This window comes from Setaria italica, chromosome IX, assembly GCF_000263155.2.
Source record: "Setaria italica strain Yugu1 chromosome IX, Setaria_italica_v2.0, whole genome shotgun sequence".
NCBI classification, from domain to species: domain Eukaryota; kingdom Viridiplantae; phylum Streptophyta; class Magnoliopsida; order Poales; family Poaceae; genus Setaria; species Setaria italica.
In genome coordinates this window covers 52,223,608-52,291,789 of record NC_028458.1, presented here as the reverse complement: position 1 = coordinate 52,291,789, position 68,182 = coordinate 52,223,608, and the positions used below count along the sequence as shown (strand labels likewise).

Below are 68,182 nucleotides of genomic sequence, written 5' to 3'. Positions count from 1 at the left end.
CGCTACTCGATCGCGTTGTACACATGTGCGCACAACCCCGGTGATCGTTATCGAGCCGCGGCATGCACTCCGTCGTCGTTTCTTGGTCTTGACCAATCTGCGGCGTGCGTGCGTGCATGCAATTGCACACGGTGAGTGATCACGAGGTGGTGTTCCTGAACGAGCGCATAGCAAGGAAGCGCTCGGTGAGCAAGGAGAACCCCTGCCGCCGCCGGTTCTTGGCTATCGGCTTGTTGCTTACGGACCTTGCGGTTGGTGCCAATTCACTTCTGTGATCAGGTGATTCGATTGCCAATTCCCTAATTCTCCATACCATTAATTATTAATTCACTATCACAAGTTATTTAATCTCAATTGATTTATAACTCATATGCTCATTATTCTAGAAAATTAAGCAATGAAAAGGTACATGGTAAAAAATAGTTAGTTTATTCGAAGCATGTTGATAAAGTTTTTTGTTTTTGATGTAATATCTTCAAGTCTAGCACTAGCAAGAGTCCTAGTTCCTTAGCAGGTGATGGGTTTAGAAATTGGAGGCATATCAGTAAGAAGCTTAGAGAACATGAAAAATATAGTGTTGAGAGTATTAGTAACATGAACAGTTGGAATGAATTGAGATCTAGACTGCGGAAAAAAGAAACAATTAACAAAGAATTGCAGCAGCAAATCACAGAGGAGAAAAAATGGTTGAGGCAAGTTTTGTTAAGAATAATAGTCATTGTGAAATTTCTTGGTAGGCGCAATTTGGCTTTTAGAGGAAGCAGTGAGCAGCTTTATAATGATAATAATGGAAATTTCTTAGCTTGTGCTGAGATGATTGCAGAATTTGACTTGGTAATGCAAAACCACCTTAGACGTATTCAGAACAAAAAAATTCATTATCCTTATTTCAGTCATAAAATTCAGAATGAGTTAATATCTCTTTTGGCTTCTAATATCACAAGTTCTATCATAAAGGTTGTTAAAGAGGCCAAGTATTTCTCCATTATCCTAAATTGTACCCCTGATGTCACTCATCAAGAACAAATAACTTTATTAGTTCGATGTGTTAATTTGTCTGATGGCAAGATAAAAATTGAGTACTTTTTGGGGTTCTAGAAGGTGGATGACACATCTGGTTTGGAACTTTTTAATGTATTGCTTGAATCTATGGAGTTCTTTGGCCTAAATATTAGTGACATAAGGGTCAAGGCTATGATAATAGTTCTAATATGAAAATAAAACACAAGGGGTAAAAAACGGTTAATTGATATCAATCCAAGAGCATTGTATATGCCATATGCGTGCCATAGTCTAAATCTTACTCTTTATGATATGGCAAAATCTAGTGGGAAAATTGTTTATTTTTTGGAATTGTTCAGCGCATATATGTATTATTTGCTGGTTCCACGAAAAGGTGGAATGTTTTGCTTAAACATGTTGCTAGTTTAACTGTGAAATCATTGTCCAATACTCGTTGGGAGAGTCGGATCAAAAGTGTTACAGCAATAAGATATTGTTTGAGTTACATCATGCTTCTAACATTGAACCTAAGGATAAAAGTGATGCAAAAAATTTATTTGATACACTTGGCAGTTTTGAGTTTCTACTTGGTACGGTTATCTGGTAATATATTTTATTTGCTATAAATAAAGTGAGCAAGAAGTTGCAATCGTCAACCATGTACATTGACTCTACTTTGTAGCAAATATAAGGTATAACGCAATACTTTGAGAATTACAGAAATGAGGGGTTTTCTTCTAATCTGATCATCGCTAAAGGTATTGCAACAGAAATGGGTGTAAAGGTATTATTTCTAGAAAAATGTCATGCTACGAGGAAGAAACAGTTTGATGAAAGTAATTGCCAAGAAGAAATTCTTGAAGCTGAGAAGACTTCTGAAGTGAAATTTTTGTTTTGGTTGATATGGCGATCACTTCTTTGAAGATTAGATTTGAAGAACTCATGGTGTTTAAAGATATATTCGGATTTTTACTGAGCTCAATCACTTTGAAGTCATTAGATGATAATGAACTTGAAGAATGTTGCACTAAATTTGTAGAAATTTTTTCTTTTGATGGTCCATCTGATATTGAGGTATATGATCTTATTTCTGAATTAAAGATTATGAAATTCACTTTGTTAGATGGCATAATGTCTGCTATGAAGATTTTCGAGAATGTCAGAGATGTGATTATTATTCTAATGTCTCCATTGCTTACCAACTCTTATTTTCTGTGCCAGTGACTGTCGCATCGGCTGAAAGAAGCTTTTCAAAGATGAAGTTATTGAGGAACTATTTGAGGTCAACAATGACTCAAGAGAGGTTAAATGGTTTGGCAACATTATGCATCGAGAAGAAATTGTTGGGTGAGATTGATATCAACCCTATCATAAGTGACTTTGCATCGAGAAATGTTAGAAGAAACTTTTAAGATAATATGTATAAATAATTTGATATGAATATTGCATTTAGATACATTTAAGTATTTATTGGTAATATTTCATACATATTTGTTATAATGTTTATATTAAAGGGCTTCGAGTTTTACTTTCGCTCCGGACCTCCCAAATCTCAGAACCGGTCATGGGCAAGGGACTAGCCGACTAGCGAAGGGCGGGTGTGCAGGTAGCTTAAAGTAGTATAGTTATCCCCTTTGGCTCCTCCTAAAACTTAGAGCAGCCAAAGGAGCTATTTTTCTCTCTCCGACTTCTCAATAGAAAATGGCTACGATTCCTCTAGTGTTCCATGGAGCCGTTTTTTGCTTCTCTATTTGTTAGGGCTTCCGCAAAAACTACAGGAGAAGATGCAGCGGGAGCACTAACAAAGGAGCTCGTAACCATTTTCTATCTTTTGGATGCACGGTGCTATCCTTAAAATGGAATCTATATCTATTTTGCTTGCATCGCAGGCTAAGTCCTTGCACATGGATTGAGTATGAAAAATGACAATGGTACCTAGCCCTCTCCATGTTAGAGATCTCTCCCCTTTCATCTACCACTGACGTGTGGGACCCGCACGTCAGGGTCATCTTCAACCCCCGGCCGCGCCTTTCCTCCTTGCTGCACCCCTAATTTTCCATGCTCCAGCAGGTAAGCAGTGACTTTCGGATCCTGTTTGGTCTTTTAGGAGCTCCTAAAATTCCTGTCACATTGAATGTTTAGATACTAATTAGGAGTATTAAACATAAACGAATTACAAAACCAATTGCACAGATGGATGCTAATTTGCGAGACGAATCTATTAAGCCTAATGTCATTGTCAAGATTTGTGGATCGAGACTCTAGACTAGTAGATTTCTTTTATGCGCGTGAGGCTTCGGATGGTGGCGTGGGAGACATGGGGTTAGACTGGTTCAGGCAAAGGAGGCCCTACGTCCAGTATCGAGGCTGCTCGTGTTACCCACGCGGGGTTCTGTAGTAGGGGTTACAGATGGGCGAGAGAGGGAACTGATCCCAGGTCTCTTGAGCGTGCTTGTGCTCTAAGGGAGTGTGAGTGTGTACTATTTGCTTCAGAGAAAGAGTCTCAGTCCTCCCATCCCAGGACCCCCGGTCCTCCTTTTATAGCGCAAGAACGAGCTCGGGGTTACAGTTGAGCCAGGCGTCCAGAGGAGAGGTAGAAAGGATAAGCTAAGTAGAAAAATAATACAAGAGGAGGGTCCCAAGGCCGCCGCTCTTGCTCCGGCCTCTGGTCCCTGTCAGCGCGTCCGGCGAGGGAGGGCGATTCCTTCCCGATCTTGTCGATGATCTCCCTGGTCGCCGTCGCCATCGAGCGTGATGATGAGCCTCAGCCTCGGCATCCGTGCCTGCCGGGGAGGAGGTCCGATTCTGTTGCCCTGCTGATTACCGTAAGACCCAGACGTCGCATCCCTGAAACTGCCGTTGGGAGCACGGGGCGCGAGAGCAAGCGATGCGCCCTCCTGTGCCGTTTGGCGCAGCTCATGAGTACTCTGTGGTGAATCAGAAGGAGCCGCGGCCACTGCAGCTCGCGCCGCACGGCCGCGCATCGTTATTCGGGACCGATTACCTTGGGGACGCCGCTCCCTTTTGGCTTGACAGGGCCGCGGCGCATTTATGGCGAGGTCGATAGGGGGACCCACGAGATCGTCATCCTGATCCTCCAGTCCGCGCCCGAGGTGAATATTCGTCTTGTGGACCCGAGCGAGTCCGACCCCCGCGCCCAGGGTCGGGCGAGGCGGAGTTTCTGTGGTGGAAGTCGGGTGCTCCCGACCCCGGTCCCTTGGGTCGGGCGAGACGGAGTTTAGTCTTCAAGGGGTCGGGAGCGTCCGACCCCGGGACTCCGGGTCGGGCGAAGCGGAGCCTTGCGGCGAGGGGTCGGGCGCTCCCGACCCTGGGACCGCGGTCGGGCGAGGCGGAGTCCCGCCATCGAGGGGTCGGGATTGTCCGACCTCGGGGCCCTGGGTCGGGCGAGACGGAGTGGGATGTTCTCTGCCTCTACTGGGTCGGCGGTAATCGTAATTACCGCAGGTGGGCCTGGGCCTTCATGACTGTTGCTTTAAGCGGCATTAGGAGGTCGTTAATATTTCCCCCCAACAGTAGCCCCCGAGCCTGTGGTGGAGCAAAGATGCTCCTCCAGAGGCTTTTTTCGTCGCTCGTCGGGGATCTCTGCTCGCCCTGCAAGCTACGGTTGATCAGGGATAGGGAGTGTTGTTGGTCCGGCTGGGCTAGGGAGTTTGATTAAGAGAGGTGTCCTGTGGATGACTTGGCGCGGGAGGACTCCTCATTGCTCCGTAGGGCGCTCCCGCCTCGAGTCCTCAAATCGCGACCACACGCGTGGTCATGGGTTGCGACGCTAGCCCCCGAGCCCCCGCGCGTTGCAAGAGACCGATCGGGAGGCTAGATCGGCTTTTGATCGTTACCCTTCAAGCATCCGTTCGCTGGGACGGAGGGGATGAGCTGTGCCATGCTATCCTCGTTGGACGAACCGTGGTGCTCGTTGAGCTGCGAACAGATCGGTTCGAGTGGAGTCCCGGTCCACGTTCGGGGGGGTCCGTGTAACGACCTCGGTTAAAATCCTTCGCGTTAATCTTAATCCGAGTCCCTGATCACCTGTCTCAGTTTACCAAGCCTAAGTGCTCAACCTCCAGATCTCCCGACCCCCGGTGATCCGACCCCTCGCCGTGTTTTCCCCAGTTCCGACCCCGCCGACCCCCAACCCACCGTCGGATCTTTCTAAGTCTTCCCGCAACGCCTCCCTTCAATTTGAGCCGTGGACCACCAAGACTGACCGATGGACCCACGAGATCTTTCTCCCAGATCTCCCGCGACAGGCGCACTCGAGTTGCATGCCCGCTTCAGAGTTCCCTTGCCGCGTAGCTCAACTTCTCCGACGCCCGCCGCTCCGCCTCGTCACCGGCCACGACCGGATGGATTCTCGCGCCCCCTTCCCCAATCGCAGCGGAAGCTCCTCTGCCACCCTTTCTGCAGCTCCTCGCCGCCCGCGCCCATCATCACATCGCCAGATCCCGGCTGCAGAGCCCGATGCCGCCCGTCTTTTCCGTCACCCCTCCACAGTCGCGCCGCCCCGGTCCTCGCTACGCGACGATTCCTCCTCCGCCAACCCAGACCGTGGCAGCGACAGCTCCTTTTCCGCCTTGTCAGAAGCTCCGCCCCGATAATTTGTTGCTCCGCGCTCGCCCGCGCGACCGCAGTCGCCTATCTTCTCACCTGTGCGCCCTTGTTTCTAGCGCCGTTTCCCCGGTCACTTCCATCAGATCCACCGCACGACGACGCCCACCTCTGCCAAATCTCAACCACCGGCAAACCCGCGCCTGCGCCGCCCTGACATCGGTGCCCAATGACCGCTGGTGTCATCCCCGAAGTCCTGCTCCACCGCCCTCATCGTTCAATCGTCGCACCGGCAGAGCACTCCATCGCTCTTCCCCGGCCTTCGCGCCGCTCACCCTTCTCTCTTCCGCGCAGCTATAAAAAGGGAAGGCCGGAGCCCCACCGGAGTTCCCCTTTGCCATCGCTGCCCTCCCGTTTGCTCCCTGTTCGTGCTCACAGCGCCACCGCCTAAGTCTAAGGAACTCTCCTCTCCGCTCAAACCCCCACCTTTTCCCCAATCCACCAGCCACTGCTCCTCGTGCTGCACAAGAGCTTGCTTGTGGTCCACAAGAAGCACCGCCGCCGCCGGACTACCACCGGACATCCTCGCCGCTGTCCCAAGCCTTAGTCTTTCCGCCCAAGCCTATTCTTTCCCGACCCCAAGCCTCATATGTAAGACGAAGGTAAGCTACCGACCCCTTGTTCGCCTCGTCCGACGCCTCCTATCCGCCCGACCCCGGTTCCATCTCACCCGACCCTGTCTTATCCGTCGACCTTTCTCCGCCTCGCCCGAGGACTCGGCTGTATCTTTTTACTTGAACCGAGGGTGTATGTGTAAAACTTAGGGACTTTTCAGCGTTAAGTCTGAGGATCCCTAGCACATCTATTCCTATAGGTTAAGGGTCAGATCATAAGTTACTTCCCATCCGACCCTTATCTTGGTCTCCACCAACTCAAGCGAACCTCCCCACCCTCCTGTAACTTGCCGCAAGTTTCTGGGCTCAAACTTGCAAGTGTTGCTGTTTTAATAACCGTCTAAATGCTAACCAATGCATTGCACTCGTGTAGAGCTGCGTCTCGCCGACAGCTTCTACGAGCTGCACCCGGCGCCAGAAGACGAAGGTGTAGCCGAGCTCCTGCCTCCAGAAGCCGAAGCCGCCCAAGCAGACGAGCAGCTTCCCTCCTCCTTGCTCGAAGGCAAGCCCCGGATGCATGAATCCCCTGTGTTTCACCAAACTTGCGCATGCCTTCTTTAACATGCTTGTGCATTTACGTATAGGAGTTGTTTGGAACTCTAGATGCATAACTTAGCTCCCTTGATCTGAACACTAGCTGTTGGACTGAGTAGATGCTTTGCTTAAATAGGAAACGGTAAAAGCCGAGTGATTTCCTGTCACTCGCGAGTTGTAGGAATTGGTTGTTTTCTCTTCTGTTGCAACTATAAGGACGATGGACGGGGCAGGGTTTTTGGGTAACTCTTTTGTGGTCGGTTGATCGCCCCGTCTGTCTATGAAACTTGTTAAGGCCCGACAGTGGTGGTGTTCGTGATCAAGTGTTTGAAAGTACTAATCTCATACCTAGTATGGGATGGGGAAGCCTAGTACCTGATTGAACTAGGGTGTGGCTTATACCCCTGCTGTCCCTGGAACGAGGTTCCCATGGTGCATCATGTGGGTACAAGTGCGGTCACAGTACAGTAGAGACCGGGACTGTGGAGCATTGCATGCCAAGGGAAGTTTGGACCTGACACGCGCCTGGGAATTGATGGGGACGGCCGACACAGGAAGCGACCCTTGTGGTGCGCGGATGTCGTGAGATTAGGTTCGCCATGCATGGTTAAGAAACTCGAATCGATTCGTCTGCCTCTCACAGTTTGAGATTGCTTGATCGCTATGTCACCCTGAGCAATAAAGGAATCTGATGATGATATGGTCTTGATGATGATGTTTATACCTTGGTTGGTTCTATGTCTGTTTAGAGTAGATTGCAAACCTAGACCGGATAATGAACTTAGAACCTGAGCTAAAACCTGAAAGTAGGGATACGCCTAGCGCTGTTGGCAAACAAACCCCTCAGCCAAAAAGCCTTGCATGTCTAGAAGTGTTGGAGTAGCGTACTCCCTGTCGGTTAAGTCTTGTTGAGCTTAGTAGCTCAGCCTTGTTGTGGCTCTTCTTTTTCAGGTGAAGTTGCTGCCTCTGAGCCTCCCTCTGCTGGCACTTGGCCACCCCAACTCCCTCCGGGTTGGACGGTTGAGTGGGATCCTTCCTCGGACGATGAGGAGAGGGATCACTGATGTCCCAGTTGGCCTCACCAGGGATATCCGACCCCGAGGAAGTAGCTTCCGCGCGTTGTTTTACCTTCTGTTGTTTTTCTTCTGAACCTTGTAAACTCTGATGTTATTTTATGGCCAAACTAAATGGTTATTTTGCTAACTCGGTAGAATTGTTGTTTCTCTGAAACCGCTCACGTTCGTGTGAGTTTGCTATTTGGTCCTGTTCAAGTGGTTAAATCGGATGAAATCCGACGGCACTTCGTGTTTACTTGATTAAGGCATGAGAGTCGCATATCAGGCGGCTTAATCATGACTAATCAAGCAAATCCGAAGTGGATCCGCCACAGTCCGGCTCGGGCCAAGCTAGTGGCGTACTCCAGATTCCGGCTGGCCAGTTCATATAGTTCCCGAGTCCGTTCGATCGGATTCGGGGGCTCGTTGCCTTTCTTCGAGGAAAAACCATGAACTTAGACGCCAGCCCGGGCTCAAACGTGAGGTCGGGACGCCCTTGGCTTTCGCTCGCCTGGGTGGTGGCCGCTAGCGGACCCGTCCCTTCTCACCCCTTGCTCGGGGGATGTCCTGGGGCAGCTTTCGAACCCTCTAGAGGGCCAGCCTTCGAACCCCTGGACCGTAATGGGCCGTAAGAGCGTTTTCAGCTCTGTATCCCTTTTTTACCCGGAGCGGGTCCTGGTCCGCTTGCAGACGAAGTTGTGCGCATGACCTCCGGGAGTAGAAGCGGCAGAAAACGCCGAGCTCGTGGGATAGGAGGCGCGGTGGTCTCTACGGTTAAAAAGAGATCGTGCGTACGGTTTCCGGAGAAAGGCGGAGGTGACGGGATGTACCTGACGTCGCAATAGATGTGGTCGACTCATACTTCGTTTGCCGCGCACTCCTCATAGAGCGGAAGAGCTTTCTTCATCATCGTCCTTATCTTCATCGTCATCGTCCTCATCCGTCGTCGTGCTTGAGCCCCTCCGCAGCCTTCGGGGTTCCGCCGCGGCCTTTTTCTTCTTCTGGTGAGTGAAGGCGCCTTCGTCGGCATCCTCCTCCCTCTTTGCCTTGCCCTCGGAGCGATCGAATATTGCCCTGACGGCCTCTTCGTTCGAGGCAAAGTCGGTGGCGATGTCGAGGAGCTCCTTGGTGGTCTGTGGGCCTACACGCCCCAGCTCGTGGACAAGAGATCTACAGGAGGTCCCTGCCAGGAAGGCACCGATGATGTCGGCGTCGGCGATGTTGGAGAGCTCGGTGCACTTCATGGAGAAGCGTCGAATGTACCCTCGGAGAGTCTCATCCGACTCCTGGCGGTAGCTCCAGAGGTCCCAGGAGTTCCCGTGGTGCTTGTATGTGCCCTGGAAGTTCCCTACAAAGATCTCTCTTAGGTCGTTCCAGTTACGGATCCGACCTGACGGGACATGTTCTAGCTAGGCTCGCGCCGAGTCGGCCAAGAACAGTGGGAGGTTGCGAATGATGAACAGGTCGTCGTCCGCTCCACCGGCCTGACAGGCAAGCCGGTAGTCGCTAAGCCAAGGCCCGAGGTTCGTTTCCCCAGAGTATTTGGCCACATTGGTGGGCTGTCTGAAGCGCGCTGGGAACGGCACGTTCAGGATGCGTGCGAAGAAGGCCCTGGGCCCCGTTGGGTTGGGGCTTGGGCTCCGATTTTCTCCACCGTCGTGGCGACCACCACGGTGTACGCGGTAGCCACGGTCGGCTCTATCCTCCCTGTCCGCACGGGAGCGCCTCCGCGTGTCCAAGGCGTCACGGGCATCGCGGATGGGGCCGACACGGCGAGGGACGGATGAAACCCCATCGCCCGCACGTGTTGGAGTCCGTCGAATGGGCGAGGCCCGGTTTCCCCCATGGGAGGAAGGTTGATGGGCAGATCCTCCACGCCTCTTGATAGGCGCAGAGGGTGTGACCCTGCTGGCGCCGTGTGTGCAGCGCCGGGACGCGGAGCTTTCTGCCTGCTGGACTGCTGCACACTCAAGCAAATCGCGTACCTTCTGGCGGGCCCGTCGCTCCTCGGGCGTTGCCGGATCGGGGAGTCGTCGGAGTAGGGCTGCCGCAGCGGCGACATTCTGGCTGGCGCGTGCGAAGAGTTGGGGATGACCCTCGTCCCCGCAGATGCGCCGCTGGACGTCGCGGGCTCGATAACGCGCCCCGCCCTCGTTGCGGCGGTGCTCGTCCTCCTGGTGGGGCACCGGGACACTGACAAGGGCGACCCTGACAAGGGCCTCAGTCGTAGCTGCGGCGCGCAGTGGGGGAGCGCGCTGCTTCCCTTCGGCGCCGTCGTCGTTGGATCCCTCGGAGCGCACGTCGGCCATGGAGCGCTCGTGCGAGGGGTGGTGACTCTCGTCGTTGGAATCGGCGTCGTGGTTGGCCATCTGAAGCCGGTGATGTACGCGCAAAGGTCCCCTACCTAACGCGCCAACTGTTGTTGTCAAGATTTGCGGATCGAGACTCTAAACTAGTAGATTTCTTTTATGCGCGTGAGGCTTCGGATGGTGGCGTGGGAGACACGGGGTTAGACTGGTTCGGGCAAAGGAGGCCCTACGTCCAGTATCGAGGCTGCTCGTGTTACCCACGCGGGGTTCTGTAGTAGGGGTTACAGATGGGCGAGAGAGGGAACTGATCCCAGGTCTCTTGAGCATGCTTGTGCTCTAAGGGAGTGTGAGTGTGTACTGTTTGCTTCAGAGAAAGAGTCTCAGTCCCCCCGTCCCAGGACACCCGGTCCTCCTTTTATAGCGCAAGAAGGAGCTCGGGGTTACAGTTGAGCCAGGCGTCCGGAGGAGAGGTAGAAAGGATAAGCTAAGTAGAAAAATAATACAAGGGGAAGGTCCCAAGGCCGCCGCTCTTGCTCCGGCCTCCGATCCCTGTCAGCGCGTCCGGCGAGGGAGGGCGATTCCTTCCCGATCTTGTCGATGATCTCCCTGGTCGCCGTCGCCGTCGAGCGTGATGATGAGCCTCAGCCTTGGCATCCGTGCTCGCCGGGGAGGAGGTCCGATTCTGTTGCCCTGCTAATTACCGTAAGACCCGGACGTCGCATCCCTGAAACTGCCGTTGGGAGCACGGGGCGCGAGAGCAAGCGATGCGCCCTCCTGTGCCGTTTGGCGCAGCTCATGAGTACTCTGTGGCGAATCAGAAGGAGCCGCGGCCACTGCAGCTCACGCCGCACGGCCGCGCATCGGTATTCGGGACCGATTACGTTGGGGACGCCGCTCCCTTTTGGCTTGACAGGGCCGCGGCGCATTTATGGCGAGGTCGATAGGGGGACCCACGAGATCGTCATCCTGATCCTCCAGTCCGCGCCCGAGCCGAATATTCGTCTTGTGGACCCGAGCGAGTCCGACCCCCACGCCCAGGGTCGGGCGAGGCGGAGTTTCTGTGGTGGGGGTCGGGCGCTCCCGACCCCGGTCCCCTGGGTCGGGCGAGGTGGAGTTTAGTCTTCAAGGGGTCGGGAGCGTCCGACCCCGGGACTCCGGGTCGGGCGAAGCGGAGCCTTGCGGCGAGGGGTCGGGCGCTCCCGACCCTGGGACCGCGGTCGGGCGAGGCGGAGTCCCGCCATCGAGGGGTCGGGATTGTCCGACCCCGGGGCCCCGGGTCGGGCGAGACGGTGTGGGATGTTCTCTGCCTCTACTGGGTCGACGGTAGTCGTAATTACCGCAGGTGGGCCTGGGCCTTCATGACTGTTGCTTTAAGCGGCATTAGGATGTCGTTAATATTTCCCTCCAACACCTAATTACTTTATGATTTGACAATGTGATGCTACAGTAAATATGTACTAATGATGGATTAATTAGTCTTAATAGATTCGTCTCGGGAATTAGCCTCCGTCTATGTAATTAGTTTTATAATTAGCTCATGTTTAGTTATTTCGAATATGATGATGTGACATTAAGTTTAGTAATACCCCTGCCGCGCTCAGCCCCGTCACGTCTACCAAACTGCTCTATCTCAGTCTTGACTTGTGACAGGCGACGTCAATTTTGTCTCACGATTCATCACCTGTGGACACTTTCACGATCAACAAGCTGTCACTGCTGCTGCTGCTGCTGCTTGCATGATAACCCAAATCCTCGAGCGCGTAAACTAGCGGTCAACCACGCAAGTGAAGCTTCGTCATGCGAACGGCAGCACGGAGATACCTCTGATCGCTGCGTGATGTGCTACAAGAAAAATATATACGGGCATCGATGGACAAAAGATTTTCAACTCTTGCGCGTACATCTTGCTAGAGACAGAGACAAAGGATCTTGCAGCCTGTTCGCCTTTTCGTCTTGCTGCTGTATTTCACTATTTCGTACAGCGGTACAGGGCATATACCTGGTGCCCTGATGATGATCTGATGGATTTCACATTTTCACCTCCACCCCATCGGAATCTTGTACTGCGATCCCTTGCGCTTGTGGTCTTTGACTTGAACATACTGTGCCCCTGCTTGGCAACTGGGACGGACCAACCGGCACGCTTGCCTTTCAGCAGCTGCAGGCGGTCAGGCACTCAGGCATATGCCTTCGGCCATCCAAGTTCCAGCACCAGTCTCGACCCTTCGGTATCCAACCGCTGATTTCTCCCACACCTGATTTTAAAGGTAAAATCAGATAAATAAATTATATGTGCATCGGGATCAAGTTTCACATATACAATGACTTCATTAAATATTATATACAATACCAAAACGTAAAGAGAGAGTATTAAATTAATTATCTGATAGAAAATCTTTAATTCGAATATCGAATCGAGTCTTTATTCTAGCAGCGGAACTCCAACGATGACGATGACTCCACGAGCAGTTGACTGGTGGCACACGTTCGCTTAGAACTCTTCAAAGTCTTAAGGAAACTTCTCAAAGTTGACTTGGTCTGAGCAGCGATTTTTGTAAGGGTGAGTACACTTATGGTTGTTACTCTGCAAGCATGGAGAAATGTGTAGTGTAAGGCTATTCAAGGATAGGCTAAAGTTTAACAGCATTTCAGTATTTTAATTGGTTGGTCAAGTTTTATTAGCAATTACTAAGTACATTAAGAATGAACATAAATAAAGATAACATCAATAAATAATATTAATTTAATTTAACTTCTGATAAATTAATCATGTAAGGGTCGAGGCCGCTCTTGATCGTGAGCACGACTGTTATAATAATTTTACATTCTGCAGAGGTTGTACACTTTCACCACAAGTCGCGTAAAAGTTCAAAAGAATTTTAGACCCAATCATGTTGTGCGGGCCAAGCGCAATACCACACTTTCAAGGTGTGATTGCATAGAGACGCTACGAAGCTTTTACAAAAATTACCTAATAAGTAGTAACCCGCTAAGGTTTCAGGTCGAAGCAGAGCATAAACTTCTCTCAAGACTGCTAAGCTACCATAGAGCAGATCAGCTTGAGGGCCTGGCTATACCCCATCAACGCCTCCCCTCTTGCCCTTTCGGTTAGATTACTCCAGACTAGAGTCTCAAATTAATTAGCCAAGATCAGAGCCATGTAATTTTTATGGTTGTACTATTTTCATGGGTGGTTGTTCATGTTTCAATTAAGTATGGTGATCTTGTATTAATGGAAGGTATAGCGTAAATAAAACAAGTTTAAGCATTGGTTCATTAATACCACCATACTCAGTTAGAGCAACTAAGCAAGAACTACCCAACATTAAAGTAAACCCAGATTGATCAAGGTGCAGGGATAAAACTAGTCACACCTTAAATAGGACCCATCATCTATATATACTTAAAGTGCATAGCATATATGTATTGAACATAAAAGCAAAGGTCACATAGGATCAAATTATGATCAAGTACATGACTTGCTTTCCTGAACTTGCTCTTGCTGCTCAAAGTCTTCAAAGTCTTGCTCTTCGAATCCCTCGATCGGCGATCCTTCTATGCGCATCAAACAAGTACGTACAAGCAAACAAAGAATTAAAATAATAAAACATTATAGCAAATAGTAGCAACATAGCAAAATAGGATCATAAAACTAATCTATGCGTCAACACAAACTCATAGGCGCAAGAATCGCTTAAAACGGATTTAAAATGCTAAAGATATGAGCTAAACAAGGTTCAGGGGCTTGAATGCGAGAAAACTAAACTTCCAATACCTAACTTCAAAGAAACCGAGGGTTAAAATTTAATTAAACATATAAATAGAAGGTCTAACACGTAAAAGAACAGATCTAGGATGGCGGGTGGGATTTTATAAAAGAGCAGGGGTCTAAATAGAAGAAAAATGATCTAATCTAATTACTTTTGAAGTGAGTAGAACCTTGAGTGCAAAAACTGTAAAACTTTACATGGGTTCTTTAGAAAAAAGAATAGAGCAGGGGCGGGGTTGACCGGTATTGACTTCGGTCAGATTAGATTTAAGCCGCTGGTGCTCGATCGGATGGCGGCGGTCGGCCAAGATGGAGGTGGCAGCGCACGGTGGCGATGAGCGGCGGCCTTGCCAGAATTAGCTCGAAAACAAGCATCCGGCCACCGTTCGCGATGGTGTTTGGCTCAAGAGTGAGTTAGGGAGATGATGAACGTGACTAGGGTGTTCTTGCGGTGGTTTAGGTGGCGATGGTGGCACGTGGCTCGAAGAGGCGGCTCGGCACGGCGACCCCGTGCACACGAAAAAGGCACGCGAGTGCACGGGGTCTTCACAGGAAGCTTCTTCACCTTCTCGCGGTGCTTTGGCTGATGATGTGGTCGACGGGAAGACGGTGATAGAGGAGATCGGCGGCGGCGGCTAGCGAGTAGGGCTCGAGCTCGGGCGGCGGCGGCGGCGGCGCTGGGTACGAGGCGAGGGCGCTAGGGTTTGGTGGGGGCTTCGAGGGCGGCGACGGGTTTTTTAGGCTCGGGGAGGCAGCCTAGGTGTACGCGCCACAACGTGGGGGCAACGCGGTCCGGCTCAGACTCGAGTTCGAGTCGGGCACGGTTGGCCAAAGGTGGCGGATGACAGGTAGGCCCCGCCTGTCATCGGGTGAGGTGGATAGCTGGCCGGAGCGAGCCGGCGCTGGTAGACAGGCCGGCGCGGAGTGGGCCGGTGCTAAGATACAATTACCACCACTCATTCTTCCTCCTCCTTCGTTTGTCTCTTTGTCGATCGCGCTGCCGCAAGGGCTCGACCATGGCCACTCATCCACGTCCTCCCGCACTCGACTGTCCCATCCGTTGTCGCTTGCCTACCCCACTGCTTCGTGCCCGCTTGCCCTTGCCCAACCCTCGCGCCATCATGGCTACAGCACCAGCCTACGCGTCGTGGCACACAGCCGCTTGCTGGTGTCGCTGCCATGACCCCAGACCACATCTCCACACCTCCAAACCAGTTGTGAGTGATGTGGACAACGGTTGGGACTGGAGCCGCGAGCACCGATGGTGGGGAGGAAGGGCAGGAGGGGCACGTGTGTGCCGGCGGTGGAGAATGGAGCCACGAACACCGGCAGCCAGTGGTGGGGAGGGCCACGGGCAGTGGCTGCCGGCGGTGGGGTCGAGGTCCACAAGCTTCGATGGTGGGGACGGGGTGTAGGATCTAGGATACCGACTAGAGGGGGGTGAATAGGCGGTTTCAACTAAAATCACAACAATAAATAAATTTAAATAGTAACACAAGATGAAAACTATTTCTAGTTGCTTTAAAGCTATGTGAGAGTTTGCAACCTAGGGTGACAAGGAATAATTCAATCTCTAAGAATGTAATTGCTCAAAATAAATTGCAATAATGAAATTGAGCAAAGAAAGAACCGAACACAAGAGATGAAATTTTTTTCCCGTGGTATCGATGACTTGCCGATCACCCCTAATCCACATTGAGGTGGATTCAATGCTTCAACCGCTCCTCTATCAAGACACCGCTTGGTGTTTGAGCTAGCTTGAATCAAAGAACCTCTCCAAACCTCGATTCCACTAGTGTTGCTCTTCACCACTCCGGCGAGGTGAGCACAAACCCCTCACAAGAATAACTGGGGCTCCTTCACAATCTTCCTTGAAGGGCTCAATGCTCCGCAATCTCCAAGCCGTCTAGGAGGCGGCAACCTCCAAGAGTAATAGGTCAATAACACTTGCTTGAAGACTCTCTAGTGCCACAAAACTCAAACTCTTGATGCAATACACTAGGATACTCTCAATCTCACAAGAATGCAATCTCTAAGCAAAGTGAGTGAGTGAGAGGTGGAAGAAGGCTTAAGGATGTCACAAATGCTTTCCAAAGTTCCAAGAGAGCTCACCCATGCCCCGCGGGTGAAGTATATAAAGGCCCTCTTCCAAAAGCTAGCTATTAGGTTCAAAACTCATGAAAACAGGGGACTGGCGGACCGTCTGTGAGGGTCGGACCGTCCGTCGTTCAAGTCCAACAGCTACTTCAGCATTTAATGTGTGTCAGACTGTACCGTTACAGGGGGGCGGACTGTCCGCCCATATAGGGCCGGACCGTCTGCCTCACAAAAACAGCCTCTAACTCTGAAAACATGTCTCTGTCTAAGTTAGTCTGATTGTCCGCCTATAGGGCCGGACCGTTCACCTCACAAAAACAGTCTCTAACTTTGAAAACACGTCTCTGTCTAAGTTAGGCTGACCGTCCGCCTATATTGGGTCGGACCGTCCATCTTTATGCAGTCAGTACTCTTTTGGAACATGTTTTTCTTCTCATTTCTTTCACTTTCTCAAACTATGTTAGTCCATGTGCATGCAATGCAATTGTTTGAGCAAAGTGGCACTATAGAACCGTCAAGTAAATGAAATTGACCACTCTTGATAGTACGGCTATCTAGCCTATTAATCCGGTCAATTTACATCTGCTAAGCACCTCTTGACCGGTAAAATAGAAAACCCTATCGTATACCTTTGCCTTGAGCTTTCCAACATGCAAACCATCCAAGTTATCACCATAGCGTCCTTTGACGCTCACTTCAACTTTGGGACTAACCTATGCTCATATTCTCAAAGAAATTGTTAGTCCACTAAGGCCGTCATTAATTACCAAAACACAAGTTAGGGGTCTAGATGCTTTCACGGGATCCTCTTTACGTTGCGTTCATTGGTGAGAAGAAACACTCACTAGGGGGTCACCGCAATGATGCCTTCAAGCATGCATTAGATGGAACGAAAAAATTAATCGTTCCACATGATGCAAGCTCTACAGGATGCTTTGCAACTGTGTCGTCCAACCACGTGTTCTCGTCCAGCATAACAAGCATACCTTGCAGCCCACGGGCCTAGCCCAAAGGCCATACACCCTACCAAACACCCCCTGGGTGCCTCGGGTGCAGCTCATGTGAAAATATACAAATGATTGAAAATGGTTAAAATTACCTAAAAACATACTTCAAATAGCGTTAGAATGATTGAACTTAGTCCAGCTACAATTCATGTGATAATGATAAACTTTATTGCAAAAGTCGAGCTTCAAATTCGTTCTAGTTTAATTCTTAGAAAAGTGATAAATTTGGGTGAAAGGGCACTATGTCCTTAATAGAAGTTATATTTGTACTTTAATTCTTTGGTAACTTTTTTTTACTTTAAATTAAGGTTTAATGAATTTTCACAGCTTTTAATTGTTTGTTGCACTCTTGGGGAATTGTTTGTTACTCTCTTCGGGCCATTTCTAACTATGACCCATTTAAAGCATCAATGAGCCAAATAATCCTTAATACATCTACTACCCCTTTTTCCCTTCTCTTTTGTGCTTGTGGAACTTACCTGGTGAAGATAGGCCCACAACAAGACATCAAGAAATATTTTAAATAAAAGTAAAATGTTGCAATTGAACATAAATTTTATTCCAAACTTTGAAGAAATGAACAAAAAGTATAGCAAAACTTCTCAAGCGGCAAACCATTAGAAAAAAATATTTTAGAGCTAAAACAAAATATTTGAAGTCATTAAAAAGTATTTCATGAAAACAAATTTGATCTTAAAAATAAATATAACATAAATAAATATATTTCAGGAATATATTATTTTTATAAGATTTTAAATTATAATTGTCATGTATCAAGTACTTCTTTTTTCACCTCCATCCAGAAATGTGAGGCATATTTTGTTTCATCAGGATAAGTTTGTAGTCAACGAATAATACTCTATGAATATATAAGATTTATATAAAAAACTAGTATTATTGCATTCGTGCTTAAAAGTACTGAAGTATGATTAAGTTAATGAAACACAATTACCTTTGGGCCGGGGGGGGTGGGGGGGGGGGGGAGCGGAAGATGGTAAATTAAACAGAACATCATCAGCCATAAAAAGAAAATGAAAACAAAACTTTGTTGGCTGTAGAAAAGGAGTACTGGTTTTTTGCTGTCCTGTGATTTGCTCCAGAGTGGAAGCGGAAAATTCCCCCAGTGCAGCACACCTCGCGATTGCCGCCGCGGCGCCGCCGCGAGATGATAATGCGAGGGGCGGCGGCGGCGGCGGCGGCTCTTCAGATCGTCGCCCCCCTCAGCGGGCGAAGCGGGAGGGGCGGCTTGGATCCCGATCTGAACATTGCGGAAGAACACGTACCGCGTGCGGAAGTTCGGGGCGATGGAGGCGAGCGATTGGGAACCAGATTGGGCTGATCGACGAGGGACTTGGGTCCAAATCGACGAGAGGATCATGGCATGGGGAATCGCCAGCAACAGAATGTCCAAGCAGCTGGTCTCACGGTCACGGATGCCCCGTGCCATACCCATGTGCTCCAGGTAAGTCTCTTACCAATTTGTATGGAAACAAGTTTTTGGTCATTGCAGCAACTATGGATGCCAACACTTTTCTTTGATCAGTTACCTGACCTTACTGTCACAAAATGTTGATTAATTTTAACTAGACCTGCAATGAACCATCTGGTGCCCGTAAGATTTTTTTCTCACCTCAACAGATTACTTAGGCACTTTCAAATTGATCGCCTGAAATTTTGGAGGAAAGCGAGCCATCCAACTCCCATGCATTTACCACTTTGCAGAAGGACACAGACCCATCGCAATCACTAGAATTTCTGGCTGTTTTAACGTGATCCACAAAAGATGTGTCGGGCATGGGGAAACCTAGATAAAGGCAGGAAAGGGGGAACATCTGGTAGGGTCAGTTCCATGGCCATGGGGCCAATGGTAGGCAGGAACCAAAAGCGGCAGCAACTAGCCATGGGCAAGCGATGATTTGCTAGTACCAAATGAACACCATCATCGCGGAAAAGGACACGGGAGATTATTCCATCCCGTGCATGCTTAAACTGGATTACCCTGCTGCAACTAGAAGCCGCTTAGTTGCCGGAGCAACAAGCTAGGCACATTCCTCTTTGCGAGATATCTTTTTTTTCCATAGAGGAGCGAGGGCCCCTCGACGTTGCATGCCTCATTAAGGGACCAGCTCGATCTTGCAAGCAACTTTTGCTGCGATCAGAAAGAATGAGAGCCGTAGGACCAGCTTCAGAATTGAAGCTGCGCAGCCTTGTTTTGTTTGGCAAAACGCAATTGATTTGGCAATGGACCCTCGCTCGGTGGCTGGGGCTGGCCTGGTACGTTGTACGCAGGGCATGATCTAAAAAGCTCTGCATACGAATCAAATTCTCTCGTGGTTAGGATCGGCAGAGAAGTGGGCCTGGTTTGGTACTTAAGAGCTTTATAGCTACGGAAGCACGATGATACAGTAATCCACTTGCCAAACATGCTCGCAGTGCATACCTGGAAAGGGCAACCGAGGTTTAATGCCAATATCCCATGGACTTTTCAACATTGGAGTACCGGTTCTGATGAGAATAAAAACCGAAGGAGTACCGGTGATTCGCCATGCATGAGATGCAAATGAATGGATAGTTATGGTTATGGAACTGGAAAGGAACTGGATGAGGTACCACTTCTTATAGCAAAACAGGAGCATTCATTTCTGAATGGAGCACACTAAATTCCAAAAAGTACAGTGTCTAGTGTGGGCCTGAAACCGCTTTAATTTGCACTAAGCGCACCTTAAGATTTACATGTGATTTCTCTCTGTTTTTCCTTGTGTTTTTGCATATCCATTCTATGCGCCTCAAATATCTTTTGCAGTACTAATTAGACTTTTTATCCTGGAAAGATGGTATACTGGTATGTGATATTTTAGTGCTAAGTTGGTTCCTAGGTGTTTGTTCTTTTCCTCATTTGTTTGCTCCATTAGGTACTTTTTGCCTATTTACACTTAACTTTCTACGTCGTCAACCTTGATGAACTAATAAGCATAGAGGTTCAGAATATATGGTTAGTGGACTCTCCTTAAAATCAAAAGGAAGACACTTGGGGAATTTTCTCGTATGCAACCGTATGTTTATGACAAGTAGAACCTTTCAGGGACGATGACAATGGCATACAAGGGATTTAAATTTTACCTAGTGGCATATAAGTAATTTTCCAGGAAAAATTTAAGCTTGGTTGGCAATAATTCTCAGTGACAAATATACACCAAAAAATTCTCTTAGAAGCATTTCACTCCACGCAAGAGGGATGAAGTTTGTCTAGCTTAAGCCTGCTTGGCAACAGTTATCAACGTATGGTTCGTCTGATTAACATTTCACTTCAAATCCAAAGGTGCGCTTGCCAAAAGAAGTTGATAGTAACAAGAAAAAAGAGCCAGACAAATGCACTTTCCTCTTTTTGGCAATTGCGTGCTCTGATCTCCGGCATCTCCCTCCTAAAACCTAACCAAAAGCTGCATGGAATCAGAATGTTAGGAGAGGGCCGTGCCCTGTGCTGTGCAAAAGCCACCCTGGTTGGCTTTTATCACGCCACAGGGGTTTGCTGGGGCCCCTTGCTCATCATTCCCGGAACATATATGAACGCAAGGCAGGCCATCAAGACCCACGCAGCACACACCGGCCAACACAGCACAGGCCTTCTCCGCCTGCAGGAGCTGCCTTGCCCTCGCCTGTGTTCGTTTGACCGACGTCCCCCGACCGGCCGGCCGGCCGGCCAGGAAAACAAAACAGGAGTGCGGCTGCAACCGATGCCGTGACAGGAGCTCGCTTTCTTGCGTTGGGGCATGCAAGTTTCCGGCGCAGCCAATCCTTGAACCTGAAACCGCCGGGGACGAGATTGTCGTGCCGACGCGTCGGTATCATCTGCAGCGCGAGGGCGTCGTTTTGCCCGGCACTTCTCTGGACTCGATCCTGTGCGGGTCGGGGGTTAAGCAGCTTGTTTTAGGGAGCACTCGGAGCATCTTCAACGTACTACTTATTTTGAACTCTCTATCCAATATTTAAATTGGCAAAAAAATTTATCTCTATATTAAGTTGCCTCGTTCCAACAGACTATCCATTTCCCACTTTTCAAATCTCAACGGCTAGTTTCCTCTCTAAAAATCTGCACTCTCCATCTACTCCAACAACCTCTCCATTTTGTACTACAACAGCCTCTTTATTTTGTACTCTTCGTTCGGTCAATTACTACACGTAGGACTTACATTTTGACGAGCTAAATTGTCTTCGTTCGGTCAATTACTACACGTAGGACTTACATTTTGACGAGCTAAATTGGCTTGCTAAAGGGAAGGATGGCTAGCGAGATAGATATCGAGATATAAAGTAGTTTGGAGCATAATTTCTTTCTGGTGATTTGCTAAAATTTAACTTGGGAGGTTGGATACCAGAGCTCCTCTGTATTACAGGGGTGGTACTAGGGATTTTATCATGGGTTGGTTCGTTGGCATTTGCAACACTGCAGTGCGGCGCAGTGGACGGGTACTGTTGCGAAGTGACTGGCGCTTTGCGTGCAGTGCAGCTGTCCTGCGCTTTGAATCTAGGAGTATGTTAGATACAGTAGGCACACGGTCTCTCTCTCTCTCTATCTCGTGTCCGTCCATCAAGTCTGTGGCAGCAGCCGCCTTGTTTCGGCCACTCTGAGCGGCATCCAGCTACATCTAGGAGGGAGGAGCAGCATGCATGGCAGACCGGCGGGGGGATAGAGAGAGATGAGGAGAGGGCAATAGCTGGCCACCCCATCCCATACATGGCAACCTCACAATTCAATTTCTTGCATCCTTATAGGGGTAGTTTTGTGTGAGTGAGTTTCGGACAGCATGGGACTAGAGCGGTGTTTAAATCTATAAATTAGTTTTTTATTCGTTGTTTGGAGGCTAAGAAGGACCCGTGAACTAATTATAAAATTAATTACATAAGTTGTGGCTAATTCGAGAGACAAATCTATTAGGCCCCGTTTGGATCATTGGAATTGAATTCCATCCTAATAATCATAATTTAGACACAAATTAATTAAGCTAATATAATTGTATGTGGAATATAGTTGTATATTATAGTTGGTGATATGGGAGAGATACTTATATGCTGCACTTCTACTATAGAGAAGCGAGTCTAAGAGCGTGCTATAAGAATTGAATTCCATTCTAATAACCATAATCTATAGAATCAATTTCCATCTCCCACCCCATGAATTTAAGATAGGCTTATATCTAAACTTTGGAAAGTTGTGGAATGCCACATTCCAACATAAATTAGCCTACTCCATTAAATAGATTCCAATTCCTTCAAAATGAAGGGACCCAAACAGGGCCTTAAGTTTAATTAATCTATAATTAGCACATATTTACGGTAGCAAATCATGGACTAATTAGGTTTAATAGATTCATATTATGAATTAACCTTTTTAATTTATATTTAATACTTGTATCTTAAAGTGACAGTGACTAATCTGAACCAAACATGCACTTGGCTAATGGCCTGGCCTCAATAAAGGGTGCACAAGCAGTAGCAGCCCTAGCGCGCACACTCCTCCTCGGCAACATCTGTCTCCCGTCACAGATCCCTAAGAACCTATGGAACGGATAGGTATGAGGAAGCCATAGATATTTCTTATTTACATGCCTACAGATGCATTAGGAGTGGTACTTATCCACCAATTTGCTTCGGCCCCCCTCATTCCTTTTGCTCGGTTCCACGACCCGGGTCTCTCTCATCAGTTCACATGAGCGTGGTGGTAGCGTTGGGCTAGTGACTAGTGTTAGCGATACGAGTGAAGCAAAGCGCAGGCGCAGCGCAGCACAAAGGAAAGGAGAGGGCTCGAGAGCAACGAGGGCTTGCGTTTGCATGGTCGATGGGAGAAATGGCCAGTGGTGGCAGCAACTGGCTCGGCTTCTCCCTCTCACCGCACACGGCCTTGGAGGTGCCCTCCGCTTCTGAGCCCGCTCCTGCTCATCAAGCTCCACCTCCTTCCAGTACCACGATCTCCTCTTCCAGTAACAACGCCGCTGCCACTTCCAACTTCCTCTTCTCGTCCATGGCCACGCCCTATCCGGGCTACTACTGTGTGGGCGGCGCGTATGGCGATGGCACCAGTTCTGCCGGCGTCTACTACTCCCACTTGCCTGCCCTGCCCATCAGGTCCGACGGCTCCCTCTGCAACATGGAAGGTCACTATACTGCCCTTCTCCTCCCTCCCTCTCTTTACATCGTATTATCTGTATCTCTAACATTTTGGTCTTCTTGGCATGGAGTAGGCACGATGCCATCGTCCCCGCCGAAGCTGGAGGACTTCTTGGGTGGTGGCAATGGCGGTGGCCAAGAAACGGCCACATACTACAGCCACCAGCAGGGCCAAGAAGAGGTGGCAAGCAGGGATTACCACCAGTACCAGCACCACCAGCTCGTCCCCTACACCTTCCAGCCGCTGACAGAAGCCGAGATGCTGCAAGAAGAGTCGGCGCCAATGGACGAGGCCATGGCCGCGGCCAAGAACTACCTCCTGACGAGCTACGGCGCTTGCTACAGCAACGGGGAGATGCACCCGCTGAGCCTGTCGATGATGAGCCCCGGGTCCCAGTCCAGCAGCTGCGTCAGCGCGGCTCCGCAGCAGCAGCAGATGGTCGCTGTAGCCGCTGCTGCTTCTGCGGCCGCTGCCCAGGGGCACAGTAATGGCGGTGGTGAGCAGTGCGTGGGGAGGAAGAGGGGCACCGGCAAGGGAGGCACCAAGCAGCCGGTGCACCGCAAGTCCATCGACACGTTTGGGCAGAGGACCTCCCGGTACAGGGGTGTCACCAGGTAAGCTGCTTACGAAGATCTCCGCTTTTCCTCCTGTCATCTCTTGTTGCGTTTGTTCGTCAGTAGGATTCGTACGGGCAATGCTTTGCCTCTTTTAGTTCTGAGTCATATGTATGCTTCGCAACTCTTCTGCGCACACTCTGACGTTGTTTCCTCCTCTGCGGCATTGATCATTTGGTCGGATTTTTGCACATTGCTCGGCTTGTGAAAATCAATTTACTCCTGGTTCATTTGGAGTATTTGCCTCATGTTCTGCCCTTGTTAGCCTCCAGCATTGATGTGGCTGTGCTGTACTTCTGTTATGCTCTGCTATCCTTGTTTAAAAATTCAGTAGGCCAGGAACTCATGCTTGACGCCAAATCGTTATAATGCTTAATCTTATTAGAACAGTTCCTAATTTGTTTGTTCCACTTCACAATGTTAAAGCCTGGGATCTCTGATCCTTCTGGTGCCCCTGCAGTTCTGCTGATTATTATGGCACCTCTCTTTTGTTTGGGAGCACATTATTTAGCCTGGTTTTTAGGCAACCAATTTAATTTTTTTGCGCTCGCTTCATATATTGAATGATGAAGGTTTTTTTTGTGTTTGATCCACTGGAGCAGGCACAGGTGGACTGGGAGGTATGAAGCCCACCTCTGGGACAACAGCTGCAGAAAGGATGGGCAGACCAGGAAAGGAAGGCAAGGTTGAAATCTAGACAACCAAAATAAATGATGTAGCAAAATTTATGCAGTTATAGCTCTTTCTGACATTTTGATTCCTCTTCTTTTGGAAATGTCGTTCTGGGGTTTGTCATGACTGAAATGCAATTGGTTGCAGTATATCTAGGTAACAAAACATTTCTTACCCGATCATGCCTTTCATTGTCCGGTCAGCTACGCCCAGCTCCAGAAATATGAAATGTGATTTCTTTTCTGTGAATTAGGTGGTTATGACACTGAAGACAAGGCTGCAAGGGCCTATGATCTTGCTGCTCTGAAATACTGGGGTCCAGCTACTCATATCAATTTCCCCGTAAGTGTTCATATTGAAGTTTCATCCAAGAAAACCGGAGGTTTGATGTTTATTTGTGTAATAAGGTAATACACACTTTCTTTGGCAGGTAGAAAACTATCAAGGTGAGCTTGAGGAGATGAAAAACATGACAAGGCAAGAATTTGTTGCGCACTTGAGAAGGTTAGTGCTTACTATTTTGCATGCATTATAAGTCAAATTGCCTTCCTGCATTTCTGAAGTTGTTACTGATCACAGGAGAAGCAGTGGGTTTTCTAGAGGTGCCTCCATCTACCGAGGGGTGACAAGGTTTGTTTGGGCAGAATTTGCCAGCACATTTTGCTTTCTTAGCGCAGACAGCAAAAGCACATGTAGAAACCATCCCAATATATTCATGTTGATTGCATTACAGGCATCACCAGCAAGGAAGATGGCAGTCTCGGATTGGCAGGGTTGCTGGGAACAAGGATCTATACCTTGGCACTTTCAGTAAGAAAGATCTCTATTTGACCGTAGATTTGTAGGGCCTAAATGCTTCTACAAAGTAATGTGCCTCTCAAGTAAAAGAAGCTTTTGGTGCTAATCCTTTGGTGGTGCGACTGCTGTACCATGCTAATTGTCGCATCAAAGTACATTTACCGGAGAAGATAGACTTGGAACTTAAACTTTTACTGCTAATCGCTGGTTTTGTGCTTTGCTTTTGCGATCAACTTTAATCCGTGGGGTACACACACATTCTTCTTGATCATTCTTTGCTTTTTCAGATAGTTATACTTTTCTATACTTTTCCTAAGGCTGTGACCTCTGACCAAAGCAACCTGTTGACTGTTTTGAATGCTCCATTGAACACTTGAACTAAAATATGATGTTATCACGGCATAAAAGTAATCTGATCGGGAATCACACTTTACATTAGGATCTATCTTGGTTTTTCAATGCACAAACTAAATTAGTTTCTACATGAATGTTTTTTCATAGGCCATACTCACAGCTAAGTTCGTTATTGCATCATTTGCTGAACATGCAGCGACTCAAGAAGAAGCAGCCGAGGCTTATGACATAGCTGCCATCAAGTTCCGCGGCTTGAACGCGGTGACGAACTTCGACATAACCAGATACGATGTCGACAAGATCTTGGAGAGCAGCACGCTGCTGCCTGTGGAGGAAGCACGCAAGGTCAAGGTGATCGAGGCGGCGAACGGCGTTCCTGTGATACAACTTGGTGGCAGGGAGCTCAACCCTACCGAGGAACCAAGCGCCAACTGCAGGATGGTGCTCCATGGATCTTCCCAGGAAGCTGTGCATTGCCCAGAAGCAGTTGATCACCAGAAGGGCATGATGAGTGACTCTAACTCCTCACTGCATGGCATCGTTGGGCTTGACGTCGAGTGTGTAGCCCATGATCACCACCTTGACGTTCAAGGCAAGTCTGGTGGCGTCAACTTCTCCAACTCCTCATCACTGGTGACAAGCCTAGGCAACTCCAGGGAGGGTAGCCCCGAGAGGCTGGGCCTGGCCATGCTATACGGCAAGCAGCAGCAGAATGCCGTGAGCCTGGCCTCCATGAGCCCCTGGATGCCTATGCCAGCGCCGACAGCGCAGCACGTCGTTTCCCACCTCCCTTTCTTCGCCGCCTGGGCTGATGCCTAGCTGATCCAGATGGAGCTCAGTAGTAACTGCCCAATCTTGCTCGCCATTGCTGGTTTTTGTAAACTGAAGCAGGATTGGCAGCACCAAGTTAGTTAAATTAGCTGCAGTAGCAAGGTTGGTTAGTTGCCATGTTGATTGGTGTAGTGCTATGCAGTAGAAGATCGGCCTTAATTAGTCTACAGCTGATGCACAATCTCAGTAGTGGTGGTAGGCTGCTGGTAGCGTTCTTTTGAGCCTTTCTTTTGGGGAAAATTGGTTGGAATGTAGTATGGCTCACTTTTGAACGTTACATGAAACAACAAGGCTGTTGCAACTTGGACGGAAAAGGAAAAGGGTTCGTGAAATGAGATGGCTCGTCTTTGCTGGTACGGTCACTCGCAGGCAGAGGCAGGTTTGTTCTGTGATCACGGTGGGGTCGTCGCTGGCTTGGCTATGTACACAGTGGAAGATCTTTTGACCGCTGCCTCAGGGAGGGGTCAGGTCGGATTGCCTCACGTTCTTTTTCGCTTTTCTCTGCATGGCATGGCATCTTTGTTCGTGATGGCAATGAGTATCATAAGCATCCCCCTTCCCATACGAGGGGAGCTTTGCCGCAGGGCTGCCCGCATCCCGGCCCCAATCATTCCAAAAGGGAGCCGAGAGAGATTCCCGTGGCATGCTTCCATGTCCCAACCAACCTGCGGCGTCATCATGGCATGTCCTGTGACGAACATGTTGGCTCCTGACGAACTGAGGACGGTGCCGTAGATGTGGTTTGCCATTGCAAATCTTGCTAAGTTTTTTGGTTCAGTCGAATTTCGTGGCCTTTAACATGATTTTGCTACGTGCGTTTCTGATAGAGTGCCCAGCAAATAGGTCTGCTGTACTCCTTGTGAATGTGGATAAAAATGGTCAAAACTCACAGTTGGTTCCACAGTTTAAAGGACGCTCCTTTTGAATGCTCTCCCGGCCGTTGTGGTGGTGTGATGCCGGGCGGCACTACCGCCGTGGAACATTGATGCGCCGAGCGGCCAGCGACTTGCCGGCACAAAGCAGGGAACCGGAAGCGACGGGTTTGACCCCTCAACATTGTCCGCATACCCCCGAAGGGTTACGCGCAGTCGCGCACAGTGCGTCCACAGCGAAAGCGTTGGTCGCTCGCCGCCGCCCGCAGCCGCGCGCGAGCCCTTGGCTTTTGCCTCTCCAGATGCGACAGCACAGCCGCCCGACCGACCGCCCAGCCAGCTAGAGCTAGCGAGCGTAGCGAGCCCCGCTGGCTCCGCGCGGACTCGCCGCTCTGCCCGTGCTCCGTGCTGCTGGCTCCTCCGTCCCATGCTCCCATGTGCCCGCCGGAACCGGCGCGCAGGCGGCCTGCCCCCGTCAGGCAGCCGGCCGGACGCGGACCCCGCGCCCGCGCGAGGCGCGTTGGAGGAAGCCGTCGGCCGGCCGGCGGGCGCATGCATGCGATGCGACGCAGGCCGCAGCGGTGGGCGGGGTCGAGCACCAGTGCACCAGTCCCGTGTCGCGTCTCGGCGCGGCGGGGGTGGGGACGGAACGTGCATGTGCATGGCTGCGCGATGCGAGGCGAGAGCGCGTGTGCGCGCGCCGGCGTAGCAGCAGCCGTCTCCGTACCAGGGGTCGCGCTTGGCGGTTGCGGTCCGCGCGCTCGGCGACGCGTGGGTGCCGACAAAGGGCGCGCGCTGCGACTGTCCTGGCGCGGCGCGGCTTCGCTGCGGCGGAAGCGGAACGGGCTTGGCAGTGCTGCAGGGGGCGGGAGCCTGCTCGGCTTCGGCAGACAGAGAGCAGTCGGCAGGGCGCCCGTGTCGTCTTGCGCGGAGTCCTCGCCGGCCCGGCCGCGGCCGCGGCCGCCGATCGATCGACCTCGGCGTGCACCCACCAGCGTGCCTTGTATGTGCAGTACCACGTAGCGCTGGTGGGGGTACATTCTGCCGCGCCCTGTGTGTACCCGTGCATTCTACATACAGTTCAGTAGTTCACGTGCATCGTCACCGCCTCTCGCCGTTTGCAGCAGGCGGCTGCCGACGCAACAACCCTCCGCCCTAGTAGTGTGCCAGTAGAACGTGGCGAGGACGGTGCAGAAGAGATGGTTGGAAGCCGATCGAGGGCCAGACCCTGACCTAATCTTCAGCGAGACGGTCACGGGGTAGGCAGGTTGCGGTGCCACCAACCAGAGCGATGTACTTGGACGCATGCACCTGACCCTGCTCGTGGCCTCGTGAGTGTTCCCTACGCGTGTCGTCGTACGCCGCGCGCAGCCACAGCTGCTGTTCGCAGAGACTAGCTGAGTGACCGAGTGAGCGAGTAGTCGTTGGAGCGTCGCGTTTTCGTGAAAGGGACGGGTCGGCTTCGGCTTCGGCTCCACCGGTATCGGTTGCAGCCCTGTCGGTCTCGGTCAACCGCTTTCGGCTTTCATCAGAGCTGCTTTCGCCTGCTCGAAAGGAACGAGGTCCTTCAGACCTCAGGTTCGTGGATGCTCATCATCCTATCTCTTGTGTCTCGCATCGCAGTCACCGCACGTCTATCAGTGTTCTCCCCACGCCGGACAAACACAAGCTCGGTGAGAAGCCTCACGCTGTCATTCAGGTACTTTCTCTTCCTGCCAGCTCGAGCAGGAATTTTTCCCCCCGTCTTCCTTTTTGAGAGGCTAGAGCGAGGAGTGTTGTCTGGCTGGGCCTTGAGATGGTCTCTCGTTAAGAGACCATCATACGGCAGGGCCCATTTTGTGAGTAGCCCATCACGAACTCGGCCGGCAGACCCACCAGGCTCACCTGAACAGTTTGCGCTTGCCGCCATGCTTGCTTGATGGCACTGCTCGCGAAGATCTTGCAAATGTTGAGGGCACGTGCAAGGGAACGAGGAATCTTGCAGCAGAGGGTGGTAACCTTTGGAAGAAGCTCGACGATTATGGTTGGGAGTTCTAAGGAGAATGAGAGCTCGTCTGGTTTCTGCCTACGCGCGCCGTCCCAATCTTCGTCAAAACAGCAGCTTGCTATTTTTTCTTGTGATTTATTCCTACACGCGTGATTTCGCGAAGTGTGGATGCGGAATACAACCGCGCGTGGACACTGGCGTCAGGGTGCCACAATCTCCGCCTCTCCACCGCCGATCCAAATGCTCGCCCATGAATAGTTGGTTGGGCGACATCCAAACACCCTGAATGCCAAGGCCATGGTTTTCTGAATTGGACTAAAGAATAACACGTGGCTCCGTAACAATTTCAGTCTTGGCTTTGAGTAAATCGGGGTAACCGTTTGACCGCAATATTCTACATTTATGGCATAGATGAATCTTGAAGCCCCTAGACGGTTCTCTGTTTTATCTATTGAAACATTTATAGTGTACTTGTTACTTATCGGTATAGCAATGCCCACAATTTCTTATTCTCGTGCTTCCCACGTTTACACATTTTTATCCATCTATCTATTTCTGCTCTCTTGAAAAAAATCTATCCATTTCCTCATCACCCGTGATACATGTTTAAGCTTGAACATGTCTATATAGTCTAGTGTTGGGTCTGTTATTGTCTTTTATTATCGTCTGTTATTCTCTTCAGGTTACCTCATCAGAATGTTTTTTTTTTTGGAGAAAGGCACCAAAAGGTACCTTTGAAGTTTGCACTTTGAGGTGGCCCTAGCAAAAATATTTAAGAGACACCGCGCTAGATGGGCCTGTACTGTAGATGGCACAAGAGAGACCGCGCTAGGTGGGTCTATTTGTGATCCAGCTCTAGCCCATCACGAACTGGGCCTGCAGACCGCCCCTATTTCATCGTGGCCCACTACCAGTTCTCTCAACCGGCACCATTTCTCAAGTCAAGTGCCAGCGCCACCGCGACGACTCATCGAGTCATTGTTTGTCCTCATCCATCCAAAATTCCAAATCGCAAAAAATCCCCTTCACCATGAAGCTCCGATTGCGGTCTATGGAGGCGCGCGGCGGCGCCGCCGCCGTCGAGACCCACCGCGTGGATCTGCCGCCCACGGCCACGCTGGGCGACGTGAAGACCCTCCTCGCCGCGAAGCTCTCCGCGTTGCCCGTCCCCGCCGAGTCCGTGCGCCTCTCCCTCAACCGCAGCGAGGAGCTTGTCTCGCCCGACCCCGCCGCCACGCTCCCCGCCCTCGGCCTCGCGTCCGGCGACCTCGTCTTCTTCGCCCTGTCTCCTCTCACAGCCCTCGCGCCGCCGGCTCAGGCCCTGCCCCGGAACCCTAGCCCGGGTTCTGGCTCCGTTCCGACCGCGATGGCTGTCGACGGCGGCAAAGGATCAGAGAAGCCCAGCACCGGAGGCTCCTCGCTGCAGGCGCGAGCTGTGGTCGTGAACCCTAGCGTTCCAGCCGCATCCAGTCCTGCGGATGTGGTGATGGCGGAGACCGTCGATGCCACGAAGGGCTGGTCGAGTTTTGTGCTTAGGGATCTCAAGCGGGAGATGGGGAACGTCGTTGGCGCAGAGGGAACCGCTGGAGGTCGTCTGGTTGCAGCCCTACATGCAGCTTTGCTTGAGTTCGGCTTCCACATCACTAATCCGATGGGGTCACGCCTCTCTCTGCCACCGGACTGGCCGCCAGTTGCTTCGAAGCCACTGGCCATCAAGTATACCATACCGGAGCTTTCACCGATGTTACATGTGGCCGAGGAGGGGAAGGTGGCAGTGCTTAACTTCTCCTTGATGCCAAATTTCGTGATAGTATACGGTTATGTGCCTGGGGCGCAGTCTGAGGTGCGCCGATTGTGCTTGGAGCTGCCAAGGCTTGAGCCTTTGCTGTATCTGGATAGTGATCAGCTGAGTGCAGTGCAGGAGAGGGGGATTCTTGATCTGTGGACAGTGCTGAAGGATGAGATGTGCCTGCCACTGATGATATCTTTATGCCAGCTGAATGGTTTGCGCTTGCCCCCATGCTTGATGGCTCTGCCTGCTGATCTGAAGAGTAAGGTCTTGGATCTTTTACCTGGGGACGATCTTGCAAGGGTTGAGTGCACTTGCAAGGAAATGAGAAACCTTGCAGCAGATGATAGTCTTTGGAAGAAGTTTGTACAGTTCAGAAATTCTGGTGAGGGTCCTAGAGGGTCCATGAGCGCGAAGGCCATATTTGCAGAAGCATGGCAGGCCAATAAGAAGCGGCAGAAGAGGCCCCATCCAACCTTTTGGAACTATGGCTGGGGAAACAATCCTTACAGCCACCCACTTAGGCTGCCATTGATCGGTGGGGACTCAGACAGGCTACCGTTTATTGGGAATCAGGGTTCTGTTGGGCGTAACTTTGGAAATCAACGAAGGAACATCGTGCCAAACTGCATTCTTGATGGCCACCGCCATAACTTCCTTTGAAGCCATTTCGGGTTTTACTTGTATGCTAAAAGTATTTTGTAAGAAGCGGTGCGTAGACGGATAGACCGTCTTGTTCATATCTCCAAGTTGCACGCTTATGCTTTTGCAAAGCACTCTCACCCTCATCCTATGCATTTGCAGAGCACTCTTATCCTTATATTGCCTTAGTATCTTAGATCCTGTCTTTTCTGTTTTTTATGATACCAATGTAATCCCTGCCCTAGTAATAAAGTACCCTTGTTCTATTCTCAGATGAGTTTTTCTAGATATTGGTTAATATATAGAGAGATGTAAGATAATAATAGCTCAAACTTCAGTGTGCTGCTTTAATTTATTGGCATTGAATGTGCAGTCTATAACAATGATAGCTTAATTGTACACCTCATTTATATTCTCCACATATACCATGGCGTCAATATATATACAGGCTACTTTCATTAGTTCGGTGATAAATTGGATAATCAGGTCCTGCTATTATAGTATTATTTCATCAATCTATTGAAGGGATTGTTAAACAAAATAATCTAGAGTTGTATGAAATAATGGAAACATGTACCAAATTGGTCCCCTTTTGTTTTTCTTGAAACAGTGAATATTTCTAATGTCAAATCACCTTCTTGTTTACAACCTGAACACCTGATACACTTTAGTTTACTTTGTTGGTAATGTGTACCGCTAGATGGTTTATGGATGTTTTTTTGTTTTGTTTTGTAATTTCTATGTCCGAGAGAATCATTGCAATCATTCAAACCTAAAACCTTAAACAAAAGGACATGTGAATAGTTTAGGATGTATACAACATCCTCCCTACGTTCTCGAATATATGACGTTTATTACAAGCAAATTAGTTTTGCTGAACTTTTATGTTATATATTCAAGGACGGAGGTAGTACTACAGATTTATGTTTATGTAACTAGTTGAGGCTATAAGCCTATAAAATTTTGTACCTGAGTGATGTTGATTTAACAACAATGATCGATCTGGCCTGCTGTTGTGTGGCGGGGTTGAATTGCTCACAGGAGGTTAAGGTGCAAATCTCATCTCCACGTAGCGGTGGTGGATTGAGAAAGCAGAGAGATAGAGAGGAGGTAACTTCTTTAGTGATTCATGAATGCACCTGTCTTAATGCTGAGGTGGCCGGATGAAACAAACTCCTAGAAGCCAAATCTTAATCCTAACATACTTATCACCTACCTTAATGGAAAAGCTAAGGGCAAGCACATATGTAAATGGCTTATGCCGTGCTGGACCTTTTTGGTGCCCCTGGTGTAGGCGCATCTCCACATAGCACATGCCTACAAGTTTATCTGACAGAGAACTCTAATGCTCGTGAGTTTTGATCATGTGTGTTTTTGTGCAATACTCTGACCAAAACCAAATATAACTGTAAGAAGTTGTAAAGCATATTTATTTTTTGTTATAGTATGTGTGATGCATAACTCACTGTTGTTACATTTTCGCTGCTTTCCTAGGTGATTTTTGCAAGCACTGGGCGGTTCTCTTTTCTTGCTAGAAATTATGAGTAAATGTGTTACCTTCAGTATTATTATTATAGCTCTTAGTTTAGTTTCTTGTGAGTCCTCATTTACATATTTATTTACATATTTTCTGGGTCGCCGATTGCATGTTTATGATGGAATATCCATGATGTTGCATTTAACTGGCCTCTTTATTGAGACTGTAGTATCCATGTCCTTATTCTCCTCATGGTTCTGACCTGGACGATTCAGAAAGTTGATAATACATTTCTATAATGTTTGAGAGATTGATAGTTCTGGATCTGATCTTATGTATTCATTTGAGCAGAATCTTCACTTTGATGCTTTCTTGAATCATCCACATTTCCCAGAGTGTGTATATTTAATCTGAACTTTGAGGTGCTTCCCAGTTCTGGCTCGATCATTTTCATTACGCAATTCAGTCATATCAGACTGGGCATAGCGTGGGATGATCATAATTTGCTGAACTTGTAAAGCATTTTTTGCCTGACGCCTCTGTACCATGTTGCTTTCTATGGCCTATGATGGATTGAATGAACTATAGAGAGATCACCCTCCACCATTGGTGGCTTGGAGCTGGGGGACCAAAGATTGCAAAATTTCTTTAAGGTGAACTTTATATTGACCACAGGAAGAAAGATCACTTTTTTGGTGTACGCGTGCATCTTGTTTACACATGTTCTATTGACTATTGGCCCCATTTATTATTTGATATTATGTTATTAAACCATGAAATATCTGTCATGAGATTTAGCTTTCTGATCACCTGTCTTTGGACTGGGACTGTGAGCCACTGTTACAGTACTAAAATCAGAGCTGTACGGGGCGTCTCGGAGCCCGAGAAAGGCTTCAACTTTCTGTGAGATGAACTCTTTGCTTGTGGTTTGGTGCACTGAAAAGATTGGGACTGGGGACGGCATGGGAGCAAAGAGTTAATAAATCCAGATGGGGTAAGTAAGTGTTTTACTGCCACGAAATCCCTTTGCTATGATTGTTGATCTGAACTTCGGTTCTAGGTTAACTTGTGGTTGGTGATATGCTTTATGCAGTAGCAGTTGCACTAGGTGTGGCTGCTTTACAAAAGTAGTCGGGTGTTACGTACTTACGTCGGTGCTAGATCATTACCTGTATGAATAATTTATCGTTTGTCTACTGTACCTTCTATCGTTTGTGAAATGAATATGTGATGCCTGAAGTACAAATGAAAGTTTGATCAGCTTCTGCTGCTTTATGGAGAAGTGTTCTGTGTTGCAGTGCTAAATCTGAACCAGGGGTGGACCCAAGGCGAAAATTGAGAGAGGGCACAGCTTAAGAAACTTCCAGATGATGAAGCTTGAACATGGTAGAAATTTATCTTTTACCTTGATGTGAAAATTTTGAGTGAGGGCCTGTGCCCTCACTAGTGTCAACATGGGTCCGCCCCTGATCTGAACCATTTGGATCCGTATACTATTTCACTCGTCACTTCTATAATCTTGTGTAAAATACAAATACAATACTTCTGCATGTCCTTTTGACATAAAATAGAAATATGTTCCTGATGTGTTTTGATTTATCAGCATATGTTGGTCTTGAAACAACGGAAGATGATTGCAACAAGGCAGAATCTCTATTCCCTTGAACTGGGATTACCTTGGGAACAAGAGTACGATGGAAGCTGCACGGTGCTGCACAAGCGCCAACAAACCTCTACAGGTTTCCGGACAGTGAGAATCAATTCCAATTCGGTGACGATACACCTCTACCTCTGGCAGGCAGGATGCCCCTGCTGCATGCAGTTCTTCACTTTGACTGTATTATTCGGTGTCCAGCCCCCTACCAGCTTCCTCTCTCCACTATTGCTCGATAATAATTCTGGCAGCTGAAGCAGGTGGCAGCAATGGGCACCGGATTCTGAAAGGCCTTCAAGTGAAACAGTACACTGATGGACTGCTTGTTACATGGACACTTGGAAAGGTCCCCTCAGCTTTGCCTGTGCCGTCCCGTTATCTACCAACAGTATGTCAATGTGCATTTTGCAAATATACTAACAGGTGGTGCTTGAATGCTTGTTGGTAAATACAGTGTGATTCTTAAGCCAGTGTGGATGGATAATCTTGTGGTGACTTGTCTTCTACACCAAGGGACATACTTCTGTGCCTGCTACTATGTTTATACTGGGGTGTAAAATATAATTAAAAAAGCTGTGAGAGGTTGGTGGAGAACTGGAGACTACAGTGGGGTCTCCAGCCATTCATTGTTTTCAGTCGTAGCCACTGAGCCGCATGTCTGCGTGCCACTACAAGGTGAACACTATTCACTCTAGCAAAGGGGCTGGTGAGGAACAGCGGAACATCTGATCGAAAGAGGAGGAACAGGGGGCAGCAGTTCTAACCTCCGTGCTGGTAATAACAAAACTTTCTGTATCGTTGGTACTAATATATACTGTGCCATGCTCTTTGCAAATAGTTTTGTATTTAGGACAAGTACTTTACTTTATATATTATTAGTCTTTAGAAGTACTGCAGTATGATGCTTTCTTTGAAGACGGCATTATATTGCTTCCATCCCTTCGTGAGCATTCTGTCTCTTTGAACAGTACATGGGCGTTTCTCTCCCTCCCTCCCTCTCTTTTGGAGGAATTACGGGCAAGAGAACTATTAACTCATTAAATGGCATTGGCCTTCTTTCGGACGATTTCTACTCTTCATCGGAGTGTTTAGACCCTTCAGCAAGCATTTTGCTCGATCTTTGCTTAAGGGTTAAGTCCCAGCGTTTCTTTGCCCTTCCATCTTGGTCGAACTTAGCTTCTAATCACCTGGTGACTCTTACATCGTCATGCTATAGAACAGGATGTGAACTAATGAAAACGTATAATCTATTTAAATCTATCATTTATAGTTCTGGCATGGAATTTGGATGTTTGGAGGGTCAGTACGGACTGTTGCGTTTTGAGGAATCCCCTACCTTGGCCACAGGAATACAAACATCTAACTTTTTGGCTTTTCTCCATCATAGACCCTAATTTGCTTCCGCGGTTCTCCTTGTGATTTGAAGGTCACACTTTCTTAGCTGTTGCCCTCTTTCTTGTTCTCTGGATCTGATTCTACGGCTTCTGAATTCTCACATTTCCATCTGAGTGTGGCGGTGTGTGTGCAAGCTGGCAACTAGCTAACTTTGTTTCGGCATTGCACCTATCAAAATGAGAAAAACAACGAAAAATTGAACTTCAAATCTATGCCCAATCATTAGTTACAGGAACTTGAATTTGCATTCAGTATCTATGATATGCTGAATTGTGGAGTCTATTTCACCTTCTTATGCTAAGAACTGGTCCATCCTTGAAGAGTTCTATCCTTGTGGTGAAAATTAATTACTTTCTCAAACTTTAGGCCCATTAGTTGAGTTGGAATGAAAATCTGGAGGACAGAACTTTAATAGTGGCATGTTAAGAGGGTTTAAACTTAGATGGGCCCTGTTCATTGCCTAATAATTAACCTTATTCTGGGCAGGCCCATACATACACTGGATGACAGTAGCATCTGATCCTTGGGTTGGTCACTAGGTCTTCAGTTTGCAGCACCAACTGTAAGCGATCTTCATTCAGAGCTCTCTTTATTCTGATCTCTGGATGTGATCCAGCTGGTGCATGGTTGTTAGTAGTACTAGTACCAGCAATTCTATTCCAGGGCTTGGTTTCCGCTTTTGCCCTTGCGTTTGTCTATTGCATCAGGCTTACTTAGCCTTTTCACTTTGGACAATCTTTATGTAAGGCTGCAAGGGTTAGTTGTTCCTTGTTGAGCCTTGCAAGGAATTGACTGTGTCCAGCTCCCGATCTACTCCACCCTTTAAGTAAAGCTCCTTCAGTTGGCAAACCTGGCAAGTTAGAAGGTTATCGGGTATTCCCAAAAATGATTGGAACATCGCACTGAGTTCAAGTATCAAACGCAGGTTGGTGACTCCATTTCTTCAGTAGTACATAAGTTCGTGGCATATGTACCTTCAGTTTGCTACATGCATAGAGCTACCTCCTCAGTTTGGAAAATGACAAGATCAATCATTGTTTCTTGGCAGATGTATTCCCCTCCCTGCACCGATCCTGAAAGAGAGGAAAACCTGTGCTTCGCAGTCGGAACTAACCTGCTTGCTTCACTAGAGCATACCATGGATTTTGATGAGCCTATCATCTTTCCAATGAACAATGTAGGCATGCAAGAGGGGGTTCAGCTTTACAATTCTGCTGGGGGTATATTTCTTCTTAGTTCAGTTTTTCAGGAATAGTTGCTGTTGATCTGTGAAGCTTCTGACTAAAAAAATTTCATGTTCCCGACTCTTCCCAGATACTCAGCTAAGTAGAAATATGAACACAGGCAAGTGTTTAAAGGGTGCTAAAAGGAAGGGTTCAGGAGAGGACAGTTCATCACTACATTCTCTAGTAAGGAAGCTAGAAGCTATCACTGCTTTGTCTCATCAGTTGTGCTGTATTTCAGTCCTCTCTTTTTAAGAATGTATTTCATTCTATGTACTTGTATTGTATTACTGCAGGATGAAACCGGTGCATTGTTGCAGCGAAAAGTCAGCATGCAGTGTGCTGATGAGAAGGCAACTGATGCTGGAACCAACAGAGAGGACTATGTGCATGTCCGGGCAAAGCGTGGCCAAGCCACCAATAGCCACAGCCTTGCAGAAAGAGTAATTTTTATCGCTGGGCAACATGATCAATGATCTTGCAATGCTCTAGTCTCTTGCTTATCGTAGTTTGTCCATTCGAAATGCAGTTTCGAAGGGAAAAGATAAATGAAAGGATGAAGCTTCTTCAAGACCTCGTCCCAGGTTGTAACAAGGTATGAATGCCATCAAGCACACGATAATGCTCATATTGATGTGATGACGGTGCGCTCTAAGCCTCTAACCAATGGGAACGTGTTGCTTATGATGATGTAGATTACAGGCAAGGCCATGATGCTTGATGAAATCATAAATTATGTACAATCTCTGCAGCGGCAGGTTGAGGTAAGTGTAGTAAAACTTCTATTTGAAAGTTTTGTCAAGACTTGTTTTGGCCAACAACTGAAGCTTTGTGTCCATGTTTGTGTTGGTTTTCAGTTCCTTTCAATGAAGCTTTCAGCTATCAGTCCCGAGATGAACTGCGATTTCGATCTGCAAGATGTAAGATTGCAAAGTCCAACTCTGGGGGCAAAGAACATATCTTGGTTTACCATTCTCATAGCCCATAGGTTGATCCTTCATTAATCCTTGTCATTGTAGATCCTTTGCTCACAAGATGCTTGTGCTGCATTTCCGGGATACAGTCTGCAAATGAGCAGTGTGCATCTGAATCTGTTCAGGGCATCTCAGCAAGGTTTCTTGCGTCCAGAACCATGCGGGGTGAGCCCAAATCCAGCAAATGTTCATGTGGCTAGACCGGTTCAGCAGTTACTTCAGCTACCTACATTTCCTCAGGTTTGTATTGGACGCCCTTGAGCAGCTTCAAGTGCCTTGCAACAACCAACATCAATTAGTAGTATTTTCTCCCATGGCAGAGAGGAGTGAACTGGGACGAGGAACTTCGCACCGTTGCTCCAGATGCTTTCGCTTCTGACGTTGGTGCTGGTACCTTAGAATTCTCGTGCTTTTTTAGCTTCTCCTGCATTTCTATGTTTTGCATTTCTCCTGCAGCAGCGTTCAACTTTGTGAGATTTCTCAAGGTCCATTTTGATGTTGCAGATTCGATGAAAGTGGAGTAACAAGTCCACATGACCACATCTGAAAGTTTGTTGGGCTGCTATCGGGAAGCTTTTGCAAGTTGAAACGGTGGCACGGCATCTCTTGGGATGATCTAGTTAACTTTGGTCTTCGATGAGAAGGATTCTGGTGTCCACCCATCATGTTCATGTACAGTTGACTAATCAAAGGGGTGAAAAGTTTGTGATCTGGTCAAAAGGATAATGTACTATGTTGGCCTGGAGCCCTGGAATTTGTGACGTAGCTGGATAGTGGTTTGATGGCGTGTGGTTCCACCTAGTTATTTGCTTGTAATAGCAGGTAAAGCTTAATATGTTTAACTGCATGTATCATAAAATATAAATTGCGGCGGTAGTTTAGAGTACGATAAAAACTAAGTTTCATTAACAATAGCATTGCACTTCTACGTATGTTCTCCCATATTTACGGCGAGATGTCTAGTCTGGTTTTTTAAATTAAAATCCTAATATGCCTTTCATTTTATAATGTTTTTATCCGTATATAAAAGTTGTGAACCTGAGCTGATCTACTTAGATTGTTCCCTCTATTTTGAAATATAAGATATCTAGTTTTGTTCTAAGTCACATACTTTTTACTTCGTCAAGTTTATTGAAAATATACATCAATATCTACATCAAATTATTTTTTAATTCACCTTGAATTTCGTGCTGAGCATGCTTTTATTCTACAATTTTAAATGTTAATATATATTTTTATAAACTTAGTTTGTTAATGAAAATCAATTTAGGATAAATCGTCGTACGGAGGGAGTAGTAAAGGGGGTTGATAACTTTCTACTCCCTCCATCCCAAATTGCAGGTACTTTTGGCATTTCTAAGTTTATAAGTTTTGCTATCTATCTAGATATATACTATATTTAAATACATAGTAAAAGTTATCAATCTAAATATGCCAAAACGACCTGATCAATAAAGTGACTATGTCATTTGTCGTTGGATTTTTCTATATCCAAATCATTCTCTTTTATGAAATTTAACGATCTATTGTTGTCGTGGAAAAAAGAGTATGCGAAATGACGAAAGATCCTTGTGATTTTCTGGAACTTCTGATTTCTCAATTTCGAAGATTTAATTTCTCTGCTTGATTTTTTTTTCTCTTAACCGAATCTTTCAAATCTAACACATTTTAATAAAATAAATATTTCCATGGACGAACAGCATTTTTGGACAATGTTAGAAGAAACAAACTCGTTTCTTTCTTACAGTAAAATCGAAAGAAAATGTAATACCGATAAGAAAAGGTGGGGACGAAGCCACCACCACCACCAACCAGCTCGCAGTCGCAGCCTCCCCGCTCCCATGGCGACCTCGACCTCGACCTCCCTCCTTCCCCCTCTCCTCCCCGCCCCTGCCTCCCCCCACCGCTTCCACCCCTCCCCGTCCGCATCCCCCCGCCACCTGCGCCTCTCCCCTACGACTCGCCTCCTCCGCGCCGCTCGGCGCCGACACCCCGACGCCGTCGTCGTCGTCCCGGACGCCCGCCCCTGGGTCGGCGATCTCTCGGGCGCCACCGCTTCCTACCGGGAAGGCGGCGGGGAGGACGAAGACGACGCGGAGGAGGACGACGACGAAGACGAGGACCGCAGCCTGGACCTACTGGCCCGATTCCTGCACTCCGTGTTCAGGAAGGCCTCCCGCCGGGCGCGCCGCGCCGCCAGGTCCGTGCTGCCGCCTTCAGTCCCAGCCGAGCTGGTCCGTTCCACTCTACTCGATTTCAGCTTTCAGTTGCAAATTGGCGACACAGAGGAATGATGATCTCGTTATTGGGCCCTGATCTGGTGCTGTTTGTGCGTGTGCAGGTAAAGTTCTCGGTAAATGGCGTGCTCGTCCTCACATTCTTATGGATCCTGAAGGGTCTTCTCGAGGTGAGCAACTCATTCATATGCTAAGCTGTTTGATGGCCTGCTTCATACCAATTATGTGCATCACTTGATCAATGCTCGTCTAATGCTCACGCCATCGGTGATGTGTTGTGTTTGAAGCGTGGATAGCAGTGTGGTTTGTTCTTCTGAAGGGCATGTCGGTTCAGGGATCAAGTACCTAGTTCATGTTGATGAGGCATCATTTGCATCCTGCTTGGAGAATTCGTTTAAATTTGGCCGTTGGTTAGTTTGATTTTAAAATTGTGAATTGATGTTTGGAACATTACTTGGGCTTTCACATCATTAGTGTTGTTTACGTAATGCTCAATTAGTTGGATATGTATTTCCCTTAAACCAGTGGATTACTTAGTTCTTCAGCAAAAGAGAAAATAGGTTCAAAAAGGAAGAGTATAAAGAAGTGCATAAGGCTTACTGAATGGCAAAGGTTTTGAGATAAAAAAAGTACAGACAATGCACCGCTGGGATAGGGCACAAGCTCTAGTAGAGACAATGCATAGGACACAAGATAATTAAGTAGAACTAGCCAAAGTAGAACTGTAGAAGCATGCACTGCTAGGATGATTATGCTAGGCTGAGACCTTTACAGCATGATAGTGTATCAGCCAACCTCTAGATGAACATGCTAGGATGGCTACGTGGCACCTGATAACTCAGGGCTGGATTCCAGTTAGCCACAGGCAGGATGTGTATAGGTCAGAAACGTAAACTGTAATTATCTGAGTGGTAAGATATGGTGAAAAACCTGTTTCCAGATGTGAGTTTGGGATTACGACATATGCAATTGAAGTATTGATCATACTAATGAAATTGATAGCATTATGTGAATGGGGATTATTTCAGTATGGTGCATGTTTGTACTGTTTTTTTAGGGCGCATGTTCGTACTGTACTACTGTTTGATAAGCCGCCCTGGCACTCTGCATCTAGTAATTTTCAACTTTGAACCCCTTTTACTTTCTAGCTAGTTTTATTCTTTCTGCTATAAACTGAGTGCATCAGTGCAGATTACAGGTCCCCTGAGAGCCTTTTTGTCTGTGCGGATCCTTTTTTTATCAGTGCTTATCATTTATTTCGCCAGTAGCAATTATCAGTTCACAATCAAAACAGCAAGTATCAACCCACCTGCAATCAAATGTTCACACGACCACTTTTTGGGCAATGTTGTTAATTGAAGCCCATCTGCAATTTGAGTACTTGACCTTGTGCAATCAAGCCCCCCTACAGCCTTGTAATTGTCTAAGTAGGCCCTTCCTTACGATCCTTTTAAACGGGCTTGTAACTATGCCTTTAAAAACCTGAGTATCTTTTGTGCTGGGCCAGGAAGCCCCCATTTGATTCTCGCTGAAATTCTGCTGCCCAAGCCTGGTACTGTGAGGTTGTCAGACCTGTAACTGTAAAAACTAACTAAATTAAGTTTCCATCCGGCTCCAGTTTTCGGGCTTGTTTACTACTGCCTTGGCACAGAATACCAATCAGATTTGTTGAGCTGGAGTTAATTGAACCGCATTTGGGCTTCAGCCAGGAATAATTTTCAGTTCTTGTAAATTGACGCAGCAGGTGAAATGGCTGTGTTGAATGTAAGCTAGGATTAACTTGTGGTTGTACTAGCTGACAAAAACATTGGCAAGAATCAGAAAAAATATATCATGAAGGATGAAGACAAGCTTAAGAATTATAGTGCAGATTTAAGTAGTTTGTTGTCCAGTCCGTATTGAAGGCAACATATGTCATTCATGTTATATTCTTGGTTACCAGTACTGGCCAATAATTTTGTTCACAATAACCCAGTTTACTTGGTCTTCCCCAACTGAGATCAAGTAGCGGTTGATCCGTGCAATAAACACCCCAATTACTCAATTAGGGTAGGGTCACAACTGCCTGGTATCAGGTCAGGCAAATGTCCAGCATCGACATTCATCAGCATGTGTCCAGATTTGTGTTTGAGACATTAATAAGGCTCACATCAGTCAGCTTTTTGGAAATTCCCCATGACTGCAATTAAATGGGGAGCCCATACAATGTTCTTGTCATATGCCTCTCAGTGCTTTAAATATAATTCTAAAAGAAATACTTTATATAGTAAACAAATGTCATGTTCAGTTTGTTTCTTGGACCTCTCAAAATAAGTTTGATTGTTGGCAAGATGGCAAGTCCATGAATTTGATTGTCTGCTTAGAGAATATCTACAATTTTTTCGGTGGATACATCACTAGAATATGGTACTTTGAGGAGCACATGGCATGATAAAAGGCCCTACGTTCTATTGCATTGACGCATGTTGCAGATTTCATATGTTCCTTTCAGTAAAACAGGTTCAAATTTTGTGTTCGCAGGTGGTCTGCACATTTGGAAGCATGGTGTTTGCAAGCATCCTTCTTGTTCGAGGAATATGGTCTGCGGTGACTTACATCAGAGAAAATCAGTACAGCTACATTCACCGGATCGACAACGATGATAGCCGATGGAGCAGAGTACAGGTTGCTGGTTGATATTTCGCCTTCCTTCTCTATGAACGGACACCCACACACTGCAACAACAGGCTCTAGAATAAATATATATATATATATATATATATATATATATATATATATAAAAGGCTACGAATGGGATAGAATGCTCCCAGTTCAATGCCAACCATGATGATTGTTATTGCTATACCCCACAGCTGAACGAGAATGAAACAAATCCACTTGTACCTGAACGGAACAGGTGGTTCTTCTCGAGCTGGACGCATTCAGGATTGATGGCTTGAGTTGGTTTGAGCATGCAATTGGGGGTGTGCTGGAAAAAAAAAAGAAATGAAATTGTGCTGAGTAATGTTTGCTGTTCTGATCGGGATGCAATTGGAGGTGCCTGGCAAAGCTTGTATGCATGTATGAATGAGACACGTAACGTAAGCAGCTAAGCTAGTCGCAGATATTGGAGAGCTCATGCTTGTTTTATGTGCGGAATACTCTGTTGGTTTAATTAGGCTCTGTTTGTTTGGTTTGGGGCGGCTAAATTTTAGGGACTGAAAAGTTTCGGTCCCTTTTAGTTCCTAAACTACTAAACATGGTGACTAAAAGGGGTTAAACTTTAGTCCTTAAACTTTAGCCCTTTAGTCCACAAGAGATTGCTAAAAGGGACTAAAGGAGATTTTAGATAGGGTCTGCCTCTCACTAATACCCCGTCCCTCCCTCCAACCCCACCCGTCCCGATCTGATCCAATCCTTTGCCGCACCTACCCCGCTGCTGGTCCCTGCCCTCCTCGGCACCCGCCCCACCGCCAGCCCTCGCCTCGCCGTCGGCCCCCGGCCACTCCCGCCCGCCCGCCCCACCATGAGGACACCTTGGGTGAGAACAGCTCGGACATCCGGTACGCCGATCGTGGCTTCCTCCTGCTCCCGCCGCAGGCCTCCGGCGGGACGATGGAGACGATGTGCCCCGAGAAGGCGTTGCGGTGGTTGAAGGAGGACCTGCCGCGGGATGGGAAGGTGAAGGAGAAGGACGCGACGATCAAACAGAAGAAGGAGGCTAGCCCGGCACTTGTGAAGCTCCTGGACCTTGGGTGCTTCCTCTGCTTCTTCCCATGGAAACGCTCTTTCTTCGCTTCCCTTGCTCGCGTCACGCTCTTGCTAGATTCTTTGCCCCTGGATTTGGATCGATGCCTTTTGCGCCTGGATCAGTCTCAGCTGACTGTGGCTGGTTGCTTCTGGATTAGGGGTAGTTGGTCTTTATTTAACTATTTTAATGGTTTTTAGTCACTAAAACTAAATAGGGGGATTAAAGTTTAGTCCAATGAATTAAGGAGGATTAAAATTTAGTTTAGGCCCAGTGGAACCCAACAGGGCCGTAGAGCGCAGGGCACTTCGATCTGGTTTCATGTGTCTGATGTTTTCGGCTGACCGTTCCGAGATGCAATGAACTCGACCAACTTCCGGGTTGCCTGCAGGATCGTGCCTGGGAGATGCGTGCCGGCCAACCGCCCTCTTCTGATCCGCACCACGTTGTTAGTGGTCGCTTCGGCGCTGTTCGTCTGTTCTTGCGACTTGTGCCCGTTCGTTCCATGTTTTCTGCTCGCCGCTGCTTCGATCCTGCCGTTGATTTGCGTGACGTCTTACAGAAGTTGCAGTTATCAGCTAACGCTGCTCAACGAATCCTCCTTGGACTCGTTTGGTTGACAGTTTGGCTGTCTGAATTTTATCGGGGCGTTTGAATTCGAGCTGTGCCGTGCGTCCTCGTATGGTCTTTCTAGTCTTGTTGGTGCCAAAGCTGCGGCAGGCAAGAAAAGAGCAGAGGACGTGGGCCTGTGCAGTCGCCCGTTTTCACTTTTTCACGTCACGGATAAAACAAAAGGAACAGAAAGAAGACGGTGGAAAGCGCGGTGAATAAAAATCGTGGCGCCTTTCCTTTAGCGGATCGCGACACGCCAGTTTGCTTACCAAATCTTGTCTGGTAGCTCGATCTCAGATCAGATCTGGGAATATTGGGATCCCCGGCTCTATTCCGTCGTATCAAGAGAAAGGTTCTCGTACAACTCCCTTGGAACACTTGCCGCCTTGCTGGTCGTTTCAGGAAAAGGAAAACTAGCATCACTGTGGGAGCTCTTGCCGGTCGTCTCAGAAAAATCCTAGCATGACGGTCCGAGCACTTGCCGGCACAACGAGAGCATAGTTTCGTTGTTCGTTGCCATTTGCCCATCTCCACCAAGTTGTGAGACGGCGATCCCACCTCCCACGGGCCACGGCCTGGGCACCTCGCGCGGCCTTGCTGGTGACCTCACGATCGGCGCGCCGCGCGCCCCCTCCACAGCCGCACATGAGAATGTGATCTTTCGGGCAACAGGGTCACGTGTCCGCGCCTTCCGCATGCGTGCGGCGGCGACGTGGCGCGCCCGGGGTCGCACGGCCTCCGGGAAACTAGTAGCCCACGTGTGCCGTGCGCCCGCAGAAATACTGACGCGTTCCGAATCCTCTTGATTGACCCGCATTAAAGGTCGCGGCGTCCTGATTGGTTTCGGTTCGTTGCGCGCCTGTAGCAGTAGTGTTCGTTGAGCAGCAGCGTCGGGCCGTCGGGGACGGGCGGTAGGAAAAACATTTACGCCGTGTGCTTGACCCATAAAGACGTCGCGTCGCGGTCACTATGCCGCGTGACCGATTTGGACGGCCGGCCGGGCGCTGCGGTAGCCTTCATGATGGTCAACCCCGCCGTGAATGCGGTCACTGATCTATCGGATTGAGACCCGAGTTTTTTTCCTTTCCACCAGTGTAGTAGCTTGTTCGGTTGGCCTGGAACTCGAAAATCACAAGACGTGCGTGCCATTGCTGTACCGGACAAGGACAGGAACGTGTGCTGCTTGTTTTTCTCTTCTTTTCTAAAAAAAATACTCCACATTCACCGCGCTGCTGGCCTGCCGCTGGGCGCTGGAGGATAACGGTCTCTACCACTCCAATAGACCGCAGATCACGACGCACGCAGCAGTTCCGAACGAATCGATATCATGCGCCTGTACGTAGCTACAGTGGCCAGTGGGCTCCGCTCGGACGTGTAAATGAAGCGCACATGACGGCATCGGCCCTACCGTTCGTTTTGTCCGCCCACCGTGCGCGCACATGTGGGTGTGGATCCGCCCCGTGCCCCCGTCCATAACTCCAAAAAGCGGCCGCACACTACTAGTACTACTACTTTCCCATGCAAGAAAAAAAGAAATTACTACTATTCAGAAAAGTATGTGCTCATCATGTCAATCGTTTTGCCTTGTCGATTCATGTTTTGCCGCTCACGAAAATGCTGACTGGTGATCGTTGACTAGTGTGAGCGCGGGAAAAAAAAATAGAAGACGAAACATGTGCACCGCATGGTTGGTACTGTCACGTACACCACTGGCGCACGAGTTTTGTTTACTGGGAAAATGGCTTGCTTCCAAATCTTTGGGCCTGTCCCAACATTATAGAATGTGTCCTTCTGATATTATACTGCACATCACGGGGGACAGGGGATGGATCACTGATTGCCAGCGGCGCGTGCCACGGGCATTTCAGCAAACCAATCAAATAATACTATTTTTGCATGCACCTTGATTAATAATAATCGGAGAAAAAAAATATCCACAACGTGATTAATTAAGAAAAGGACCGTCTCGGCTGCATCTGCATGCAGGACGCAGGCAGGAGTAGTGGTGCGATCTGAAACCAGGCGCCCGGACATGGGTTTGCATGCGCCGGATTCGCGCCCGTGACCGTGACCGCCGAGGCCCTCCGGATCCAACCGTGCGCGGCGAGACGGGCGCCCGCAGGCTGGAGCTAGGCGCCAGGATCCCGCCGTGCATGGCTGCCCATCTGGCCGGCTGCCAGGCACGCTCTCAAGTCTCAACTGGGCGTGGGCGCTGCTGCTAGATGCTGCCGCTGTCGCCTGCTGGAGCGGCCTGGCGTCTGATGCCTGGAGGAGGTGGCACACGTGAGTTGGCGCGCGTGGCGGTGCGCGCGGCGCGGCTGTCTCTACGCGCGCCGTGGACCAGCTGCATGCGTGACATCTGATTCCTATTGTCGTCTCTGCTACTCCCATATCTAGATTCCTATTTCTCCCCAGCTTTCGTCCCACCCATCACCCATGGTTTTCCCTCTCTTCGGCATCGCGCACTCCGTCGTCCCGCCGAGCTCCGCTGGTCCCGGCGGCCGCCGCGGGTACCACGGCCACTATGCGCGCAAAAGGGAAGCGGTTGTGACAAAGCTCCGTTTGGCAGCAAGAATCAATACACTGGCAGTTCGAGTACGGTGTCCTCATGTCTACACATGTGCTAGAGTTTGGTGTGCTGTAGGCCTGTAGCCTCTTAGGTCTCACACTGATGACCGATCATGAAACGTTTGCTCGCTGCTGATCAGTTTCTGGTCCAGACCATTGGACGAGTTGGATTGAGTGAAGGGGATACATAGATTCATCGGATTGGTGCTTGTTCGGACTATATGAATGAATTTCATAAATAATCCGCAAAGCTAGATGGATTAAATTGTGTGAAGGAGATTACATCGATGGTTACATCGGATTGTTGCCTTTTTTTTTTGTGTGTGTTGGACCACGTGGATTTTATAAATAGTCCATGCAAGTGGAAGATTATGTGAAGGAGACTATCGATGGATTCTACAGTGGCGACTGTTTGGACTTCATGAATTTGTAAACAGTTTTTATGAATTTTCATCGTATACTTACAAATTCATTGCGTAATTGAATCTCTTTCATCACTTTCAAAATAGAATTATGGTTGTTCAACTAAATTCGTCAGCGCCCACCCCTCCCTCCCCCTGTCCATGAGGAGGCAGTTTTGGAGAGAGTGATGGTGGACCTAAGAACTTGTCGCATGGGACGTCCACGAGTGATGGAGGATGCGATGGTTGTCACCCTAGCAGTTGGGGGGAGGTAGTGGAGAGAGTGAGGAAGGAGGCGGCTTGGCGATGGAGGAGAAGAGTAGAGGAGGGAAAATGATAGAAAGGATGAAGGCACTTGCCATAATTTTTTGGCTGGTCATGTGTGTCTGCCGCCGTTTGCCTCTAGGAAGAGGATTTGCATTGAAAGGTGTCTTACTTGGTCATGGAACGGTGCAGCGTAAAAGTGCAGTCATGCTAGACTATCCACGCAAGTTGCTTGGTACTTGATTGGAGGATCTTAAAATGCACTTTGAGAGTTTAAGGACTCGGATGACACCCTTAGCAAGTTGGACGACTTGAAAATATGTTTTGAGAGTTTAGGGATCAGGATGACATTTTAAGATAAGTTTATGAACATGAAAAATACATTTTGAAAGTTTATGAATCTAAATGACACCTCATGATAAATTCAGAGACCATCCGTGTATCTTACTTAAGAAATATTCATATAACGAAGGAGGCTACATGGTGCCGTATATTCATAGCGACACTTTTTATCCCCATGTTTTTTTAGAGGAACGCAACTAACATCATCATCCCCATGTTATGAACCCCACCGCTACAAGTCTACAACAACAAAGTTGTTTCCAACAGAAACCGCTGGAAAATAAACCAAATTTGCACACAAATTCGAAAAATCCAGAAATCCAGCTAAGCCAAGCCCGCCCGGCCAGCTATGCAGACATGGCTGCGAGCGGCCTCAACCTCCTCCCCCTCCCCATAAAAAGCGGAAGAATCTCGAAGAGTCGTTTCGTCCCATCGCCCACCACCTCCCTCTCTCCTCGCCCCAGACGCATCAAATAGCTCTCCTTCTGTCCCTATCTCCTCTCGCATTCCCAAAGAAGCCCCACAAGGAAGGGAGCAAACGCGCCGCGCACCGGAAGATCCCAGAGAGCGGCACGAGGGGGCCCCCATTGCGGCATGGCTGCTGCGGCCGCCGCCGCCGGCGCCGGGCTCCAGCTCATTGGAGCTGCCGCGGCCACGCTCCTAGCGGCGGTCCTTGTTGCCGCCGTGCTGGGCCGCCGCCGCGGGTCCGGGCCCCGGTCGCCGCTGGTGGAAGAGAAAGCCGCGGCGGAGGCTGCCTGTGCGACCGGTGACGGCGCAGGCGCCGCCGGCGACGGCGGGTCGGACGTCATCATCGTCGGAGCCGGGGTAGCTGGATCTGCGCTGGCATACACGCTCGGAAAGGTAGGATCCTTTGTCTCAATCCTTCTCGTTCCTTCGTTCGCATCGTTCCACTAGGTGGCCGAAAGTTGGGAGTTTTTTAGATTGAAATCGGTAGCTTTCGTCCTTTAAAATTGCATACTTATTGCTTGGCGTGAAGAACAAGGGCTGGTATTCTATTGGAAGGGAACTCAATGTTGAATTTTGTTTGGCGTGACATATGAGGAGGGATCAAAATTTTCTCATCATGAACTAGAGAATACAACAACTTCCGTCCTGCTTCGATTTAGTTCTACGAAGTCACCCGCTTTTTTTGGTTTATCTGACGAGATTAGTTGGCTGTTATTTTTCTGTACAAAGGTTTCTGTTAACGTTTGCTGGCTAGTGCCAGAGATAGAATCAAAAAGAGAAAATAGCTGTGATTTTGTTGCAACTTACGTTGGTTAACTTTGCATGTTTACCGAGTCTCTGGAAAGCGAGGTTTCTGTCGGTGTCACTGTTTGTGGACGTGGAGTTTGTGTGGCTTGGCAGTTTGGTACTGCCGAATTTCGTTGTCATGCAACTCTGAATGAAAAAATTTCCTCCTCCAATCAAAGCATTCTTGACTTCGTCACTTTGTTACATTGATCAGCCAATTCTTGGTCTTTCTTGGCCACAACTCTTTTGTTTGGAGAATGAAAGAGGAGGGGGCCGAGGGGGAGAAAGCAACAGCTAACGGAAGATTACATGTATAAGCCTCAAACATTAGTTCTCTTGAATCGTGGACACTAAAAAGCTCTGCATATAAAGTGATTAGGCATGCTTAGTGTTTTCCATAATAATGCTATAATGAAGATTTAAATTTACCTTGAATAAGAGAATGTTTCTGGAGCACCTTACAATTTTTTATTGGGTGTAGATGGCAGCTGATTCAACACAGTACTGATGTGCTCTTTCTCACCATTAATGAATTGCCTAACTAATTTAGGTCAAAGAAAAGAGGAGTGTCCAATCAATTTTATGACCTACTTAACTCCATATAACTCCCAGCTGCTCTGAGAGTGATGTATCATCAATACAAAAATGTGGGCATGTCCTGTTACTTGAATTGACTATTTCCCATTTGCCTGCAGATAATGTTCAAGTTAGGTTGTATGTATGAAATAAAGCAAGCAATAAAGCTCCTTACCCAATTACGGAATTTTTTATGCAATATTCCTTTTATTGAGTTATGGGCTGCAAGAAAATGCTGGAAAGAAATTGTTGCAACTGGCTACATATGTTTGAGACCATGTTAAACTGCTGACCTTTTATCTTGTATCCAGCTGAGCCTATAGAGCGTGTAGTATACAAACTTAAATAGTAATGCCTTGCACGTTCTATTTGGCTTGACGGTGTTCCCAATTTTTTATTTTTTCCCATGCCTATTTGCATTTATTTGAGTGAGAACATAGTTTCATCTGGATCTGGATATAATTATGTTATCGTATTATATTGTTCCAGGCAACTCGTTACCATATTCTATAGCTTCTGTTTCTTAATAAGCTTTGTTTGTTGGGAATCCAGGATGGCCGTCGGGTGCATGTTATTGAGAGAGATCTGACAGAACCTGACAGAATTGTGGGTGAATTGTTGCAACCTGGGGGTTACTTGAAATTAATCGAGTTAGGCCTCGAAGGTAATGCCTGCACTGTGTACCTTATTCTATTTCATTGCCTTTTCTAAAGTTACCATAACCATAGTAATTTTTCATCCTGTTCAGATTGTGTGGAAGAAATTGATGCCCAGCGTGTCCTTGGTTATGCTTTATTCAAAGATGGGAGGAACACAAAGCTTGCTTATCCCTTGGAGAAGTTCCATTCTGATGTTGCTGGTAGAAGCTTTCACAATGGAAGGTTTATACAGAGGATGCGTCAGAAAGCTGCATCTTTGCCCAAGTAATATCAATACTTCCTTTTCTATTCTTTCTATATGCTTTGCTTAGTCATTAACTTGTATTCTTCTGTTTAACTGTTTCATTATGTGGTGTTTATATGAATTCTGTTTTCAAGTTGTAAAGTTGAGAGTTTACCACTCTACCTGGGCACCGACTAGCTGACTAACCACGATTGGTCAACAACTAGGCATGATTAGTCGGTTGGCTAATCTACCAAATCAGCCGGTCAGCGCAGGCTGCCATCCTACTGCATAGTCAGTTGTCTATACCTGAGTGTAAATCTAACTAACCCATATATTTTGAGGGTATTGACATCTTGCAAAGGCATGGGATAGAGATAGAGAGTAGATCAAGAAGCTGTTCATTTACTTGTTTTGAGCCCAACATGTAAAAGCAACCAAAGAGCAGAGCTGAGCAGCGGTGGCGGTGCACTGCAGGAGGCTGCAGGCAGGATAGATTTTCCCCTTTCCGCACGTGGTCAGCTACAGCCTATAGGCAGCGCAAGGGACAAGGCTAGCTCAAAAACAGCGCTGCAATACATAGGCTGATTTCTAATGGGCTGAAATTACCAAGCCTAAGTTACTGGCTGCAAGTTGGTCTCTCAGACTTGACTAACTGTGACCAACCAAATATTAATTATCCAACTGGTTGACTAGACTAACTAATTGACAACTAATCGAGCCGATACACCCAATTGATGTCCAATGACTGATTAGTCGATTGATTATTGATTAATTTTGATGGATCAGATGATTTGAACACACTTTATTGTCTTAACATCTTTAATTTGTTAAAAGTTCTTGATTTTAGAGCTCTTTGTTCAATGTATTCTAGTTTTCATGTTATTCCCCCCTTCTCGATTCCGCATGTCTTATCTTTGCACATATCGAATTATTTATGCATTTGCATGTGTCATGTGCTAATATTTATTATACTGTTGTGGTCATTCAGTGTCCAATTAGAGCAAGGAACTGTTACATCCCTTCTTGAAGAAAATGGTACAGTTAAGGGTGTTCAATACAAAACCAAGTCAGGTCAAGAACTAAAGGCTTATGCACCCTTGACAATTGTATGTGATGGCTGCTTTTCAAATCTACGGCGTGCCCTCTGCTCTCCAAAGGTAGTGCTTCACTTTATACTTATTGCTGAATTTTGTGGCCCGTCGATACTGATGGAAATATGTCCTTAGGTTGATGTTCCGTCTTGCTTTGTTGGGTTGGTCTTGGAGAATTGCCAGCTTCCCCACCCAAATCATGGGCATGTTATCTTGGCCAATCCTTCGCCCATCCTATTTTACCCAATAAGCAGCACCGAGGTGCGTTGTTTGGTTGATGTTCCTGGTCAGAAGGTGCCTTCCATAGCAAGTGGTGAAATGGCAAATTATCTCAAAACTGTTGTTGCACCCCAGGTACCTTTTCCCTTAAAAACTCCACTTGATCTTGTTCATGTTAGTTTCACTGACCACTCATTCCAACCAGTTGTCATAATTCGTGCTTGTATTTTGTCAGATTCCTCCAGAAATCTATGAATCTTTTATAGCAGCCATTGACAAGGGAAGCATAAGAACAATGCCAAATAGGAGCATGCCAGCTGCCCCACATCCAACCCCTGGTGCACTTTTGATGGGGGATGCCTTCAATATGAGACATCCTTTAACTGGTGGAGGAATGACTGTTGCATTATCTGACATTGTTGTCCTACGCAATCTTCTCAAGCCTCTTCGCAATCTGCATGATGCATCTTCCTTGTGCAAATACCTTGAATCATTCTATACATTGCGGAAGGTCAGTTTTTTTGTATAACTATTAGTTACCTGGCTTCCTCATGATGTGATTTGTTTCTTTAACAAGCTGTCATATTTTCAGCCGGTTGCTTCCACGATAAACACATTGGCTGGTGCTTTATATAAGGTCTTCAGTGCCTCGCCAGATCAAGCTAGGAATGAGATGCGCCAAGCTTGCTTTGATTACTTGAGCCTTGGAGGTGTCTTCTCAAATGGGCCTATTGCCCTACTTTCTGGTCTTAATCCTCGGCCATTGAGTTTAGTTGCACACTTCTTTGCTGTTGCTATCTATGGTGTTGGTCGCCTGATGCTCCCTCTTCCTTCACCTAAACGAATGTGGATTGGAGCCAGACTGATTTCTGTAAGCCCCCTAAATCATCTTCTTCTTTGTCACTGCATTGTTCTTTATTATGTCACAGTGACAACCTGTGGACAGTCATATAATTTAGCATTGGATAGGTCCTTTACTTTTAACATCCAGGAAATGAGAATGAGAAAACTTCCTGCTCTATGCTGTTTTATCTTTGATATTTTGTTCGGGCAGAACAATCTGAAACTTGGTGGTTGTGAAAACCTGTGTAATTGGTCGGCATTTTGTCGTTTGTTCAGAATAATCTGAAATTGATTGTGATTTTGTGAAAACACTTGTATAATTTTGGCCAGCACTTTGAGATATGCTGCATACACTCTTTTCCCACTTAAGTTGTAGTTCTAGCTAGCATGGGTATTCAAATATCTTCATTTTTGTGCTATGCACATGCAAAATACGTCCAACCCTAGAGCAAAAATATATGCACAAGCCATCTCATTGTCTATTTTACTCTGCATAGGGTTTATGTGGAGAGCTACTATCACTACCTTTTCTAACTGAAAATTATCTGCAGGGTGCATGTGGCATCATCCTCCCTATCATCAAAGCTGAAGGCGTGAGACAAATGTTCTTCCCTGCTACGGTGCCTGCATACTACCGGGCTGCTCCTACCGTAGAGTAAGCAGGAACTAGGAACCGACTTTGTGCTGCTGATGTGATCTTGATCTGATGGCAACTGTTGTTTCACGGATGCCATTTTTTTCTGTGTTAGTGGTCGTTCATCGTCTTTGGTAGCCGGTTGTTGAATGAGAAGAACCTGTATAGTGTCTGCCCTGGGTGCTGATTCGAGCTGGTAATGTGTTGGGTTTGTTCTGTACGCATGTCGATTCCTGCCAAGTTGTATATGATTCTGTTGAACTAGTGAAGTGAATACGTCGTCGTCTTTCACGCTGATCAAACTTTTGGTTGTTCCCTGCCTGCTGGACTCCCACGGCACGGTGCGGTTTTCCTGTGATCTCTTTTCTGGCTTCTATGCAATGCAGGAGGTTGGATGGTGGCACCTTGGTAGTGGTAGCGGCCATGATGCTCCGAAAGGAGCAAGAGCAAAGTGCAAAACTTTTCGATGTTTTCGAGGAAAAACAACTCTTAATATTTTTTTAAAAAAATTGTAGAAACGACAAGTGTCGCAAACATGAACTACATGTCGTGTGAGACTAGGGGAGCTGCTGGAAGGAAGTACTCGTGTCGTCCCCGAGTTTTTGCAATGGATCACGATAGGATACAGTGAGGTGCGTTTGGTTGGGTTGTGATTTTGGTGCGTTTAGTTGGGTTGTGATTTTTGGAAAAACTGCTGTGAGTTGTAGAAAACAGAGTGAGGTGCTGTTTGGTTGGGCTGTGATTTTTGGAAAAACTGTTGTGAGTTGTGAGTTGTAGAAAATAGCTGTGAGAAAGTAGTCGTGGGAAAAGTAGAAAGCCGTTTAGTTAGAGCAGATGTGAAACTGTAGTGTGTACTTGAAATACTTGTAATGTTCATAAAGGTGTGAAAGTTCTGTTTATATAAAAATTGCTCGTAATAAAATAATATGTTCATTATTCGCATGTAAATGACTATTTTAGAAAGGAAAAAAAATAATTTTTTTACATTTTTCATCCATTAAATTGATTAGTCATCAAAAGGCTTGCGATAACCGGCCGCCTCGAACCAAACACACCCATCTATCTCTGTCCTCCAAGTGGAATCTAACGACTCTCCTTCATCTTGGACAAAAAGCAATTGTTGAGCCCACCTGTCAGTTTCTGTTTCTTCATCTTCCTCCCGAGTCCCAGACTTGTCCAGTGGCCGCGGCGGCGCGATCTGCGTCCGTCCTCCCGGCGGCGTACGTCAACTCCCGGCTGCGTACATCAACTCCCGTGGGTAGAAAGGAGCGGACGGAGGGGCGGCCATTCGCGTCTAGGATGTAGCGGCGCCAGGAACATGGCAAAGCTCTACTGTTGTCCTGCGCGACCGCTACGAGCTTCCTCCATTCTTCAAAATTCGAGCTGCGGTCAGTACGCGACACAAAATTGATCAGTCCTCTAACATCTTCATGAGAAATTCCACTAATCTCTTCAAGCAATTTGAGTCAGTCAAATTGATTCCCAACAATACGTGTACAAACGAGCGCAGGCCTCGTTGGCCACGGGGACGATGTCCTCTGTAGCTGGCTTGGCTGCCCGGAGTGAAGCTCCTTTTTCCGGGGCAAGGCGGCAAAGCTCCTCCACGGTGGCCCGGTCTCCACCTCCTGGTCGGTGCGATCTCCACCTCCTCCGCAGCATGCACGCGGCGCGGGAGATGCGGTCTGCGGAGCAGCACAGGAGACGGCGGCGCCGGGTGCGGCGGGCGGCAGGCCTTGGCGGATGGGGCGGTGGTCGGGTGGGGTCATGGACGGACGGGAAAGGTCACGCACGGATGGGAAACAGAAGGGAAATCGAATTGGTATCGTCATAACCAGTTGCCCGAAACAGGTGAAAGCAGGGAACCTGTTTTTTATTTGTACCGGAGTGGAAGCTGCTTTTGGATAAAAGCACATATGACTTTTTATCCTTTTAGTTGTCTTTTAGCTTTTGTAAAAGTAAAAGCAGGTTTGGAAGTCTAACCAAAGGAGGCCTAATCATCGATGCACGATACGCACACACGCTTTCTTTGTTCGGATTGGCGTGCGCACGAGGACTCGAGGAAAAAGAAATGACTCCCGAGTTCAGAGTTCTGACCCTGCTGTGGTTTGGTTGGTTGGATCGTGCCTAGCTTGTGATGTGCATCACGTAGTGAAATGGAACTGTCGATGCAGGGATGCCATGGGAGATCAGTGCACATCCAAGTTGCGAGATTCGCCGGCTTTGGAACTTGGAAGTTTGGTATGGGTTAAAAGTTTAAACTGACAAGCCCCCGCGTCGCTCCCCGCGGGCGACATAGGCGGCGCTCCTGTCGCTGCCGTCAAACCCACCCCACCACCTCTCGTGCCCACCTCGCCGCCGCCGGAGGGGGTCGCCGGAAGCCCATCCGACTCCCGAGGACGGTGGCGGCGGGGCAGACCGGCGGCTCCCGAGGATAGCACCGGGGTGGGACAGCGCTAAGTGCTGGGCGGCGCGCCGGATTGGCGGCAGCCCAGATCCGGCCTCCCCGCCCCTGGATCCGCCGCCGTGGCCAATCCCGGCGCGGCGCGGAGAAGGTGGTTGCGCTGACCGCATCCTCGCCAGCGCACTTTGAGGGGCCTGGAGCAAGGCTGACGAGAAGGGGCTAGGGTACATGGAGGTCCCGGGCCCGAGGACGAGGAGGCCGCGGCGGCGGCGACGACGACGAAGAGGTGCTTCCCGCTCCCCATGTTCCGAAGGAGGGACCAGGATGGCGGCAAGAGAGGCGGTGGCGGTGGCTGCTTCGAGCGGCGATCGTTCGGGGCGTTGTCATCGTCGGGCTCGTCCGCCAGCAGCTTTCGATCTGAGGGGCGCCAGGACATGGGCTGGTGGCCAGGCTACGATGGTCGGTGTCGAGCTCATCGTCATCATGCCTGTCCCTGTCGTCCAGGAGCAGTGGCAAGCTGGCCGAGGCGAGAGAGGTGGAGGCTGCCGCCTTCTGGTCGTGGTGGAGGCGGTGCGGCCCGCGGCTAACGCCGTTGGCACCGGGTCCGGACTGTGGTTCGCGGCGTTGGACGTGACGGTGCTAGCGAACCTGCGGTTGGACGGCACCCCGGTTGGTTGTCCGGGTGGCGGATGTCGAAGGTCCAGATGTAGGACGACGGGGGCGGCGGCGGTCCCGGCACATGGCTAATAGACCACACGTGGTGATAGCGGCCTGATGGAGAAGGAGACGCGGAGGGGCCGCCGGGAGGAGGAGACGCGTAGTAGGTGTGGCGGCCGGCGGAGGCCCATGGAGAATAGCGGCATAGATGACGGCTACGCGGAGGAGGCACTGCATGCAGGCCGCGCGGGGCAGCGCAGGGCGCAGCGCGAGGAGGATGACCACATGCGAGCAAGCGGAGGTGGAGGTACGACGGCATGGTGCAAGGAGGCACGGTTGTGACGCCACCTCGGATGGGCTGCCGTGACTGTGGTCCGGGAGTACTGAGCCGTGAGCGTGCAGCGAGGGGTCGGGATGCTCCGCGCGAAAGCCCTCGCCAGCATTCTTGCTGGTGGGGATGACAACAGCGCCCTAGGACGTCATTCTCCCCGTTGAGGGCGTCATATCTGAGCTACAACTCTACTGCACGGGGTCCTCTGGGTGAAAACCTTGTCCAGATCCTGGATGGGCGACGGCGGCGCCATTGGCATCGTGCGCTCCTTGGAGGCGTTGTCTCTAGAGACCCATCTCGATTTTGGCATTGCTGGTCCATTGGTCATGGGCGGCCGCAGCTGGTGGCGACAATTTAACCGCGTGGCAAGCTGGATGGGTGTTACCGAGACCGCGTGGAGGCGATCACAGTTATGGTGGGGGCCAGGGGTTGTCGCATAGTTGTCGGTCTTGGTTGCTTGCAGCGGACCGCGGTGTCTGGCGTTGCTTGGCAACGGTCAGTGCAGTGTGGGACTACGTCAGAGGACGACGCTTGCAGCAATGGCATCGTAGGATAACTAGGCTTGCAGTGGACCGTAGCGGGTTGCTCAGTTTGGCTGGACTACCTGGTGCGGTGCATCGTCGGAAAACGGCACAAGCGACTTCTCTGGCTTGCTGACATGGCGGCAGAGTCTTTTGTGCGGGTGAAGTAACAAGGCGAAGTCGACCTGCGGCGGCGGCTTGGCTGATCGATGGAGATCTTGTGGAGTGGGGTAACATTGCTCGATACTTTGACGACGATAAAAAAAATGGATCTGCGACATGGGTACTGTGGCGGGCATGGCGAGGCCCCCACACGTGGTGTTTCTTTGAGGCGATGAGCGAGGTGGAGTCCAATGACGGATGTGGCGAGGCCCCCGCGCGTTGTGTTATCGTGGTGGTGACTGCGAGGCAGCCTGCGAGAGGTTCGGATTCGGTGATATCAGTCTGTCAGGTGGAGTGTGGTGCTGCAGCGGCACTACAGCGGTGGATCCCGCATGGTGGTGGCCTTCTTGGTGCGGTGCAGGCTTCTTCTATCGGTTCCCTGTCGACGCAGGGCCACGCCTGGAGGTTTCGGCAAATACATGCACGGGAATGTTGGTGGGTGCCGCCGTGGCGAGTGGAGTGGTGAGACCGCGTTGACGTCCCAATCGAACCGGTCGGATATGGCGGGTTTGAGTTAAGTGGTTACCTGCGTTGATGTCGCAATCCAACTAGTCTATTTTTTTTTCTTTCCTTTTCCTTTTCCTACCCGTGGCCTATTTTTTCTACTAGATCAATGAAAAAACGCACTATGCGGTTCGTTAAAAAAAAAGTTGCGAGATTCAAAACAATGACTGCTCAATCGCCTCATTGATCGCCATCAACAGACACGGTTTATTTTCCAAATTGCCGGGATGCTACATGCTGATCAATGGCATGCGTGCTTTTTCTACCTGATGGCAATACCAATGACTGCTCACAATGGCCAATCTAATAGTATAAGAAATATATGAATATCGAGGCGCTCCCATGGCCCCCAACCCATGCTGTCACCTTAATCTACAGCCACCGTCCATCCCTTGTTGTCCTCGGTCAGGCCCATCTGGATGGACGTCAGAGTCGTGTACAGCTCCTGCGCCAACGTGTCCGAGCCGGTTCTGAATGCGTGCCTGAAACGCCCAAGAAAAGACCATCGAGGAGCTGTTCTCAACATCTGCGACAGATCGGTCGAATTGAATAAAAATGCGATCCTACCTCTGCCCCTTGTACGTAACCGTCGACACCGGCGCCACCACCACCGCCGTCCCGGTGCAGAACACCTCGTCGGCGTCGATCAGGTCGTCGATGGAGACGAGGCGCTCCTCAACCTGCTCGGTCAGGATCATCGTCGTCAGTAATAAGTTGCCGCTGGAAATGGGCGTGCGTTCGATGTACGAACGGAGCGGCAGGTCACGCGCGAAAAGGGAAAGAGACAGGTTCAGGGCCGTGACCTTGTAGCCGCGGTCCCGGGCTAGCTCGATGACGCTCTTGCGCGTGATCCCCGGCAGGATGGTGCCCATGGTGGCCGGCGTGGCGACGACGCCGCCCTTGACGACGAACACGTTGCACGAAGAGACCTCCTCCAGGTAGCGCTTGTGCACCGAGTCGAGGTACAGCACGTCCGTGAAGCCCTTGCTCTTGGCGTCCAGCTGCGCCCTGAGCACCTGCGCACATCGTCACAACCATTTCCGACGATCACCCTATTCAGTCACCGCATGCACAACGCAAAACGCACGGCAGAACGGCCACGACAGCCAGCGAACGTACCGGCGCGTAGTTGGCGATGGTCTTGACGCCGCCGGTGCCGCCCGGCATCGCGCGGTGGAACTCATCGTCCACGACCAGGTTGATCGGCGCCAGGCCCTCCTTGAAGTAGTTTCCGACGGGCGCGGCATAGATGAGGAACGTGTACTCGGGGGCCGGAGCCAGCCCGAGGATCGGGCCGCTCCCCATGAGCAGGGGCCGGAGGTACAGGGCCCCCTTTCCCTGCGGCGGCACCTGGAACGAACACAAGGGATCGCAGAGGTCAATCAATGGCGGCCGGACCCGAGAGCTCGACGCGCGTTCGCGTGAAATGATGGAACGCACGCACGTACCCAGCGCCTGTTGGCGAGGACGGTCTCCTTGACGGCGCGGACGAACTGGTCCACGGACGGCGCCGGCATGCACATGCGCTCGGCTCCGTGCTGCATCCGCCGCGCGTTCTCCTCCGGCCGGAACAGCGTGTACCCGGCGCGGCCTGGCCGCCGGTACGCCTTCATCCCCTCGAACAGGCCCTGGGCGTAGTTGAGGACGCCGGAGGAGGGGCTGAGCTCGATGTTGCCGTAGCGGCAGAGCTCGCCGCGGGGGAAGCCGCCGAGGTCCTCCGGCGAGGACCGCATGACGTACATGTAGTCCGTCGGGGTGAGGCCGAAGCCGAGGTTGTCCCAGTCGATCTCGCCGCAGCTCTCCTCGTCGGACCTGCGCGTGCGTCCATGCATGCACACTTACATGTTAACGCGGCCCGCATGCAAATGGCAAAAACAGAGCCGGAGATCGATCGGGATCTGAATGCTGCTCTCACCTGTCGGTGTGGTCCAGCTGCGGCAGCGACGACTGCCACCGGCGCGGGCAGCTGCCTCCTCCTCCTCCGGCCTGCAAGTCACGAGCAGCAAGAAGAAGAACGCGGTTACTCCGAGCTCCGAAGATCGATCTCATGGCGGCGGGGAGAGCCATCGGGGACGACGCGGCCATGGCCGGAACAAACGAGAACGAATAAAAAGCTTCCAACTCAAGCTGTCAAGCATGCACGCGTCCACGCGGTGCGGCGCGAGAGATTCATGGATCTGAACGGTAGCAGTACACACTATACTACGAGAATCGCGCACGCACCGTTAGCAACGCCCCGCCCAGCAGGACCCTCGCGAGGCCGCCATGGCCGCCGCGGGCCCACGGAAGAAGAGCGCCCTTCGCAGCAGAGGACAACGACGCAGCCATGCACGGTCTTCTAGACCCGGCCAGTACCGCACACGGCTAGTGTCGGCGGTCGAATTGAAGCTCTTTGGTGATCGACCTGCTTGCAGCCTTCACGGGCCACCAATGGCTAATCAGCTAGCTCTCGTCAGGTCTCAGGACTTTGGAAGGAGGCAAACGAACGAGGGCAGTGATATTATAAGCAGCGTCATCCGCCCATGTCCGTATGCGAGGTGGTGTATTTGAGGTAAGGTCTGTTTGGATATACCCTTGAGTCCACTTTTAAAATACTTGACTTGTGCATCTAAATATGGGTTCTAAAAGTGCACTCCTAAATTTAGGAGGTCATTTTCATTAGGAGGGCCAATGGGTACTAATGGATCCTATTTCTCTTAAAAGTGGTCCCTAAGTCTCCTTTTACCCCCATTGCCCTCGCATACATTAATGATGTGAACAATGCAGGGGTAGTTTAGAGGAGTAATTGGAGGGTAAAAATGACATTTTCCCTCTAAGGTCCTAAGGATTAGTAGTCCATCCAAACAGCCATATACTAAACTTTAGGACTAGCAATTTGATAGTTTAGTATTACTAAACTGTAGGAGTTTGTATCAAATAGGCCCTGACCGTGGATGACCCGGCGACAGACGGGTAGGGCTCGATTCCCGATGTCCGCTGCATTAGACTATTCTACCGGTAGTCCTGTGCATGCAAACAGGCCTTGACCGTGGATGACCCGGCGGCTAGCGGGTAGGGCTCGATTCCCGATGCCGCTGTATTAGGTCCTGTTTGATACAAACTCCTAAAGTTTAGTAGTGTACTAAAGTTTCGGAGCCTCAAATTGCTAGTCCTAAAGTTCAAACCTTAGAGGAAAAATATCATCTTTACCCCCAATTACTCCTCTAAACTACCCCACATTGTTTACGTCATTAATACATGCGAGGGCAATAGCGGTAAAGGGGGACTTGGGGATCACTTTTAGGAGAATTACGATCCATTAGTACCCCTTGACCCTCCTAATGAAAATAGCCCTCCTAAAGTTTAGGGCCTGTTTGGATACACACTCATAATCTTTAGGACTTCACTTTTAGTCCACTTTTAGGACTTGTGCATCCAAACATATGTCATAAAAGTGCATTCATAATGTTTAGGAGTGTTGTTTTCATTAGGAAGACCAAACCATCATAATAGGTCATTTTTCTCCTAAAAGTGGTCCCCAACCCATCCTTTACTCCTGTTGCCCCTCCCCTTCTCTCTCCACGGCGCTAGAAACGGAGCAGGGGTGGAGTAATTAGGGGTACAAAAGTCATTTCCCCTCTAACATCCTAAAGGTTATGATTCCATCCAAACAGCCCACATGGGACTATCAATTTCTAGCTCCTAAACTTTATGAGAGTCATAAAGTTTATGAGGGTGTATCCAAACAGGCCCTTAGGAGTGCACTTTTAGGATCCATGTTTGAATGCACAAGTTCTAAAAATATTCTAAAAATGAACTTCTAATCTTTAGGAGGGTGTATCAAACAGGCCCTTAGACTATTCTACCGGTAATCCTGTGCATGCGTTTGCAGGGATTGGTAGGGAGCGTTGCAAATTGAAAGGTTCGATGGCGTCAGGGTTATGGGGGCGTGTACGAAGCGGCCCTTTTCCTGGAGAGGGACAAACGAGCCGGAGACCACCGGATCGTAGCGAGGGGCGCGGCGTGGATGGCGTGAGCGTGACAGGTGACCCGCGAGCGAGTCCCGGGAAGGCCGGGAGGGAGGGAGGAGATGCGTGGGGGCAGGCAGCATGGCTGTGGCAAGGGACGCCGCTGCCGCCGTCGCCGTCCGCTGGCCGGGGAACGGGAGGAAGGCGGCGCTCGCACGGCTTCCGCGCCACGTGTTGCCGTCGATGGCAACGGCTCCCGAATTCCTTCCTTGTACCTCTCATCACCTCGTGCATCGCGCAGTGAACGAACGTGAAAATTCATGTCATTTCTTTTTTGTTACCAGAAAAGGAAATTCCTCGCGTTTTCCACGGAGACCCGGAGAGACCTGAGGCTCGAGATCGAGATGGATGCCAGTAAGCCACTGCGTTCGCTTTCAGCGTGTGCAGGTATTCAAATCTAGTTGGGCTTCTCGTCCGTCTCCTTTTCCCGTGCTCTACTTCTTCCAGCATAGGGATTGCAACGGGATTGCCTCACCAACCCGTACTCTATTTTTCCCCTCCTAAGCAACTTCAAGAGTATCTTAAAAAATTCTTCCTAAAACTATGTATTGGGGGTTCTCCTAAAAAATTTTTTCCCCCAAAAATATATCAGTCTAATAAATAGCTCCTAATATTTCAAACACAGGTCACGTCATCGTATTGGGTCCATTGGAAGGGACGCGCGGGCGTGCGGGAATCAGGATTGGAGGAGGAACGTCAACGCTAAAATATACGCGGTGATAGGCTGTTTTTTAGTGTCGCTAAAAAGTTAAGGAAGGTTTAGTGGATTGTTGAAGTTCATTTTTTCTCTTTTTTTCTAAAAAAGATACTGAGGGTAAGATTATAAGTTCTCTTAGTGCTCTGAGAAAAGAAAGCGCACGAGCTACACTCCTTTGAGCTGGCGCTCGATCGAGATGCACGTAGTCCGGGCTAGCTCGCTTATCCTTTTTGTTTTTTTCCTTCTCGTTGGCAGGCCCGCTTCTTATCTAGATATCTGCATGCGTGCATGCATGGTGGCCGTCCATGGCTTTGCTGTCTTCATGGGCCTAGGCGCCTAGCTAGCTTGTTTCTGGATATACTAATTAATTTCGGGCAGTTGTAGTATAGCCAAGAAAGGGAAGTGACTCTGCCTGCAGCCCTGCACACCCATGACGAGCGTGTCAAATGATCCTGATCTGCAGACGCGTAGGATAGGATCACATTATTGAGCGGATGGGACCGGCTGACTGTGCAAGAGTCACCAACCGAGATCAGACCATGCATGCCATCGGTGACCCAAAGAATCAACGAACTGAAACTTCAGCGCGCTGGTATCTACGTGGCTATGAGTCGGATGCTATATATCTGCCTGCTATCCCCTTGGATTGATCTCGGTGTTAACATGATGTCAAAGTCCAATCGATGCATGAAGAACGGCTACGAGTGATTCTGATGTGTGGGACACTCCTACTGGATCGGCAGTGCTTTCCGTAAGTAGGGCGCCGTCTCCGTCACTTCCCTGAAATGAAGGGAGCAAGATGAACATGCACTCTCGTGCTCCGGCCGGTGTCTCACGGCGACTGCTACGTGTGTTGTGCTGGCACGGAGTGATCAATCTAATCTACCATCTCCATCGTGCGTCTATTTGTGTAATTGTGTGCTTGATCACGACAGTTTCCGTAGCATGTCGTAGACTAGCGTCTAGCTATAGCTTGCGTGAACACGAACGTGCTGCACCGGAGACATGGCCGCATGGCCGGCCTGGCTATATCCACGTTTACAAGACTCAAACCCTCGAGAATTCCGGCCCTGTAGTCGTGTACATATGTACAGTGCATGTCTCGATCCGCCCATGAAAACGTTGTGCATGATCATGATTGGTGAACTCTCTCCACCTAGCCGGGAACGATGCTAGGAAGCCCTTACAGCAGAGAGGAGGCAGTTGCAAATGAACTTTTTTTTTGAAAAGCTTGGCAGGAGAGCTGCCGCATCAGTTAAGCAAGAGAAGCAAATGAACGTAAGTAAGGCAAAACAAAACCAAGAAACCTCATCGGAAAAAGTAACATCTCTAATAATTTGACAATTTCAAAACCAGTCCGTCGGATTTCCAAAGCCGACCTGTCCAGATTTTTCCAGACATTCAACGGGGACTTTAAGGAAAATAGCAAGACTTGACCAAAATGATGGAAGTTTAACCGTAGCTTCTCACAAGCAAGATGAGTCTATTTACAAGACATCTTCTCAAAAAGAGCAAGTCAAGAAAATCCAGCCTAGCTGTTATTTTTTTTTCAAAACCGTCCTAGATGGCTTAATTTTTACATATCCACATTTTTACGTGGCTCAAACCCTCGAGAATTCCGGGCCCTGGTCGTGATGTGTATAAAGTACATTCATGTCTCGATCCGTCCATCAGTCCATGAAAACGTTGTACTGATCGGTATTGGTGAACTACGACTACGAAAGTTGGCAGAAATAGCACGGCAAGTTGTGTGGTGTCCAAAGACTTTGGAAAAGCTACGACTACGAGTGCCTTCAACCTCAACTGCAGAGTACCGTCCATGGCTGCTCCCCGGAGCTCTCATTCCTTGTCCTTGGCCCACTTCTCCCCCGCAACAGACAAAATGGTAGACCGTAGAGTTCACGGTCAGATTTGACATGTTGCTCTGGTTCCACATCGGCCGGGCAGGTGAACGATCAACGATGCAAAGTTCCACACTCCTAGATGCTCATGACTCATGCGAATTTGAGGATGCGGGATCGAGCATGAAAGGTCGCAGGATGCCCATGCAGCGAAGATTCCTAGGACAAGAGATCAGGCATGTGCCTGTGGAGCCCGAACATGCGGAGAGCTCCTTGACATGGACCGATGGACGGGAAGCCAGCAACATTGGCGAGGCGACTAGTCTCAGAGTGTTAAGTGTTTGCACTTTTCCTAGGTGAGGGTATATTGTACAGGATTCTATATCTGAATACAATTCAGAATTCACACGAACAGAATAATCTGAACAAGAAAATGTTCTCGGTCCGCTAGTGCTTAGGCTCTCTGTCGTGGCCCAGTCCATTTTTACTTCCTGTGTGGTTGCGTCGGCGGGGCTGGGGAATTCAGGCCGTTAGAAAACTCAGCCCAGATGGACATTCAAGCCCATTTCCAGCCCAGTACCAGTCACGGGAATCATGCCAAACGCATGACTGACTGTGCTGCATGAGCGTTTTATTACCGGAACTGCAGAAGCAGAAAGTGTTCTCCACGCTGAGCGAGCGATAGAGAGCGAGAGTGTGTGCAGGAATTTCACACGGTTCACGGGGATCGGCACGGATCGGCCGCTTGCAAACCCCGTGGAGCTGGGCCGGAGCGGCTCTGGCGAATGGCCGGGCCATCATCATTTGATGCATGTTGGGATCGTCCAAAAACACGGTCCTTTAAAGGTCGTTTCGTTCAGCATAAGCCTACCAGCATCGCAAAATCATTAACCACGGTTGAAGTTTGTTAACCTCGCAGATCCAGTGTGGTGTGAAAATCGTGCTAGTCTCGCTTCATCTCTGTAAATTTAGTCTCGTCTCGAAGCCAAGAGATAATCCCTGATGACCAGGCTATAACAAAGTTTACCCTCGAGCGCTCGAAGCTAACCCCGAGCGTCGGGTTGTTTACTGTGTTTTACTCAGGGTCGTTGGAACAAGCAAGTCAGGATCCGAGGCACGAGGCTAGCATCTTTCCGGCACAAGGTCAAGATGACTTCGAGCACGAAGCTAAGATGACTTCTTTCATGAGGTTGAAGGCGCGGAGGCATTGGAAACGTGAAGGCATGATTCGCGGGATCGTCTGAGAGCGTGATTTACAGGATTGTCTGAGGGCGTGAGAAGTGTGACTCGGTAGAGGAGAAGTCGCACAAGTTACCTCCAAAAGATCTCTGAGTACAGTATATTCCAATAATGTAGTAGTTGAGAGAGGGTAATCGTGGAATGTAAAGTGTCCTTCGAGACACTATAAAAGGGGAGCCCTACCTCGATGTAAAGGGATGCTCATTTTTCAGAATTGAACCGCGAGTGTTTTCTTAACATTGTTGCGTTCGAGTCTCTTCGAGATTTGTTTCCCAACATTAGCGCCCACAGTGTTCCGAGCCACCAAGTGACCCATGATGCCACCCCAAAAGAAGAAGAGAACCACCGAGGATGAGGTAGGACAGGAAAGGCAGTTCGTTACGGTCGAGCAAGATAGTACTGATAAGATAGAAAAACTAAAAAGAGTCGAGGCCAATCTAAGAACGAGAAGTGATAAAAGAAAAATTGAGGTGGAGACCTCGAGCTAGGTACAACTGCCAGTAAAATAAACACAAGGATCCCCTTAGTGAAATAGAGGAAGAGCTAGCCTCGGCACTCAAACAACTAGAAGCGCTGAAGAAAGAAAAAGAGAAATTTGCTCAAGAGCTCCAAGCGCAAAGATTAGCAGCCAACAAGCTGGCAAGGCTAAACGAGGCCAAAAGGCAGCTAGCGGACTTGTAGCAGGAGCTAAATGAGTTGCAATACTTGCGCAACACACCGCAACAGCCATCACAGCCACCACTTCCAACGTTCGACACCAATGACACACCCATCATATACCAAAATCCTAGCCTCGCTGGACACAACACCCCAGTGACAACGAGCGCATACACAACAATTGACAAAAGCTCTCCATTATCCTTAGGCTTACAAATAGCCCCATAGCCCACAACCTACAAAGCAGTCGCACTGCCAAAATTTAATGGGCAAACAGATCCTCGCCAGTTCCTCATGAGTTACGAAACAGCCATAGCCTCGGCGGGAGGAGATGACGTGGTACTAGCAAAGTCATTTTAATAGCATATGATGTCGCGTCATTGAATTGATACTCTCTATTCCCACCACAATCCATATACAGCTGGTACAAAACTTCTAAGGCTTTCATGGAGCCGTGACAGATAAAGGAGATCTGTTCAATTGTCTGAAAAAGATAAAGAACCTCTAACAAGCTATGTGAAAAGATTTGTCCAACCCAAGTCACAAATTCTAGATGTGGAGGATAGCATGGCCATAGCAACCTGCATCAAGGGGCTCAACCCAGACCCAACAGCCTCGAAGATATCAAGAAAAAAGCCAAAAACAATGGAAGCCCTATTTGTAGAGCTAGACAAGTATTGTAGATCGGATGAAGATCACAGGAGGAGAGTGGAGGAGAGAAATCGCTAGAGGCAAGCTGAAAAAGACCAAAACTGGCAAGCCTCATGTTACAACCACCAGCAACAACACCACACGTACCCAGCTCAACAAGTGCTGGCAATCGAGGGTAATCAACCCTCGCACCAAAACCAAAACCAAAGTCAAAACCAAAACCAAAGTCAAAACAAAACCAAAACCACCAGCAACAACCAAACTTTGGCAGCGACTAGAGGGGCGGCTACGCCGGAAGGGGAAGAGCCGAGGCAGAGGACCTCCGAGGCCAAGTAACTAAAGTAACCAACAGAGACCGTTTTACTGTACCTTCCATGGTAAACAACTTGACCGTGCAACT

General features: G+C 48.8%; 6 protein-coding genes and 1 long non-coding RNA gene across 9 annotated transcripts; 5 read left to right on the top strand and 2 right to left on the bottom strand.

Annotated features, from left to right (window-relative positions):
* Positions 1 to 22,609: 22,609 nt before the first annotated feature.
* Positions 22,610 to 26,804, top strand: LOC101778390 (AP2-like ethylene-responsive transcription factor ANT). 3 transcript variants are annotated; one of them, XM_022822822.1, is made up of 9 exons: positions 22,611 to 23,165; positions 23,253 to 23,793; positions 24,393 to 24,478; positions 24,613 to 24,621; positions 24,719 to 24,807; positions 24,896 to 24,969; positions 25,045 to 25,095; positions 25,199 to 25,275; positions 25,814 to 26,804. In XM_022822822.1, the coding sequence occupies exons 1-9, from the start codon at positions 22,850 to 22,852 to the stop codon at positions 26,434 to 26,436; spliced, it is 1,866 nt and encodes a 621-aa protein (XP_022678557.1). In that variant the 5' UTR covers positions 22,611 to 22,849; the 3' UTR covers positions 26,437 to 26,804. The 3 variants fall into 3 exon arrangements, with proteins under 3 accessions (XP_022678556.1, XP_022678557.1, XP_004985124.1); XM_004985067.3 differs by having other exon boundaries at positions 22,613 to 23,165; positions 24,396 to 24,478; XM_022822821.1 differs by having other exon boundaries at positions 22,610 to 23,793; positions 24,396 to 24,478.
* A 3,456-nt stretch (positions 26,805 to 30,260) lies between these two features.
* LOC105913519 (F-box protein SKIP22) lies at positions 30,261 to 32,010 on the top strand. Its single transcript, XM_012842949.3, has one exon. The coding sequence runs from the start codon at positions 30,338 to 30,340 to the stop codon at positions 31,757 to 31,759; it is 1,422 nt and encodes a 473-aa protein (XP_012698403.2). The 5' UTR covers positions 30,261 to 30,337; the 3' UTR covers positions 31,760 to 32,010.
* A 138-nt stretch (positions 32,011 to 32,148) lies between these two features.
* On the top strand, positions 32,149 to 39,405 carry LOC101779086 (transcription factor bHLH76). The gene is made up of 10 exons (XM_022823193.1): positions 32,149 to 37,189; positions 37,313 to 37,484; positions 37,579 to 37,673; positions 37,784 to 37,930; positions 38,017 to 38,082; positions 38,183 to 38,251; positions 38,345 to 38,407; positions 38,507 to 38,701; positions 38,782 to 38,851; positions 38,966 to 39,405. The coding sequence occupies exons 2-10, from the start codon at positions 37,313 to 37,315 to the stop codon at positions 38,983 to 38,985; spliced, it is 897 nt and encodes a 298-aa protein (XP_022678928.1). The 5' UTR covers positions 32,149 to 37,189; the 3' UTR covers positions 38,986 to 39,405.
* Positions 39,406 to 40,245: 840 nt separating this feature from the next.
* Positions 40,246 to 43,816, top strand: LOC101777997 (protein SHORT HYPOCOTYL IN WHITE LIGHT 1). Its single transcript, XM_004985066.4, has 3 exons — positions 40,246 to 40,695; positions 40,803 to 40,868; positions 43,219 to 43,816. Exons 1-3 carry the CDS (start codon positions 40,303 to 40,305, stop codon positions 43,372 to 43,374), a joined length of 615 nt encoding a protein of 204 aa, XP_004985123.1. The 5' UTR covers positions 40,246 to 40,302; the 3' UTR covers positions 43,375 to 43,816.
* Positions 43,817 to 49,036: 5,220 nt separating this feature from the next.
* On the top strand, positions 49,037 to 54,416 carry LOC101777295 (squalene monooxygenase). Its single transcript, XM_004985065.4, has 8 exons — positions 49,037 to 49,473; positions 50,995 to 51,106; positions 51,191 to 51,365; positions 52,316 to 52,484; positions 52,554 to 52,772; positions 52,873 to 53,148; positions 53,230 to 53,508; positions 54,032 to 54,416. Exons 1-8 carry the CDS (start codon positions 49,207 to 49,209, stop codon positions 54,137 to 54,139), a joined length of 1,605 nt encoding a protein of 534 aa, XP_004985122.1. The 5' UTR covers positions 49,037 to 49,206; the 3' UTR covers positions 54,140 to 54,416.
* LOC111255816 lies at positions 54,250 to 56,108 on the bottom strand. Its single transcript, XR_002675829.1, has 2 exons — positions 55,607 to 56,108; positions 54,250 to 55,497 (listed from the first exon to the last, which is right to left on the bottom strand). It is a non-coding gene; the product is annotated as an uncharacterized LOC111255816 (long non-coding RNA).
* Positions 56,109 to 58,847: 2,739 nt separating this feature from the next.
* LOC101776890 (branched-chain-amino-acid aminotransferase 2, chloroplastic) lies at positions 58,848 to 61,227 on the bottom strand. Its single transcript, XM_004985063.3, has 7 exons — positions 60,914 to 61,227; positions 60,606 to 60,676; positions 60,139 to 60,502; positions 59,810 to 60,040; positions 59,494 to 59,706; positions 59,258 to 59,370; positions 58,848 to 59,172 (listed from the first exon to the last, which is right to left on the bottom strand). Exons 1-7 carry the CDS (start codon positions 61,016 to 61,018, stop codon positions 59,058 to 59,060), a joined length of 1,212 nt encoding a protein of 403 aa, XP_004985120.1. The 5' UTR covers positions 61,019 to 61,227; the 3' UTR covers positions 58,848 to 59,057.
* Positions 61,228 to 68,182: the final 6,955 nt, after the last annotated feature.

What these genes read in the sequence shown, in the direction of transcription:
- LOC105913519 (XM_012842949.3), top strand. Translation starts at nt 30,338, where the DNA reads ATGAAGCTCCGATTGCGGTCTATGGAGGCGCGCGGCGGCGCCGCCGCC.
- LOC101778390 (XM_022822821.1), top strand. Translation starts at nt 22,850, where the DNA reads ATGGGAGAAATGGCCAGTGGTGGCAGCAACTGGCTCGGCTTCTCCCTC. An exon ending in ATCTACCGAGGGGTGACAAG is followed by an intron (nt 25,096 to 25,198) that starts GTTTGTTTGGGC and finishes ATTGCATTACAG; the next exon opens with GCATCACCAGCAAGGAAGAT. An exon ending in TCTATACCTTGGCACTTTCA is followed by an intron (nt 25,276 to 25,813) that starts GTAAGAAAGATC and finishes CTGAACATGCAG; the next exon opens with CGACTCAAGAAGAAGCAGCC.
- LOC101779086 (XM_022823193.1), top strand. Translation starts at nt 37,313, where the DNA reads ATGTATTCCCCTCCCTGCACCGATCCTGAAAGAGAGGAAAACCTGTGC. An exon ending in GCCACAGCCTTGCAGAAAGA is followed by an intron (nt 37,931 to 38,016) that starts GTAATTTTTATC and finishes TTCGAAATGCAG; the next exon opens with TTTCGAAGGGAAAAGATAAA. An exon ending in CTCTGCAGCGGCAGGTTGAG is followed by an intron (nt 38,252 to 38,344) that starts GTAAGTGTAGTA and finishes GTTGGTTTTCAG; the next exon opens with TTCCTTTCAATGAAGCTTTC.
- LOC101777997 (XM_004985066.4), top strand. Translation starts at nt 40,303, where the DNA reads ATGGCGACCTCGACCTCGACCTCCCTCCTTCCCCCTCTCCTCCCCGCC. An exon ending in CTTCAGTCCCAGCCGAGCTG is followed by an intron (nt 40,696 to 40,802) that starts GTCCGTTCCACT and finishes GTGCGTGTGCAG; the next exon opens with GTAAAGTTCTCGGTAAATGG. An exon ending in TCCTGAAGGGTCTTCTCGAG is followed by an intron (nt 40,869 to 43,218) that starts GTGAGCAACTCA and finishes TTGTGTTCGCAG; the next exon opens with GTGGTCTGCACATTTGGAAG.
- LOC101777295 (XM_004985065.4), top strand. Translation starts at nt 49,207, where the DNA reads ATGGCTGCTGCGGCCGCCGCCGCCGGCGCCGGGCTCCAGCTCATTGGA. An exon ending in AATCGAGTTAGGCCTCGAAG is followed by an intron (nt 51,107 to 51,190) that starts GTAATGCCTGCA and finishes CATCCTGTTCAG; the next exon opens with ATTGTGTGGAAGAAATTGAT. An exon ending in GTGCCCTCTGCTCTCCAAAG is followed by an intron (nt 52,485 to 52,553) that starts GTAGTGCTTCAC and finishes ATATGTCCTTAG; the next exon opens with GTTGATGTTCCGTCTTGCTT.
- LOC101776890 (XM_004985063.3), bottom strand. Translation starts at nt 61,018, where the DNA reads ATGGCTGCGTCGTTGTCCTCTGCTGCGAAGGGCGCTCTTCTTCCGTGG. An exon ending in TCCTCGCCAACAGGCGCTGG is followed by an intron (nt 60,041 to 60,138) that starts GTACGTGCGTGC and finishes TGTTCGTTCCAG; the next exon opens with GTGCCGCCGCAGGGAAAGGG. An exon ending in GTTACGTACAAGGGGCAGAG is followed by an intron (nt 59,173 to 59,257) that starts GTAGGATCGCAT and finishes TGGGCGTTTCAG; the next exon opens with GCACGCATTCAGAACCGGCT.